This window comes from Nicotiana tomentosiformis, chromosome 2 (genome assembly GCF_000390325.3).
Source record: "Nicotiana tomentosiformis chromosome 2, ASM39032v3, whole genome shotgun sequence".
Classification (NCBI taxonomy): Eukaryota; Viridiplantae; Streptophyta; class Magnoliopsida; order Solanales; family Solanaceae; genus Nicotiana; species Nicotiana tomentosiformis.
In genome coordinates, this window is record NC_090813.1 from 38096924 (window position 1) to 38169012 (window position 72089).

The 72089-nt window shown below is 38.7% G+C and overlaps 3 protein-coding genes across 10 annotated transcripts; 2 read left to right on the top strand and 1 right to left on the bottom strand.

Moving 5' to 3' along the window:
* The first annotated feature begins 18889 nt into the window (after positions 1-18889).
* Positions 18890-20208, top strand: LOC108947817 (secreted RxLR effector protein 161-like). Its single transcript, XM_018776172.1, has 3 exons — positions 18890-19360; positions 19649-19763; positions 20093-20208. The coding sequence occupies exons 1-3, from the start codon at positions 18890-18892 to the stop codon at positions 20206-20208; spliced, it is 702 nt and encodes a 233-aa protein (XP_018631688.1).
* Positions 20209-29709: 9501 nt separating this feature from the next.
* Positions 29710-35253, bottom strand: LOC104111790 (protein DETOXIFICATION 9-like). 8 transcript variants are annotated; one of them, XR_011413799.1, is made up of 9 exons: positions 34920-35253; positions 34278-34822; positions 34068-34154; positions 33623-33679; positions 33269-33507; positions 32692-32897; positions 31762-32596; positions 31626-31657; positions 29710-30057 (listed from the first exon to the last, which is right to left on the bottom strand). XR_011413799.1 is itself a non-coding variant. In XM_070195174.1 (7 exons), the coding sequence occupies exons 1-7, from the start codon at positions 35148-35150 to the stop codon at positions 32543-32545; spliced, it is 1419 nt and encodes a 472-aa protein (XP_070051275.1). In that variant the 5' UTR covers positions 35151-35253; the 3' UTR covers positions 29710-32542. The 8 variants fall into 8 exon arrangements, 1 of the variants encoding a protein (XP_070051275.1); XR_011413798.1 differs by having other exon boundaries at positions 29710-30065; XR_011413795.1 differs by having other exon boundaries at positions 29710-30485.
* Positions 35254-67510: 32257 nt separating this feature from the next.
* LOC138904641 (uncharacterized) lies at positions 67511-68062 on the top strand. Its single transcript, XM_070193147.1, has one exon. The coding sequence runs from the start codon at positions 67511-67513 to the stop codon at positions 68060-68062; it is 552 nt and encodes a 183-aa protein (XP_070049248.1).
* Positions 68063-72089: the final 4027 nt, after the last annotated feature.

Consider the following 72089-nt stretch of genomic DNA (forward strand, 5'->3'; position numbering starts at 1 on the left):
TAAAGAGTAACAATTTGAAAAGTAACAATTTGAAAAGAAAATTTATTCTATGTAATTAATAAGTCCAAAATAGGAAAATAGAATGGGGAGAAACTGGGTAGTAGCGAACGTAATAAAATCCGAATCAAATGCAACATATAAATCGCAATGCTTTGAAAAGTCGCACGCACTTGCACGTGGCGTTTATATGTGACGCAGCTCTAACTCTCCACGATGCATATGAAACACTAAGATGCACAGAGGACTTACAAGTAGACTTGAAACCAGTAACATTAGTTAGAGAAGTGGCAATGGCAACGCTAGATAGGGCTGATTGTCCAAGATGTCCTATGATAGATTATGTGTCCTGTTATGTTTTGATAATCTAACAAACTTAATGATAATAACCAGATAGGGAACATGTTCCACATCCTCAACGTGCTCAAGATTAACTAGTCTCAGGTCTGGGACATGTTCCAACACTCAGAGTCAAAGAAACAACAGAGGGAACAGATGGACATCAGTTCCCTTGCTGACTATACCAGCTAACTCCCCACAACAGTAAAGTCGTTGCAACTGTTCCTCTGCACGCACGCAACAGTTCAAACAGTACAACAATCACTTTATGGGGAATGCCCTTGTATCAAATATGCTTGCATCATTCAACTGATGTCACTTGTGTAATATTAACATGAAGCAAATGGAAAACAACACACTTGCACATTCTAGAATTGATCAAGCTTTCTCTCAAGTGTGTTCCCAACTTGCAAGTGACATTCAGGGCTTTAAGAATAGAGAAATTAAACATCATAACGAAGGACCAGTTTCCTGCATTGAGTTATAACATGTCCCTAGTTATGTTGTACCTTTGTTAAAGTGATTTACTTGTAATTCCTACTTAGCTTAGCTAGAAGCATTGTGTAGGAAACCTTTTGTAAAATCATAAACCTCGTATTTGTGTCTTGACTAGATCTAGTCGAGTTGTGAGCTTTGTAATAGAGTTATTACAAAGAGGCTTGTAATAGAGTTATTACAAGTGAGTGAGGGGTTAAGGTTTTAATTCCTAGGTTACAATAGGTGTAATCTGAACTTGCTTGGTTAGTGAAGTTGAAATCCTACGAGTGTAGGTCGTGATTTTTAATCCAGTGAGTGGAGAGTTTTTCACGTAAAACTCTGCCGTGTCATTTACTTATCTCTTTGTGTGTGTTCTGTGGGAACTGATAGAGAACCCAGTTCTCTATATAGTTTGGTGGACCCTAAGTTTCTATTAATTTGTATCAGAGCAGGTTCTTTCTATTAGGCTAACACCTAGAAAGGATCCTCATGGTTGCTTCACAAAACTTTGAAGAAGGTTAATATACCTACAGACCACCAAGATTCAATGGCCAATACTACGGATGGTGGAAGATAAGGATGCATGATTTTATCATGGCTGAAGATTCAGGGCTCTGGGATGTTATCTGCGATGGTCCTTTCGTTCCTATCAAGACCATTGGTGAACCAGCAGTGACAGTTCCCGAGACAAGGAAGGAGTACAATGATACTGGTTGCAAGGCTATAGAAAAGAACTTTCGAGCAAAAATGATCCTCGTCTGTGGTATCAGACTAGACGAATACAATATGATTTCTGCCTGTCAATCTGCCAAGGAGATCTGGGAAGCTCTCCAAACAACACACGAAGGGACAACTCAAGTCAAGCAGTCGAATATTGATATGCTAACCACTGAGTATGAACTCTTCAGGATGAATGATGATGAGTCCATTCAGGACATGCACACTCGCTTCACTTCCATCATCAATGAGCTCCATTCTCTGGGAGAAATCATTCCAAGGAACAAACTTATCAGGAAAATACTTAGTGTATTACCTAGTTTCTGGGAAAGCAAAGTAAATGCTATCACGAAGGCAAAGGATCTACAAAAGCTGACCATTGATGAACTCATTGGTAATCTGAAAACATATGAAATGAAGAAGAAGAAGGATCATGAGAGAAGAGAGCCCAAAAGGGAGAAGAACCTGGTCCTCAAGACAGACAACAATGACTCAAGTGGTGAGGATGCTGATATGGCTTACCTGACAAGGCAATTTTAGAAAATGGTTCGTAGGAATGGAGGTATTCCAAAAAGGGGAAGCTCCAGCAAGCCAAGAGGGTATGACTTATGTCATAAATGTGGAAAGCCAAGAAACTTTATCAAGGACTGTTCTCACCTCAAGCAAGATCAGTACAAGCACAACACAGACAAAGAAGCCAAGAGGAACCCGGTTCCTGACAAAAGATTCAAGAGAAAATAAGCCGCTGACAATATTGTGAAACAAGCTCTTGGTGCATTGGGAGATTCTTCTAGCAAATCTGGAGAAGATGATGCACAAGTGATACCTCCATGATGGCAGTTGAAAGTGAAGCAGGTGGTTATGATTATATCTTTGCCCTAATGGCAAAATCTGACGATGATGAAGATAATGATGATGATGAGGTAAACTTTCTAGGCGTTCAAAGAAATCTGAAGTCTTACTCTCAGAAAAAGCTTATATCTTTGGTAAATATTTTAATTGATGCTTATCACAATCTTATAAATGATAAAAATGCTTTAACTATAGAGCTAGGAGAGGTAGAAAATGAGAGATGATTTGGTAATCATAGGGGCTGACCTAAAAGAAACCATCGAGGATTTGATGAAAGAAAAGAGTGTTCTGATTAAAAAGTTTGAAGACGCAGAAAATGAGAGAGATGACTTGTTGGTAGTCGTCATGGACCTAAAAGAAACAATAGAGGAATTAAAAGGGGAAACCGTTCTGGGACTGTCCAAAACGGAAAGGAGGTTGCAAGTGAGGCATACATTAAGCTTGAAAATGAACTCAAATTTGTGAAATCTAGTCTGTGTATGGAACTTGAAAGAAACAAACAGCTTCAAGAAGATCTAAGCAGAGTTAAAAATGACTGAGAAAAACTCTAAAGTGGACCTGGTCCTCTGATACATTTGCTGCCATGTATACAAGCAGTGGTGGGAACAGGCAGGGAGACGGGTTCCAAAAGAAAAAGACTCCCTACAATCCATATAGCAAGTATGTTACAGTCCCCGATAACTGGCTTTGCACTCACTATGGCAACATTGGTCACTTTAAAAAAACTATAAGGCTAGAATTCAGTCCCAACAGAAAAATAAAGTTTTTATTGAAAAGGTAACTGCTGCTAAGGAACCTGGTCTCTCCGTTAAAAAACGTGTATTGCCTGCCTGGACTAAAAGACGTTTGATTCGCCCTTTTCCTTACTACAAGGGACCCAAACTTGTTTGGGTTCCTAAGTCTAATCTTTGATTCTCTTGTGCAGGGAGCAGTGAAAGGAAGCAGCCAAAAATGGTACATGGATAGTGGTTGTTCTAAGCACATGGCTGGAAGCATCGATGATTTCCTTTCACTCAAAGCTCTGGAAGGAGGGAGTGTGTCCTTTGAAAATGGCAAAAAGGGATATATTCTAGGAGTAAGAAGAATTGGGAAGTCACTCACTCACTCAATTGAAAATGTGTACTATGTGAACGGCTTAAAATATAGCCTACCGAGTGTTTTCCAAATCTGCGACAAAGGAAACAAAGTGGAATTTGTGTCAAAAGTCTGCACAGTCACAAATCTTGTTACTGGTAAAGTGGTCCTGATGGCAAAAAGATACAAAAACATTTATGTTGCTGATTTTGAGTCCTTACAAAATGGGGATGTCACATGCCTGAGTGTTGTTGATGACGATGCTGAACTATGGCACAGAAGATTGGTTCATGCAAATTTTACTTTGCTGAACAAATTGGTCAAGAAGGACCTGGTTCGTGGCCTGCCTAAGTCAAGCTTCAAAGATCACAAGGTGTGTGATGCATGTGTAAAAGGAAAGCAAGTTAGGTCCTCCGTCAAGCCCAAAAAGAAAGTCAGCACCTATATGGGTGCCAAGTAGAGGAGGAAAGAAGTACATTTTTGTTATAGTGGACGACTATTCTAGATTCACCTGGACCTTATTCCTCAGAACCAAGGATGAAACTTTTCCAGTGTTTGCTACTTTTGTGAAGAATATCCAGGTGAAAATGAGCCATAATGTTTTGTGTATAAGATTTGATCACGACATAGAGTTTGACAATGCAAAATTCGATGAATTCTATGGTGATAATGGCATAAGTCATAATTTTTCAATTCCAAGAACACCTCAACAAAATGGTGTTGTGGAGAGGAAAAATAGGACTCTTGAATACATGTCAAGGACAATGTTGATTGACAGTGGCATTGCAAAAAGCTTCTGGGCAGTAGCAGTTAACACTACATGTTACTTGGTGAACAAGTGCATGATTAGGTCCCTCATGAACAAAACCCCGTAGGAACTGCTGAACGGGAGGAAACCCAAGCTAACACATTTAAGGACATTTGGATGCAAATGCTTTGTCCTCAACAATGGAAAAGAAGCACTTGAAAAATTTGATGCCAAAAGTGATGAAGGAATCTTTCTGGGCTATTCATCACAAAGCAAAGCCTACAAAGTCTACAACAAAAGAACTCAATGTGTTGAGGAAAACATACATGTGATCTTTGATGAATCACACCACCTATGTGGGAAAGATTCACATGATAAGATCGATCAAGACGAAGAGCAGTCAACGATTCCTGGTGAAGTCATTGATATGGAAAATGGAACGGCCGACATAATGAGTCACGTCAAGGAATCAAATGAAGATGGTGCAGTTGTATCTCCAATTGATGTAGAGGAACCTAGTCCCTCAATCACAATAACTGAAGCTGAGAATAAAGTTGTTGATATTGTGCAAGGAACCCAAGATGCTGAGCTAAGAAGCAGGACTCATGTCAACAATGGATCACATTCAGAAGAACCTGGATCTTCTCACAATGAAATTCAGGAATCTAACTGGAAGCACAAACGTTCACACCCTCTTCAAAATGTGATCACTCCTCTCGACTAAGGGATTCAAACTAGAACAAAGTCAAGAAACTCACTTGCCTTCTCAGCCTTTCTTTCTCAAATTGAGCCCAAAAATATCAAGAAAGCATTGAAAGATGCTGACTGGATTACTGCTATGCAAGATGAACTCCATCAATTTGAGAGGAACAACATATGGCACCTGGTTCCTCGACCTGCTGACAGAACTGTTATAGGAACCAGGTGGGTATTCAGAAACAAACTTGATGAGTTTGGAAACACAACAAGGAACAAGGCAAGGCTAGTAGCTCAAGGCTACAATTAAGAAAAAAATGTGATGTTGGGCATATTTCGATATGTGTTGATGTTACTTTGCCCATGTTTAAACCTCTTTTTGATGCTATTTGATCTTTAAAATGCCCAATATAGTTTAATTATTGGTTTTATGACTAATTGAGTTGTGTGTGATGATATAGGGTGTTTGTAGTGCAAAATTATGAAGAAAAGGTGCTCTAGCTAGAAGAAGAGGGGTTGGATGCGTCGCATCCAATCTAGAAAAAAAATCAGATTTCGTGCACCCTTATCAGTGAAGTCGGCCCATAGCATCCACCTTAACATCCGCACCTGGGCAAAGCTGAGATGGAGGAACAAAGGGTGGATGCGAATCCACCCTAGCATGCGAAGCTGAGAAGTAGAGGACGAGGTGGATACGATGCATCCACCCCAGCATCAATCCCTGAAGCTGATTTGGATTTGAAATAGGAGAACTTTGACCCACGACTTTTGTACGCAATATCTAACATATTGGAAAGGGAAAAAAATCCACGACAAAGCTTGGGAACTACAGAATTCATCTTGAGTTCTTATTTTTCCTTCTTTTATTGATTTTTATGCACTCTTGTGATTTTTTGATGATTGTATGAACATGAGTGGCTAAAAACCCTATTATTCTAGGGTCATGGGTATACATGAATATTGACGTTTGAAGTTTAATTTGACAAAGTTGATTTTATCATATTGGATTGTTTATTTAATTCTATTTTTAATTAATTTGCTGAGTAGCTAACAGTGAATTACTATCTACGAATCTAGAGTTGAACTCGAAAGTGGGAATTCTAGATTGTATATAGAATTAAATAAAGCAAGTTCTTGAACCCGGGCATCTGGGAACAAATTCGCAATTAGGATAGAAATATACCTAATTGTTTTGCTCGGTTGAAATACAGGAAGTGTAAATGCATTCCTGTTAATCTTAATTCCATAGACATATAGGCATTAAGTTAGCTTGAATAGGCGAGTAAGAACTCGACAGATTCTTATGAGTAATATCAATCTTGTCAATCAACAATCCAGATAAATCAATTAGTTATTTTAAGCTAAGAATGCAACATGATTGTTAGATAACCCGTGACCCTGGAATATTATCTCCTATTGATTGTTATTCGAAATCATTTAAGTGTTGTGGTTGATCTTTAGTATTTCATTACTTGATGGTTTTTAGGTAGTAAATTAGAAAATTATCTATTTTGTGAGAAATCTCTTGAATCGATAAGTTATTTGAGTTTGAGTTAGTCAAAAGTTAATCATAAGTCTTCGTGGGAACGATACTCTACTCACTACTATATTACTTGACGACCACGTATACTTACGTAAGTGTATTTGGTCGCAACAAGTTTTTGGCGCCGTTGCCGGGGACCTAGAAATTAGCTACTTGACTGAGTTAAGCTTTTATTACTTATTTGTTCAAGTTTTAATTTTCAGTTTGCCTTATTTGTGTTAACGCATGATCTTCTCTTGAATGCGGAGGAGTAGAAGTGCAAATAACCTCCTTCCTTTTGATCCAGAAATTAAACGAACACTTCATAGAGTGAGAAAGGAAGTTGAAGCTAGAACGAGAATAGAAAGAGAGTTGGACATCATAGTTCAACCACAACCAATAGAGATGGCAGGTAATGAAAAGCGTCCGGTGATAGAAGCTGCAAGACCCAATCTTGCTAATATGACTCAGGCTATCGTGAAGCCTGATATCAAGGGGCATTTTGAACTCAAACAGTACATGGTACAGCTGATTCAGTCCACATGGCAATATGTGGGTCTATCTTATGAAGACCCGCAGAGGCACATTCAGAACTTCTTGGAAATTACGACACTTACAATTATCCGAATGTTTCCAAGGACTATGTCAGGCTGACACTATTTCCCTTTTCATTGTTGGGGGAAGCTAAGGAATGGTTGTAAAAGGAGCCCGATAACTCAATCCACACTTGGGATGATTTAGCAAGGAAATTCCTAATCAAGTTTTTCCCTACTAAGAAGACAAAATCGCTGAGGAGCCAAATTCTTGGGTTCCAACAACAGGATGGCGAGACACTTCGTCAAGCTTGGGAAAGATACAAGAAGCTACTCAGAGACTGCCCGCATCATTGTCAAACTGATGAGGTATTGAGTCACACTTTTGTTGATGGGCTAGATGAGGCATTAAAGATGAATCTTGATTCAGCTTGTGGGGGTAGTTGCATGGCGAGGCCGTATAGTGAAATACAACTCTTGCTAAATAAACTCACTGCTAATGACCATAATTGGCAAGGAGATGGGGACTCAAGAAGAGCAATTAAACAGAAGGCAGCCAGGGTGATTGAGCTTGATGACTTCTCAGCCATGAGAGCAGATATTGTAAAGCTGGCAAATCAGATGAACAGAATGACAATGCAACAAACACAACAGATGCAACATGTACAACAAATGTCTATTTGCTGCGAACTATGTGGTGACAGTCATATGAGTGACATGTGCCCCACGAATCCTGAATCTATATACTATGTGGGGCAACAAAATAGAGGTCCGATGAATCAGCATGCACAATATGGGAACACTTACAATCCAAATTGGAGGAATCATCCTAACTTCTCATGGGGCGGAAATCAACAAAATCAGAATCAGTATAGGCCTCAAGGAAATTTCAATCAGCCTCAGAAGCCACCCCAACAAACAGAAGAGAGTACGAATGACTTGCTAAAAAAGTTATTATTTGACAATCAACAACTCTGGACCGATTTCAGAAATCTTGAGAGGCAAATGGGGCAGTTAGCAGCAAATCAAAATACTAGACCTACAGGCTCTCTTCCCAGTGATATAGAGAAGAACCCTCAAGTTAATGCAGTTACACTCAGAAATGGGAGGGAACTAGAGGAAGTGCCAAAGAAGAGAAAGGACAAACCTATACCTGAGGGGGAGATGACTTATAAGGCAATACACGAGTCAAAGAAAAATGATGCAAGTTCAGAGCTAGTGGAGGCTGCAAGGCCACCACCACCTTTCCCCCAGAGATTGCAGAAAAAGAATGACGATCGCATGTTCAATAAATTTCTCTCTATGTTGAGTCAGGTTCAATTAAATATTCCATTGGTGGATGTACTTCTTGAAATTCCAAAGTATGCTAAGTACATAAAAGATATAATGGCTCACAAGAGGAAATTGACTGAGTTCGAGACAGTTGCATTTACTGAGGAGTGCACTTCAAGGGTCCAAAACAAGCTTCTTCAAAAGCTTAAGGATCCTGGCAGTTTCACCATCCCGGTGTGAATTGATAATATTGATGTGGGTCGTGCTCTTTGTGATTTGGGGGCGAGCATAAATGTGATGCCATTGTCCTTGTTTAAGCAATTGGGTCTGGGAGCTCCAAGACCAACCACTGTGATGTTGCAATTAGCTGATAGGTCCATAGCCCACCCTGAAGGAGTGATTGAAGATGTGCTGCTGCAAATTGGGAAATTTATCTTCCTAGCTGACTTCATTATTCTAGATTTTGAGGCTGATGAACAAGTTCCAATCATATTGGGACTACCTCTCTTGGCTACTGGTGATGCAATAATTAAAGTGAGAGAAGGGAAAATGATTATGAGGGTAGACAACGAAGAAGCAGTCTTTAATGTATACAAAGCGATTCAACTTCCCCGCTACTATGAGGAGCTCTTTATGATATCTGTTGTGGAGGTGGATGAGCAACTTCTTGACACGAGTGTATATCTAGACGATTCTCTAGAAAAAGCACTCACGTTGTTTGATAGCTTGATGATTGATGATGAGGTTGAGGAGATGATGCATATCCTAGATGCATCATGTGCTTACATGCAAGGAATACACCCGTTTGATCCCTTGAATAGGCTAAGTGGGGCCCCTCCAAAGCCGTCAATTAAAGAAGCTCCAAAATTGGAGCTTAAACCCCTACCCCCTCACCTTCAATATGCTTATTTGGATAGTTCTGACACTTTACCTGTTATTGTTTCTTCTCACTTGTCTAAATTGCAGGAAGAAAAACTATTGAGAGTGCTACGGGAGCACAAGCGAGCAATTGGGTGGACAATGTCTGACATTAAAGGCATTAGTCCAGCTTTCTGCATGCATAAAATCCTCATGGAGGACGGACACAAGCCAAGTGTAGAGCAACAACGCCGACTAAATCCAATCATGAATGAGGTGGTAAGAAAAGAAGTGATTAAGTGGCTTGATGCAGGTATTGTATTTCCAATCTCTGATAACAAATGGGTAAGCCCCGTTCAATGTGTGCCGAAGAAAGGGGGGATGACTGTAGTAATTAATGAAAATAATGACTTAATTCCTACAAGAACTGTCACTGGATGGAGAATTTGCATAGATTATAGAAAATTGAACAATGTCACCCGGAAAGACCACTTTCCCCTCCCCTTTATTGACCAAATGCTTGATAGGTTAGCTGGCCAGGAATACTACTATTTCCTGGACGGTTATTCGGGGTATAATCAGATTGCTATAGCCCCAGAGGACCAAGAGAAAACTATATTTACGTGTCCTTATGGCACGTATGCGTTCAAGAGAATGCCCTTTGGTCTTTGTAATGCACCTACGACTTTTCAAAGGTGTATGATGGCTATTTTTACTGACATGGTTGAAAGATTTGTAGAAGTGTTCATGGATGATTTTTCTGTGTTTGGATGTTCTTTTGATAATTTTTTAATGAACCTTGATAAAGTGCTTGCTAGGTGTGAAGAGACGAACTTGGTGCTAAATTGGGAAAAGTGCCATTTCATGGTACGTGAAGGTATAGTCCTGGGGCACAAGGTGTCCAAAAGTGGTTTGCAGGTGGACAAAGCGAAGGTGGAGGCGATTGAAAAATTGCCCCCACCGACATCCATCAAAGGCATTCGCAGTTTCTTAGGCCATGCAGGTTTTTATCGTCGTTTCATTAAAGATTTTTCGAAAATTTCTTCTCCTTTGTGAAGGCTTCTTGAGAAAGATGTCCCCTTCAAGTTTGATGATGCCTTTCTGAAAGCATTTGAGGAGCTGAAGGGAAGGTTGGTGACTGCACCAATTATCATCACCCCAGATTGGGCGCATCTATTTGAGTTGATGTGCGATGCAAGTGACATAGCAATCAGAGCTGTTTTGGGGCAAAGGAGGGATAAAATATTTCACTCCATTTATTATGCGAGCAAAACTATGAATCCAGTTTAGATGAATTATACAGTTACTGAAAAAGAGTTGCTTGCAGTGGTATGGGCGTTTGACAAGTTCAGATCCTATCTAGTGGGAACCAAAGTCATCGTCTACACAGATCATTTAGCTATCAGATACTTGTTTGAAAAGAAAGACGCCAAGCCGAGGCTGATTCATTGGGTCCTCCTCTTGCAAGAATTTGACTTAGATATCCGAGATCGATAAGGGACAGAAAATCAAGTGGCTGATCACTTGTCCAGATTAAAAAGTCGGAACCATGTAGCTGAAGGAGGGTCAATCAAAGAAACATTTCCTGATGAGCAGTTATTAGCAGTCACCTCAGGTGAAGCCCCATGGTATGCGGATTATGTGAATTTTATTGCAAGTGGGGTGACGCCACTAGAATTGACACCTGATGATAGAAGAAGATTCTTACATGATGTGAGGCTCTACATGTGGGATGAGCCATTCTTATATAGGCAGTGCGCAGATCAGTTGGTGCGAAGGTGTGTTCCTGAGGAAGAGATGAATGCTATACTGCATGACTACCATGCTTCGCCATATGGAGGTCATCACGGCGGGGATAGAACCGCCCAAAAAGTGCTACAATCAGGTTTCTATTGGCCAAAATTGTTTAAGGATCCACATGCCTTTGTTAAAAATTGTAACAGATACCAAAGAACCGGAACTATCACAAGGAAGCACGAGATGCCCTTGCAAAATATTCTGGCAGTAGAGCTTTTTGATGTTTGGGGGATTGATTTCATGGGACCGTTCCCATATTCTAATGGGCACATGTACATCTTGGTGGCGGTCGACTATGTTTCTAAGTGGGTGGAGGCCATTTCTCTTCCTACTAATGACGCAAAGGTAGTGGTAAGCTTTGTAAAGAAGCATATCTTCACACGTTTTAGGACTCCAAGAGTGTTGATAAGCGACGGGGGAACTCACTTTTGTAACAAATTGCTAAATAATGTTCTTACAAAGTATGGAGTTAAGCACAAGGTTTCCACTGCCTATCATCCCCAAACGAGTGGTCAAGTAGAAGTTTCCAACAGAGAGGTAAAGCATATTTTGGAGAAAACAGTAAGTGGGAATAGAAAGGACTGGGCCGGGAAGCTGGATGACGCATTATGGGCATATCGTACTGCATACAAGACCCCATAGGTACTTCTCCATATAGGTTGGTTTATGGAAAGGCGTGCCACTTGCCCATTGAGCTTGAACACAAAGCCTATTGGGCGATTAAAAAGCTAAATATAGAGATGGACTTGGCCGGTGAGAAGAGATTTCTACAACTCAACGAGCTTGATGAATTTTGATTGCATGCGTATGAAAATGCCAAATTGTATAAAGAAAAGACAAAGAGGTGGCATGATAAGCACATCTAACATCGTGAGTTTGAGCCAGGTCAAGAAGTTCTCTTGTTTAATTCGAGGCTAAAGCTTTTTCCCGGAAAGCTTAAATCTCGTTCGGGTCCGTTTGAAGTGGTTAGTGTGAAACCTCATGGAGCAGTGGAATTACGAGATACAATTTCCAATGCGACATTCTTGGTAAATGTCCAGAGAGTAAAACACTATTGGGGTGGTGACATTGCACATCACAAGACCTCGATGGATTTGGTGGAGGCGTAAAGAACATGTTGCGTCGTGCCGCGACGTTAAATCAGGTGTTTCTTGGGAGACAACCCAAGCCCTGTCTTTTGTTTTCATAGTTAGTTCGTTTTTTTAGGAATTAGATCTTGTATGTATGTATATATATAAAATAAAAAAAATAAAAAATTTGCGTACAAATTTCGATGTGTTGATGTTACTTTGCCCATGTTTTAACCGCCTTTTGATGCTATTTGATCTTTAAAATGCCCAATATGGTTTAATTATTAGTTTTATGACTAATTGAGTTATGTGTGATGATTTAGGGTATTTGTAGTGCAAAATTATGAATAAAAGGTGCTCTAGCTAGAGGAAGAGGGGTTGGATGCGTTGCATCCAATCTAGAAAAAAAAATCCAGTTATGAGAAAACAGGGTGGATGCGTCGCATCCCCCTCAGCATAAAACAATTGACGAACCAATTGCTCAAGGCAGTGAAGTCTGCCTATAGCGTCTACAGCAGCATCCAAAAATAATTCAGAGAAGTCACTTGGGACGCGTCGCGTCCAAATTCGCATCCCAGGTAAGTATTACTTAAAACACTCGAACCATCTAAATTCCCTCCCTCACTATTTTCCCTTCAACCCATCGCACCAGCACTGCCTACAAACCTCGACGGTAACAGGTATCTCTATTCTCTCTTCTCTTTCCTAACTCTCTTCTCTTCTCTCTCTCGCTAGTAGCAACAGACCCCCTGCCCCAAATTCCCCTAGGTTAGGTTTTACCAATTTAAATATCACACATGTGATTAATAGGGGAACTGAAAAAGTTGTCGTTCCTGTTAGTTGTAATGATTGCGAGATGATAAACTATAATTCTCTCCATCTCGTTAATTTTGGGAGGGTAGTCGAATTACCCGACTGATAGAAAAAAACTAGGCAAAGTTGTTGCATACCACATGTTCGACGAATTTCCTGTGAGATAAATTTAGGCGCCGGCGAAGTCTGAGTAACCGAGCGACACTAGTATATGCTAGTGAATAAGTGTGGGGTCATTTGTCTTGATTGTGTACAACATTGTCGGAATGTTTTGAGCCTATGATAGATTGTCTAAATAAATTGAACAGCCGGCACATGCTAGATGTCTTGAATTGTAAAGTGTTACTCGATTTGAATTATGTGAGTTCTATGCGTTTTGATATGTCGTGAGAATAAGTGTAGGGCCGAGTGAGCTGCTATGTGTAATTGAACATGGTTAGTGAGCATCGCTCGGATAAACCTCATGTTGTGCATAATGATATCTATAAAGCGCAATGCTTATTTGTAAATTTGAAGAGAGTTATCAGATCTCTGCAAAGCCATGGGATATAGTTTCATGAAGTACTGAATGACATGACTATGCGAATGATTGGAAGTGCAAGCTGTTGCACAACTGCTTTATAGCTGAACTTCACTGTTCTATACACTAATTGTTGACTTCTTTGCATTGCAAGTACTTAGGTTCATAAATGGCGGCAACGAGCAAACCATCCAATCAACAAGATAGAAATAATAACAAGCAACCACCCAAAAAGCCTACCGAAAAGGCAACATGTGCTCCAAATCCACAGAACAAAAGGAAGAGGACTGAGAAAGAGAAGGAACTGCCGACTAGGCAGTTAATTGATATATCAGAGCAAGAAGATGAGGAACCATTAGTAAGGAGGATTGTGAAGAGGGGTATTACAACAACATCATTAAATCTGCCAAGCAAAGGGATAGAGATCAGAGAACCTATGCCAAACCAGAGCAAATCCTCCAAGCAAAGTGACCTGAATGATAAAGGGAAGCAGAAGATTACTGCAGAATCTGAGTCCGAGTCTGATTCGGATAATGAGCCTCCACATGTCGACATGAGTGACGAAGATGAGGGTGAACCAATAGACCGAGCTGCTTGGGAGAATAACTTTGTTAGTGAAAAGGCATTCCGAGCTTATAATAAGATACTGGGTTCAAAGAAGTACATTCCAAAAAATCCAATCAACATTGGAGCACTTAAGAAAAATTACCCAGATTTTCTGAAATCAATTCGAGAGGTGCAACAATGGGGACCTATCTTGAAGGGCCACGGCAAGGCCAACCTCACTATCGTCAGAGAGCTTTATGCCAATTGGCATCACTCCAGGGGCAGCATTGTGAGAGTACGAGGGGTGGATATTAATGTCTCAGCTGAAGCTCTGAATAATTTCTTAGGGGTGCCACACACACTAACGGATAAGTTTGACTCCATATGCAAAGCACCATATTATGCACACATTAGGTCTGTCCTATGCCCTACCAGGAAGGATGGAAATTGGAAGCATGGGAGTATGGAGTACCATTCTCTGGCCAAGGAATGCACGTTAGCACGTTTGGTTCTAAATTTCATATGCAACCGCCTGATGCCATGCCAACACAAAACGGATGTCCCTCGACACCGAGCACTAGTATTGTATGATTTATTGGAGGGGATACCGCTCAACTTGGGAGCCATCATGCATGACCAAATGCAGCGCACTAGGATGAAATACAAGTGGAGGTTGTTCTTTGCAAATACCATATCGGCTTACTTGACAGAGATGGGAGTACTATGGGACAAGGAGAATGACGACATTGAGGCTAAAGCTTCAGGACCATATGATGTTACTCATGTACTAGAGCCGAACAAGGGAAGGTCTTCTAAGCTCACCATTCAACAGTTGTTTGAGCAGATGCAAGCCGATATGCAAGAAAACAAGGCTGAGTTGATAGCGACTCGTGCAGAGTTGAGTGCCACCAGAGATGAGTTGAGTCAGACTCGTGCGGATCTAAGCCGAGTCCAGGCTGAGCAGGCCACGACGATGAGGGAGGTATCATTATTCCTCCGTGCTCTGGTTCAACGTGCAGATATAGACATCTCACAGTTGCTTGCATCGTCCACTGCTGGACCATCCACCTCTGCTCCTCCTATAGTCCCTGAGGCTCCACACACCATGCCTACTAAGGCCGTTGTACCACCTGCTACAGACTCAGCTCCAGTTGGTGATGATAGGACTGTGACCGATCTCCCTATTCGTGAGGATGCTATTGCTAGGCCAGAGGGGGCCATGATGAATGCCATGGATACTGATGCTCTTCCACAGACTGCGGAGGATCCTTCCACCTTGACTTGAGGGAGTTTCTTCTCATCCTACTTTACTCTGTTTGTGTACATTGGGGACAAAGCAAGGTTCTAAGTGTGGGGTGGGGGGTTATTCATATTTTTGTGGATGAATGTACTTAACTGTTACAATTTGTGTTGATTTTGATACTGTTGGGGGCTGTAATATTCACTGGATTAATGGCCTGTAATAGTTAGTAATTTCATCTATATGGAGTAACTCTCAGTCCATTGTTGTGTGTAGTCGTAGTAAGTAGCCTTATCAAAAAAAATAAAAAAATAGAGGACTTTTCCCAATGACGGACTACCTGGACAGTTCTCTCGAGGGATTAAGGTCCTTAGAAAAATACAAAAAAAAGATTTTCATTTGATTTTTGAAATTAGTGTTAGTATTAGGAGATTGACAGAAAACTAAAGAAAAGCACAAAAATAGAGTAGTAGCCTTGAGTAGTTAGTAAATTTTCTTTAGGTAGTAATAATCCCCTGTGATTTTTCTTTGTGCCTCGATTCTTTTCCATGGGATGTATTTTTAACCAGATAGTAATTTTTTATTTTTAGAGTAGATTAGGAATTTAGGGAATAAAAGGAGCAAGAATGATGAACCAGGCGCCCTTGACTTGTTTGATAGTAGCATATTTATGCTTTTGGCACGTGTAGTATCTTCTGTATGATTTGAAATTATTGATGATACCTTATTAAATTGGATAGCATGTTTTGTGGCGCCTATGTCTCGTTTACATGACTTATGTTCACCTTGTGCTTAATGCTTAATATCTTGTTGCTCCGTGAATACTTACATTGTTTGAGAGTCGGAATGTGACCGTCCTTAATGAGTCATGTGCCATGTGTGTTGAGGTTTTTGTATAGTCCATGTATTGTACTTGTGTCTAGAACTTGTCCGGTATGTGAGTTGAAGCGAAATTTGAGGTGATGCTCGGTTTGAAAAATGATTTTAGGCTTTCTTTGATCTTTTTGAGCTTATTGCTTATCATAAATAAAATTTATCTCTAGTTAACCATTTTGAGCCCATTGACTTTTATTTGGTACCCACATTACAAGCCTATACCCTTTTTATTCTTAATTGACATTGTTTTGATCCTTTTACCTCTTATAGCACTTTAATTGTTAGATGAGCGCTAAAAGAAGTAAGAAGGGACTAAGTGTGGGGTGACTTTTGAGTGGAACCAATGAAAGAAAGAAAGATGCACTTGTTTTGTAAAATATTACACCACTAGCGAAAATTGAAAAAAAAAATAGTTGGGTAAAGTGAGTAAAATCTGAAAAAAGAAAGAAAGAAGGAAAAATAGAAATGAATAAATTGTTGTCTTGTTCTTGCTAGTGAGTATGAACTAAAGTAGTGCTTAAAGAAGAAGAGACTGTTTTAAGGGGTGATATTGTTTGTGGAATTGAAGTGGTGTTGAAGAAAATATGCTTAAAGTAATTTTGTGATGTATTAAAGTGCTTAGGAGGGTGAGTCACTATTCCTTAAATATATTCTACCCGTTCCTTAGCCCACATTACAACCATGAAAAAGTCCTAATTGATTTTAGATCGAGCGAGCTTATATTAGTAGAGATTTACATTAAGGGCAAGCTTATGGTACCAATTGCATGCATGTGACTTCTTTATGAGAGTGAGCGATTTTCTTTGATATATGTGAGTCATTAAAATATATTTGATCATGAGATTCGAATGTGTGGATTGAACTCGCTCTCTTGTTCTTGTTGTGAGGGCACATGGTTTCACGAGGGATAGGTAACGTTATTAGACTTCTCTATGATGTTGGGTGTTCAAGCCATGAGTGCATTGTGACATTGAGTCGATTTTCGAGGTTAGGATTGTTGTGAGCATGTTGTCTTTGTTTGAATATTTTTAAAGAATGACATAAGTAAAGGGAAGTGTATGCGATGCATATTCTAGAGCCTAATTGTTGCAAATAACCATGGTCATAGGTGTAGTGTGCTTTGAATAATAAGAGCTTAATTTTGTTTCGTCTACTATAGTGATGGTTTGTTCGAGGACGAACAAAGGTTTAAGTGTGGGGTGGTGATATTGGGCATATTTCGATATGTGTTGATGTTACTTTACCCATGTTTTAACCGCTTTTTGATCTTTAAAATGCCCAACATGGTTTAATTATTAGTTTTATGACTACTTGAGTTGTGTGTGATGATTTAGGGTGTTTTTAGTGCAAAATTATGAAGAAAAGGTGCTCTAGCTAGAGAAAGAGGGGTTGGATGCGTCGCATCCAATCTAGAAAAAAATCAGATTTTGTGCACCCTTAGCAGTGAAGTCGGCCCATAGCATCCGCCTTAGCATCCGCACCTGGGCAAAGCTGAGATGGAGGAATAAAGGGTGGATGCGAAGCATGCGAAGCTAAGAAGTGAAGGACGAGGTGGATGCGACACATCCACCCCAGCATCAATCCCTGAAACTGATTTGAATTAGAAATAGGAGAACTTTGGCCCACGAATTTTGTACGCAATATATAAGCCAAAAATGCCTCTTTTAGGCCATCTAACATATTGGGAAGGGAAAAAAGCCACGGCAAAGCTTGGGAACCACGGAATTCATCTTGAGTTCTTATTTTTCTTTCTTTTATTGATTTTTATGCACTCTTGTGAATTTCTTTTTGATGATTGCATGAACATGAGTGGCTAAGAACCCTATTATTCTAGGGTCATGGGTATACATGAATGTTGGCGTTTGAAGTTTAATTTGACAAAGTTGATTTTATCATATTGGGTTGTTTATTTAATTCTGTTTTTAATTAATTTGCTGAGTAGCTAACAGTGAATTACTATCTACGAATCTAGAGTTGAACTCGAAAGTGGAAATTCTAGATTGTATATAGAATTAAATAAAGCAAGTTCTTGAACCCGGGCATCGGGGGACAGATTCGTAATTAGGATAGAAATATACCTAATTGTCTTGCTCGGTTGAAATACAGGAAGTGTAAATGCATTCTTGTTAATCTTAATTCCATAGACATATAGGCATTAAGTTAGCTTGAATAGGTGAGTAAGAACTCGACAGATTCTTATGAGTAATATCAACCCTATCAATCAACAATCCAGAAAAATCAATTAGTTATTTTAAGCTAAGAATGCAACATGATTGTTAGATAACCCGTGACCCTGGAATATTATCTCCTATTGATTATTATTCGAAATCATTTAAGTGTTGTGGTTGATCTCTAGTATTTCATTACTTGATAGTTTTTAGGTAGTAAATTAGAAAATTATCTATTTTGTGAGAAATCGCTTGAATCGATAAGTTATTTGAGTTTGAGTTAGTCAAAAGTTAATCATAAGTCTTCGTGGGAACGATACTCTACTCACTACTATATTACTTGACGACCATGTATACTTGCGTGAGTGTGTTTGGTCGCAACAGAAGGAATTGGCTATGATAAAACTTTTGCTTCAGTTGCTCGAATGGAAGCCATTAGAATTCTCATTGCCTTTGCATCTCATATGGAATTCAAATTGTTCCAAATGGATGTCAAAAGTGCATTTCTGAATGGATATTTAAAAGAAGAAGTCTTTGTAAAGCAACCACCTGGCTTCGAATGTCATGAGTATCCTGAGCATGTATACAAACTTGACAAAGCTTTATATGGGCTGAAGTAAGCTCCTCGTGCTTGGTATGAAAGGTTGTCCAAATTCCTCCTAGAAAATGGATTTACAAGAGGAAATATTGACAACACCATGTTTCTGAAGAAACGAAGGAGGATGCCACTGCCACTCGTTTGGACATGGATGAACGTGGTTCTCCTGTGAGACCATGTACAAAGGTATCATTGGGTCACTCCTGTATCTCACAACAAGCAGACCAGATATTGTATTCAGCGTAGTATTATGTGCTAGGTTTCAATCCAATCCAAAGGAATCTCATCTGAAGGCTGCCAAGAGAATTTTAAGATATCTCAAAGTAACACAGGACCTAGTTCTCTACTACCTTTTAGGAGACAATTTTGACTTGAATGGGTATGCTTACACTGATTATGCTAGTTATCTGGTGGATAGAAAAAGCACCTCTGGCATGGCACATTTTCTGGGATCATGTCTAATTTCATGGGGTACGAGAAAACAAAACTCAGTGGCCCTTTCAACTGTAGAAACTGAATATGTGGCAGCTGCTTCTTGCTGTGCTCAATTGTTGTGGATCAAGCAACAGTTGGAGGACTTTGGTGTATTTTTTGATTGCGTGCCACTACTATGTGATAACACTGCTCTCAACATGGCAAAGAATCCAGTACAACACAAGAGACAAATCACATTGATGTACGACATCATTTTCTCAAAGACAATGTTGAAAAGGGGCTTATCTGCATGAGGTTTTGTAGCACAAAAGACCAAATTGTAGATATCTTCATCAAAGCACTGAGTAGAGAGCACTTCGAAAAGAATCGACTGGCACTTGGGTTGATAAAGTCAAACTGAGCACCTGGTCCCTCAATGATTGGCTATGAAAGAAATGAACAAGTAAAACAACTAAAAAGTATTTTCTGGAAAGTTCTAACTCATTTCTATACCGTTACAGGTAGACACGCATGGTAATTACAGAGCAACCAAGAAGATAGTGGCACTGCATGTTGGTAAAAGGATGAGGCTCACATTTACAAAACTTATCAGAGAACCTGGTTCCCTTGACATAGGTTAGTAGTTCCTTTGTACTCTCATACACAACTTTTTAATGAATGAGAAAGTGCCACCTCATTAAAATGTTAGTTTCTCTTTTTCCCCTTCTTTAGAATCCAAGCGTCGTACCTATTACTAATCGACCCGTCTACCCAAAGAATTAATACCCATTCCTAACTGGTCCCTCACCCTCTTTAAATAAACCCAAACACTGTCTCTATCATCACTGTTCACATCAAAAGCCAAAATCTCCCCCTTTCTCTCAACAACCAAATACTCCATTTCCTTAAGTTCTTACTACAAATCCCTACCATGTTTGAGAATCTAGAAGCCTTAAATGTTCCAGGTGTCGTCCCCACTGTGTCTTCATCTCACGAAGCACAGGAGACAGAGTCTAAGTCCCCCATGCCACCAAGTCCAAACCCCACACAAGATTCTCAACCACCATCTGCTTTTCTCTAGCCCAATAGAGTTCATGTTCTCACCAGAGTCGCAAAACTCCGAACCCAAAGAGGTTTGTGGTTATAACCTCTCTTTCTGCCTCGACGAAAACAATGGCTGAAGGTGACACAGTAGAGGGAGAAAAAACTCAAGAAGTCTCCAATATGCAAGTAGAAGAGAGCTATGAGGCCCAACAGATTGTGGTTCGTGATTGTAAAGAATCATCACCAAGCCTTGATTTGAATGTTGGCAACCCTACATGTAATATCTCTCCTGAGTCCACTTTGGGGTTAAATGAACAAGAAGCCATAGAAAATATGTTGTTAATAGCCACTGAGAGAGTCATGGTCGGTGGTTGTGAGGAGGTTAATGAGACTGTTGGGTGTCAGGGGGAAGGTGAAGGCTATCTGGAAGAGAGTAAGGAACTGGTGCCTTTTGAAAATATAGCACCTGATAGTACTACTGGGGAAACTTATGGGGGACCTGTTCCCTCTGCTCAAGAGGAGCCCTCTGCTCCTACTTGGGATGAAATTCCCTTCCCTACAAAAGATCCCCAGGTCAGTACTGATCCTTCTCCCTCTCCTCACTTCGATGCTGAGCTACTAAACTTTGTCATTCCTAAGATGAGATCTTTATCTGAAGAGGAAAATAATGAGGAAGATTATGATGATATGCCTGTAGCAAGATTCCTTGCTGCTCGAAGTAAGAAAGGAGTTCCCATTGTACCTACTCTTAAAAGACCCACTACTAGGTTGCAAAATAGGGAGGGTCTTGAATCTGTGCTGAATAAAAGCAAAGAAGAGAAAAAAGGAGGAGGTTAGTGAAAGGGGGAAAGCTGGTGAATGAATAGGAAGTGCCTCCGGCATGTATTGTTGATATTGATGATGAGGTGACCTACAGTTCTCGTAAGTCCTCAAAGAAACCTATAGTTCCAAAACATAGGAGAGAATCATATGTGAGCATGATGGAGGCTAGCAATGTTGAAGTAGAAAAGTTTGGGGAGAAGGTAGCTGAGGAGTCTGGTGAGAATGTGTTTGAAAAGTCTGGTGACAAGGTGTCAGAGAAATTGTCTGAGAAATCTGCAGAGAAAGGGAAGAATGTGAGAAAATATGTGAAAAGGAATGCTGGTGTCAATGAGGAACCCGGTTCCTCCAAGAAAACCAAGGTGGGTGTGGCCAAGGATGAAAAAAGAGAAAACCTGAGACACCAGAAGGTGATGTGGGGCAGAACATTTGCCTATGATATTCTTGACATGACAGGGATGCGCCAACTGGTTGATATCTATGAATTTCAATAATGGACACATTTGTTCACTACTGAGAGCCCTAAGGTGTATGCGACGGAGGTGCGTAGTTTCTATGCTGATATGTTCACTGTAGAAGATGACAACATATGCCTGAAGGTGAATGGTGTTGATTATGTGATGGATGAGGTTGTGCTGGGAACAATTTTGGGAGTGCCTACTGGCGGCATATCATACATTGAGGGGACTTGCTCTTTAAACTTCAGAAATACCATTTTAAAGGATGATGCAGTAAAATAGGGGGAACGGGTACACAAGAAGGCCCTCCTTCAAGTGTACTAATTGTTATTCGAGATGGTGAACAAGGTTTTGCTCTCACGCGCAGAAAGGCATTTCATTACGTCACGAGCAGACCTTTTCCTCATGGAAGCACTGGATGCCTACTCCACTATCAATTTACCGTGTATCATGATTGAGCACATGAAGAAAGTGACAAATTTTAAGGATGGTAATCATGGGCTGCCCTACGAGTTCTTACTCACTAAGGTATTTGAGTTCTTCAAAGTCCCCTTAGGAAATGCTACATTGGGTACTCGCAAGCAGACCTTCTCCAAGACCACCTTAGAAGAGTGTGAGTGCATCGATAAGAAATGAGGGGTTGTTAGCAATTCCACTGTCTCTCAACTGATTGCAGCTCAGAACATTGCCAATGAAGAGATAAGGAAGTTGAAGGCACGAAATGTCATTCTTGAGGGACATCTTAGTCAGGCCTAGGAGGCACCTGGTTCCAGCAGTTCACAAGGCACAGAGGTTGCCCGCCTGACCAAGGAAAATGCTGAACTCAGGAAACAGGTCGAGGACCTGAAGGAGAGGTTGCTTATTGAGCAAGTGTCAGCAAATGCTCGAATGGATATTCTCCTTAGAACCCTTGCCTCTTCATCTCTGCCTCCCCCTTCCAGTGCTCCTTAAAATCGTTCCCTTCTCAGTGTCCAGTTCAAGTTGTCTGTCCTCTGTTTTGATCCCTTTATTTTGATCTGTTTAGTGGATGCTACTTTTTTAGTTGTCTTAGTTTGTGAATGGTTGTGTAACAAATGGTACTGCAAATTCTGCTCCCTTTTTTGAACAAATTTATGAGTATCCCGTTTTTTTGCCTTGCATGATATACTCTTATGCTCCTATACTCTGTTTTTAGCCATGTTTGTGCGCACCCATGTGGCATGAGTTAACTATGCTAGACTTATTTTTGCTTATTACTTGTGCCTAATCTTTTTATGATGTCAAAAGGGGGAAAATTAATTGAAAGGGAACAGGTTCAGGGGGAATATAGAAAATATTTATGGTACTCTGGTTCTAAGGGGGAACTTCAATTACAAGTTTGTCATCATCAAAAAGGAGAAAATTGATAGGTTATGTGTCCTGTTATATTTTGATGATCCAACAAACTTAATGATAAGAACCAGATAGGGAACCTGTTCCACATCCTCAACATGCTCAAGATCAACAAGTCTCAAGTCTGGAACATGTTCCAACACTCAGAGTCAAAGAAACAACAGAGGAAACCGATGAACATCAGGTCCCTTGCTGACTGTACCAGTTAACTCCCCACAACTGTAAAGTCACTGCAACTGTTCCTTTGCACACACACAACAGTGCAAACAATGCAGCAGTCACTTTATGGGGAATGCCCTTGTACCAAATATGCTTGCATCATTCAAGTGATGTCACTTGTGTAATATTAACATGAAGGAAAGGGAAAACAGCATACCTGCACATTCTAGAATTGATCAAGCTTTCTCTCAAGTGTGTTGCCAACTTGCAAGTGATATTCAGGGCATCAAGAACAGAGAAACATCATAGCGAAGGACCAGTTTCCTACATTGAGTTATTACATGTCCCTAGTTATGTTGTACCTTTGTTAAAGTGATTTACTTGTAATTACTACTTAGTTTAGCTAGAAGCATTGTGTAGGAAACCTTTTGTAAAATCATAAACCTCGTATTTGTGTCTTGACTAGAGCTAGTCGAGTTATGAGCTTTGTAATAGAGTTATTACAAAGAGGCTTGTAATAGAGTTATTATAAAGAGACTTGTAATAGAGTTATTACAAGCGAATGAGAGATTAAGGTTTTAATTCCTAGATTACAATAGGTTGTAATCTGAACTTGCTCGGTTAGTGAAGTTGAAATCCTACGAGCGTAGGTCGTGGTTTTTAATCCCGTGAGCTGGGAGTTTTCCACGTAAACCTCTGTTGTGTCATTCACTTATCTCTTTGTGTGTGTTCTGTGTGAACTGATAGAGAACCCGATTCTCTATACAGTTTGGTGGACCCTAAGTTTCTGTCATCCCACCATAACGATTGATACATATTGCAAGATGTACTGAAACACTGTAAGTGCTATCGTTGGAGCCATAAAGCGACTCGTCTTCTTCAGTTCTTAAGATACAACATCCCAATTTGTCTGCCATTTCTTTTCTTTATAGCTCTGTTGCAACTCCTCTTCCTGTTGTAAAATTAGCGATATCTCAAAAGGTAAATATTATTTACATCTACTTATTATTTAGTAAATTATTTTATATTTAATAGAGTCAAACTAGTCGTTATCTAACCGTTGAAGCAACTCCTGTATAAATATGATCTTTGGAGAGCTAAAGACACACTTTCTAACATAAATTTCTAATACAACTTTTTAAATCATCTTTTCCTCTTATATGCTGGGTTTCTTTCTTGAGTTTTCTGCTAGAGCTTGTTGAATCCCGCGGGATACGTCTAATTTTATATATCACCGTGTGAGCGAAATATTCTTCATAATAAATTTTCCAACAATCTTAAGGATATTTCCACGTTGTTGTAATGGAGAATAATGCAGCAGTTGTTGGAGTGCTTATGGATAAATATGTTAAAATGACAAGTCCAGAACAAGACCTATTCGTTGAGAAGCTAGAGGTAGCAACTCAAACTTATAATGTAGCTGAAGAATGTCAAAAAATAAACTACTATAGGGCAAAACAGATGGTTCAAGAATTATAACCTCTACTTCAATTTTCTGATTCACCACGTATTGTCAACGTCACCTCCTTTGGTGGAAAGTTGGAGGAAGATGACTAGTATTCTTTATGGATGAGGAGTCACTACTAGAAATTCGGCAAAAACCGACCAACAAAAAACTATCAAAGTTGGTCGGTTTTTTAAAATATTTTATTTTTTAATTTTTTTTAGGAAAACGACCAACTTTGGTCGGTTTTCTTTGGCGCAAAAATGCGGGAAACTATTTTTGAGTCCCGCAAAATTTATTTTCAAGAAACCGATCAACTTTGGTTAAAACAATCGACCGAAATCGGTCGGTTAATTTAGTCGGTAATTTTATTTTTTAATAAAACCGACCAACTTTGGTCAGTTATTTTCGTGCGAAAATACAATTAAAGAGTATAAATGAAATAAAAGATAGTCTTAAAATAAAATGCACCAATGGTCTAGCGGTAGAATAGTATCCTACCATAGTACAGACCCCGGTTCGATTCACAGATGGTGCATTTTCTAATTATATAATTAAAATACCGACCAACTTTGGTCGGTTTTTTCGGCATTTTTGTTTTTTAATTTAATTGACCGACCAAAGTTGGTCGGTAATTTCCGACCAACTTTGGTCGGTATGCCCTTCCAACCTTCAAAATATCCACCACACGTTAATGGTCGCATTTTGGACGGTTATTGGCCATTACCGACCAACTTTGGTCGGTTGTTTTGGGCGCTTTTTCGCGAATTTCTAGTAGTGAGTCCACAATTGCACGTCACTAATGAATTGTCTCGTTTCACTTTCACCTGGCGATATAAAGGTTCTTCATCCGTCTATTCTTTTTTTCAGAGAAAGTAAAGGTACGATCCTCGATTATGCATTTTAAAAAGGAAAAAGGTCCGGATTTGTCCTTGTACTATTGTATATAATTTACATTTGTCCCTCGTTATACTTTTCGTTCAAATCCATTCTTACTGTTAACAAAGTAAGCAAAAATACCCCTAACCCTAACATTTTGACATTGTGGCACTCGGGGCCCTTAAATAAATTGCCACGTAATAATACATGTCAGCATTTTTATAAATTCACTACCCAATATATTGTTTTAATTCATTTTTTCTTTTTTCTTTTACTTTTCTCTTTCTTCTTTTTTCAACATCACTTCTTCTGCTTCTCCTACGCCATAGCCCGCTGCAAGCTGAAAGCTTTTGACACCCATCAAGGATTGTTTAAGTTCCTGATAATGAAATTAGAAAGAGAATGAGATAGTTTTTTCTGAATGGCTTAAAAATGTCAGGACTATTAGTTATGATTAATCCCAAAGGTGACAGGCCATTTATCTTCTTCCTCTCCGGCAGGCTTGTCAAAAAGATGCGATGATGGGAGACGATAAGCTAAATTGTCAATGGTTGAAACTGTCCAACATTGACCAATATTGCCTTTTGACTTTTCAAAGCAGTGTGTATATATTGACAGGCTAGTAATTTTCTCCATCTTTGGTGGTCTTGCCTGAAAAATGCCCGCGGATGAAGAACCACGCTTAGATTTGGCCAAAAGATTATCGGTGAATTTTCTTTATCTTAACCTTTATTTGTCGCAGAACTTCCTCTGACCAACCTCAAAATCTTCATTGCTTTCACTTTTCTTCTCTAAAAATCCTCTTCCAGAACTCAAGAAAAACTTGGTTGCCTAAAATCGTGAAGGCGAGGTAGAGGCCAAGGTAGTATGGTACTGTCATGGGTGGTAATGAAGGTTTTTGCTGGGAACAATATCTTGATGTGAAGCCCCATTCTTTATAGATATGATAAAAAAATAAAAGGATCTAAGTTTGCTATAGAAATCAAAGTTGATTGATTGAATTTTGAATTCAACAGAGAAGATGATAACGCCAGAAACAGAGGAGAAAGGGAGAAGAAAACGACAGAGTTAAAAAGTTAAAAATTAAGTGGGACCCACAAAATTCTCTTTATCTTGAATGATATATTTAAGGATTAAATGATAGAAATGCTGGCATGGCAATTTATTTGAGGGCCCCGAGTGCCACAATGACAAAACATTAGGGTTAGGGGTATTTTTGCATACTTTGTTAACGGTAAAGATGAATTTGAACGAAAAGTATAACGGGGGATAAATATAAACTATATACAATAGTACAAGGACAAATCCGGACCTTTTTTCTTTTAAAATTCTCGAGAACCCTGAGATAATGAGTTCAAATTTGTTTGGACTAAATGACGAAAAGATAATTTAAGTTACAACTATTATGTTTAGCCGCCTTCGTCATATCAATGAAATGGTATTTATTTTTAAATATTATTTAAAGATTGGCGATCTTTTATAATGAATTTGATGTCTCTAGATATATATATTTTCTATTTTTGAGATAAAATATTTGGGTGAAGTTATATTATTCGCTTGTTATTTATAAAGTAGAACTCTTTATGAGTTGTGAAAAATTTATCTCCTTAATCTAATATTTTTGAAAATGTGGGGGTCCGTGGTGTCCAGAGTTATATAGCTTGATCCGAAGAAGGACAAAGTTAGTAAAATTATTTATTAAAATTATAATAAAGCTTTACAAAATTGAGATTCTTTGTGGAAAAAATTTATATTGGAAGATCAAAAATATATGTTGTATTTCTGGATCTGAAAATTTATTTTGCTTGGGGTTTTTTAATTGTTTGGATGAAAAAATTATTGAATTATGACTTGTTTCCTACTAATTTGAGATATTCTTGTAGAAGTGAAAGTTGCTTCTATATCTAGAAAATTTTACTTTGGTATTATTGTATAGAAGATACCAAAAGGAAAACAAAATTTGTATGTGTTGAAAGATGTTTCAAATGACGCTTGTATGGAAGTCAAGTTTATTTTCATTTGAGATAATTTTATGCCTTACTTGTAAAGTACTATGAGTTAGTATGATGTATGTGAATTTTCCACTGTATGAGAAGATATAGTGATGACATTGAATCTCTGATTCAGATGAGAAAAACTCACTACTAATTGTGAGATTACCTTTTGATGGATGTTATGATATTCGAATTGCCTGGCAATGAGGTTGATTAAGCAACCTCTTGGCGAGAATTCCACTGGGAATTAAACCGACCATATTTGTGTCGATGAATTGTGATTGCCAAGATGCAATAGCCATTGTAAGAAAATAAATCTTTCAATGGGAAGAGTAGATATATTCTCTTGAGACATAATGTGATAAAGCAATTGTTTAGAGATAAGAATTATTTTTCATACATATAATGTGAAGTCAAAAGGGGATTTAGCCTATCCTTTGACTTATAAGTGAAACATCGAGGGGTTGAGATTTTTGCTAATTTGAGATGTATCGACAATGATGGTAACCCAATCTATGTGATTGAAAATCCCATGAAGTAGGTTCATATGGGTAATAATAAGTTATTAGTTGATCAAATATGCACTATTAAATTATGTCTCTTCCTATGGTGTGTGTGTATATAGTGCAAGACTTCAAGGAATGTGAGGTTGAGTTATTATACTCTTAATCCAATAATCCATAGTCTTTTGTAGGTGGTATATTGCGCTGCAGAATACACTTGATGGATGGACCTATATGAGTGTGGAGTGGGGCCGCTCCTATGAAATTTGTGACGAAATTTCTAGAGCACTCATGAAAATCAGGCACGCGCATGGCCTATTAGCGCAAAACCGCGATAACAACAGAAATTGTGGGGGTGTAATATGATGAATAAGGTCCCTAGCTTACAACAAGAATTTTTGGTTCAAAGAAGTTATCAACTTCACCAATTATTCAGTAAGTTAAATTTTATTTTATCTATATCTGGTTCATAGTCTATAAGACACCAGGTGAATTTTATTATGCCCGAAACCCATCAAATTATACTCTTTTTTTTTTGTTTACTATTTATTTTTTATATCCCTTTTGAGATATATGTGGGATTCTTGTAAAATTAGTGATATCTCAAAAGGTAATGTCCATCTTGGTTTGAAAAATCTTTTCTCTTTGAAATATTATTTACATCTACTTATTATTTAGTAAATTATTTTACATTTAATAGAGTCAAACTAGTCGTTACTAGCCGTTATCTAGCCGTTGGAGCAACACCTATATAATCATGGTCTTTGGAGAGCTAAAGACACACTTCCTAACATAACTTTCTAATACAACTTTCTGAATCATCTTTTCCTCTTATATGCTGGTTCTCTTTCTTAAATTTTTTGTTAGTTTTGTTCCCAATTTAATAACTGGAAGAGCTTGTTGAATCCTGGGGGATACGCCTAATTTTATATATCACTGTGTGGACGAAATATCTTTAAGGACAATGTCCTTGACACGCCTCAAGTTAACTCCTATTCTCCATAACAATTTTTCCAACACTTCCATGAATAGCTAGCTCTACTTGATGTCACTTCCAACGTAACAGATGAAGACCCAATGCACAATTAGTACCAACTCTATATATGTTGTTCCTAATACGTGGTTTATTATCTGTGAGCTTCAAATATTTTAAGACTAGTTAAGTTGTCCGCGCCTCGCGCGATCAGAAATAAATTAAATGTGCCATATGATCTTGTTATAAATTTAGTGTACAATTTTTATGCATTAATATACACAATATAAATATCCTCTCGTTAGCTCCAACACTCATAATATCACCAATTTTAAAATTTATTCACGCACTTTACTAACTCCGAAATAGGAGACGTTCAAAGTTAAAAACTATTTAACAAAATAAAGTTTAAAAAGGAATTAAAACTACTCCATTTACTTAAAACCATTAAAATAGAGTTTATCGTCGTCTAACTAGTCATCTAACTTACAGCTCATTGAAAAATGCTAAAAGCATGTCGGAAGACTTAAGACATGTCGTGAATCGACCGACTAAAGTTAACCTCCATTTCTTTAATATGAGAGCTCCAAAAGGCATGACAATGGTAATACATCGCTTTTTAAACTCGGTTGTTGCTTTCAAATTCTATTGCCCCTCCTCCACATCTTTCATGGCAATATAATAATACTCATAAACACTCAACACTCTCTCTTTTTTTTTTTTTAATTGTTGTCGTAATTTTTTGTCATTTTTACTAAACTTAAATTTTTAAATGAACTGAGAGCATATAATTCAACAAATATAAGAGTTGCCTTGCGCGATGGGTTAAATCTTTTATAGAATACGCAATTGTTCGAAATGAAACAAACTCATATATAATGACAAATACGATATTGCTTTGGAGAAACAAAAAGTGGACAAAAAATACTATTCCGATCCAAATCTCAAATAAAAAAATATATTCAAAACGTATGAATCTTTCTGCACCTACATAATCACTTAATATAGCAGATATTTTTTCCATAGAAGGAACGTATTCTACCATGTATTCTCATCATTATAAAATGCAATTTACACCAAAGGGCTAATAAACTAAGACACTTGATCATCAATGAGTGTATAACGTTATACTTTTCCTCAAAAAGATATCTACTTTCTTTCATTCCATAAAACTCTTGCGATGTAGACTTGGCAGGCTTCCAAATTCTCTTCAGTTCCTTCGTAAACTTGCATCACTCGTAACAGAAAAAAAGGTCGTTGGAGAGTCGGGCATCACCCAAGTCGATCTGAAAATCTATGTAACAGTTCTCACAACTACTTGCAATTTACAAGGGAGAAAAAGACTGCATGTAATTACCTTACGTCTATTCCACAAATATAAGAACTTGATGCACAATACAGTGCCCCTTTTCTAAAGATTCATGTGAGCATTATCTATATACAATTGGAAGCATGCAAAATGCTGAAAAAAGGAAAAGGAAAAGGAAAAGGAAAGCAAAAATAAATACTATATCAGCAAGGTTCATCGGCACAACATCACAAGTCAAAGAAGAGGTCAAAGATACTTAGACCACAACAAATGATTAATCTCTACCTAAAGTGGGCAATGCTCACACTCCCATATCGAGATGAAACAACATTAGTTCTATTCCAATGAAGTACCTCCATTTTATCTTCCATTAGCCTCTATCAAACAAACAACATGAGATTTTCCCTACAAATGAGACCATAGAGTTTTGCTCATTAATCCTAATTAGTTATTACTAAATGGTTGTTAAGTTAAGAAAAATTTTAAAAATTGAATATGAATTAAGAAAGCTGAGAAACATAAAAAATTAAAATATCTCAGAAAAATCATTAAATTCTAAATAATAAGCAAACCAAAGAGTAATAATTTTAAGCCAAGTTAGAATCTAGAATATAGACAAAAAAAAATTATAAACAGATTTTTCTAAGGCATTGTATCGATTTCTCTTACCTTCAATACCAAAATGAAAGATACCAAAGCCAAACAAATCTATGTACTATTCGTAGGGGTGAGATCATATTAAATTCAATATAAAGTTGGTGTCTCATTGCTTCCATAATCGCATTATCAGGTTTGGAATTTGATGTGCTCTCTTACCCCATTTTGAATCTATTCAAATCTCTATAAAAAGGAAATTACGGGAGTAACAAAAGATTATCTTTTTGGGTCCATTTTCTTAAAATATATAAAGCAAATAGTTTTTGAAGATTTTCCCCTTTTAATCACCAAACCCACTGTATTTCAGAAGTGTGTTTATTTCTCAAAGTACTATCCAAAAGTATTTCTCAAGGTATTTTTTAATTTAGCTAATAAATTGTGAAGAGAAGATAATAAGTTGTCAACTGTTTGGTATTTATAGACTATAGTATAGGGCAATATTGTTGGTTATTTGGGTCATTGTACAAGTCAAATTTCTTCATTTTATATCCGTTTAAAATACTATATCGTTTTCATATAACCGTTCATTTTGTATTTATAATTTGATTACAATCTTTGCAGGCATTTTTGAAAGATTATCTAAGAATTATTTTCAAATGATAAATTCATCTGATTTTACTCTAAAATTGGTCAAATTAATTCTCAAAGAATCCAAAGGAAAAAATCAATGTAGGCTAATAGTGCACCGGACACAGCGTCAAGCAAAGGCATTATCTCAAAAGTCCACATAACTGTATAATGATTTTTATGTATATTCGATGGAAATTAATTGAATATCACAAAAAGAAAAAGAAAATATGCCAAAAGATGCAAACTTCAGTGCTACAGCAAACTTAAAATCAGGAAGAAATAAAGAATACTGGATACACATATAGTTAAAATACTCACCAAATATTTAGTCGAACAAACAAATCTCAAACCTGAAAAGAGGAGATATATCTTTGGCGAGTAAGAAGAACCAAGAATTCCGATATAGAAATAAATAAAAGGCCAACGAAACATGAGAGATAAGCAAATCACTTACCTCTGAGAAAGAAGCTGAGTGAGAAACGAAAGAAGAAAAAATAATCGAAGATGAAAAGAAGAGTTTTACTGCTGGCCAGTGGGAGGAAGAAGAGTAAAAGGAAATACGTTATGAAATGATGAGATTGATGTTAGAAAGGAAGAAGAGGAAGACAATAAAGCCCTAATTAAGAGGAGGAATTATGTAGAAGCAACGTTACAATTAAAACATGACGGTTCTAAAGGATTAGAAACTGTTTTTTATTATTTAAAATAGGATGAAAAATAAGGCTAAAAGTCAAAAATTGGAGGAAAAAACAAAATGTACATCAACTTGTTAGGCCCCTCTTTTATATATTTATATAGATATAGATATAGATTGTGAAAGATGCTTGCTTACTTTGTCGGATACTTGTTATAGAAAATGGTTGCAATTCTAAGACTGTAGTAAAAAATTTATCATATTGAAAGGACTGGAGTCTCAAGTTGGGGTTTCTGCAAGAGACCAGCAAGAAGTATATCACTATCTCAGCATGACGATGCACTTTTGATTAAAGTAGTGAATAAAGGCATTAAACCATATGAATTATTCTAAACGGAAGAATTCCTTTGAGTATGGATTTACTTTCTTGAAGTTAAAGCGTCTTGTGCTACCTTGGTGATTTGAGTAGAAGGCGCTTCAAATACTCAGATATCTTAAGAGCAAAATGTTCGTAACGTCACTGCTCAAGTAGAGACATATGCTAGGAAAAACATCTACCCAAATTAAGCTGTGCTAGCTTTTAGATCATCATTCATTTGAGTCATTTATTCCCGCAAATCTTCCTATCAAACAATCTTTCTCTTGCTTCCTTGGCCTGTAAAGTTGAAATTAAACCAGAAATAATCAGAGTTTTTAATGCTTCAAAGTAAAAATAGAAAAAACACTATTTTCATCTTTTGTGTTAGCTACCAGTTTTTCCCAATCTGTGAGACCAGTAATAATACAGAGCAGAATAGCTTGCACTGTTGACCCCATCAATAATCCACACCAAAGGCCCTTTGCTTTCCAATTCCAAACAAATCCCATGAGTAAAGAAGCAGGAATTCCAACCAAGTAATATGATCCTAAATTCACATAGGCCCCTAATTTTTGCCATCCACTTCCTCTTGCTACTTCTGATGCAGGAAAAAGAAAGCATGTTAATAAACTACTACTAGTAATTAACTGCATTTCAACTATCTATACAACAACAATAACAATCCTAGTGTAATCTCACAAGTGGGGTCTGGGGAGGGTAGTGTGTACACAAACCTTACTCCTACCTTATGAAAGTAGAGATGTTGTTTCCGAGAGACCTCCGGCTCAGAAAAAACAGTCACAACATAATTGAAAAGAAAAACATCAACGAAAAAACCATAAAAAAAGAAGCAGTAACCAAAGCAAAAGAGACAACCGGTAGCAATAGAGTATAAGAAAATACGAGATGTAACCATTTTGAATATTGTTTATTAAACTAGACGAAAAGAGTAGTGATGGAAAAAATGACCTGATAATACAGTAACTGTACTATAAACGATGATGGAGAGGCAGAGAAGAGGAGTAATTTCTGTGATAAGATCGACGACTTCTTGGTCATGTGTGAAAGCATATCCCCATACATTACGCAAGGAAAACAGAATTCCACTTGCTAGAAGAAACTCTGCAGCTGCTAGAGTGAAGACTGCATATATAGAAACTCTTGCTGCTTTTGGATTCCCAGCTCCTAACTCATTTGAAATTCGAATGCTACAAAATAGTTATGAAGTAATTTAAGAATGTCATTTAATTTGAACCATACTACGATTCTTTCTTTACACCAAACATAATCAGTGTAAGGAAATATGTTGAAGAGAAAATTAACCTTGCAGCAGCACCGAAAGAAAAGGGTAAGTTGAAGTGTATTGAAGATGTTGTAAGGCTGCATATCCAAAGAAATTCAAACAATGTACTTTGTGTGTTAGAAATTTATAAGGAAAAACATAATCAGACTGTAAGATGTAATATTAACATTGCCTAAACAGACTTTGGCGCTGCAGAAAATGCTTTCCTGGGACACAACAATCATGTTTGGAGATGTTATGAAGCGACTGATTTTGAAGTGAAACAACAATCTTATATGCAGAACGTTAACAGATAATTTCAGAATTTCAGTTGGGTTTGTAACGTTTCAGAACAGGGCTTCAACCTTATTAGAACAGACACATCATTTTGAAATTTAACTGTTAAAAAATAGGAAAAGGATGAATTAAGTATTTAAAGAATTGAAGGCATGAAATGGAATATGAAAAGGTTGTAGAGTTGCATACCAAATAGATAGAACAGAAGTCTCTAGTTGTGGATTTGGCAACAATCCACCGAGTAATGTAATTATCTCGACTGCCCACCATCTCAAACTACGAAGAAGATATAAAATTAATAATGAAGCCTTCGATAATAAGATATCAGAAGCAAGACTAAGGGAATATCAAAATTCTGGAAATACTAAACTTATATAAAGTTGACAATAAAATATGTACCCAACCATTCCAGCAGATGGAAAAGCAAATTGGAAGAACTCTGGCATAACATGGAAAACATCCTTTGAGAAAAAAGGACGTGTCTTTTTACAGGTTGACGAATACTTCAAATAAATCACAAGCAAGATGACGTTCAACCAATATGATAAACCAATTGCTATAGCTGCACCAATGGTCCCAAAATTAAATTTGAATATGAAAGCCCAACTGAGAGGTATGTTAAAACATAGAGAAACGATTGAGCTCCATAAGATTGGAAGGATCAAGCTTTGAGCCTGGAAATAGCAAAACAATGACTGAAGAATAGCATAGGGAAAGAGAGTTGGGATGAGCCAAATTGAATATTTTCCAGCTTCAACAGAGATTGATGGGTCTTGGCCAATCCATAAAAGCAAATTTTCAGTGTAGATCCATAGAAGAGATATTGGCAAACAAAAGAATAAAAGAAATATGAGTGCAGCATAAGTAATAGTGCCAACTTTCTGATACTGCCTTGCTCCATAGGCCTGTCCACATAAAGTTTCTAGTCCACTTGCCATTCCAAACTGCAGTACCCAGATTCAGATTCAACCAGCTTTAATCAGTCAACAAAAATCAGAAAATTTAAAAGAGAAAAAGGAGGTAGGTAGCTAGCTAGCTTACAAGAATAGCAAAGCCAGTAACAGTGCAATAAGATGTGGCGATAGAGGCACTAGAGAGGGAGAGTTCACTTAAGTGACCCAACATAACCATTGGTGCATAGCGTAAGAGGTATTGGCACATCGTCCCAACTATCATAGGAATTGCTAAGCGACTCACTTCTTTCACCTCTTCTTTAAACACCACCCTTTTGCTGATTATCACATCATTCAATGGCAGCAGAGCCTCTTCCATTTCAGAAAGGCACTCCTTCTCTTTCACACTGCCAATGAATTGTTCAGGCTTAAGGCACCGATTGATATTTATTGGAGTAGTTCATAATCTACCAGAATTCAGGGGCGGAATTATAGGCAAAAATCATTTATGTATATATTTTTTTAAATTGATATAATATTAACCGATGACACTCGTGTTCTAAGAATGTTGAATGATGCACGTGTTTAAAGGTACTAGAAATCTTAGATTCGCGAGACAACCTTAGATAAGATTTAAAATTTGCCAAAAAAAGATTCAGTCATAAATTTATAATTTTCTCACCGTTCGCGTGGAACATTTATTAAACTCATATATATGTGCAGGTTGACCAACTTGAAATTTAATGTGATATCGTGGAATGAGTAACGGAATACATTTTTTTATTCGATCGTATATACTAGTACTATGAAGGTCCTAAAGTTGAATGAAACATGAGATATATTATATATAGACTAGTGGTAAAAAAGATCCAGTGATAGTTTTATAATTTTCTTGTCTTTCTCATATAAATTCTTGTGGTCCGGCCATTCTCCGATCCCGCGCATAGCGGGAGTTCAGTGTACCGGGTTGCCCTTGTCGTTTTCATGGAACATTTTTTAAAACCCATATATATTTATGGGTCATTGGGTTGAGCAATTCAAAATCTTACGTGATCTAGATCGTGGAATGAATCAGGGAATACCTTTCTTTTTATCTGATCATTATTCGAAACTAGGTCCTTGTACTGTTGGATGAAACGTGACATACACGACCTATATATCCGGATATTATTTGAAGGAAATAGAGACCTCTCGATCTCTACATTTATCTTTGTAAAACTAATTTCTTCTATTTGAGAAATTAATGTACGTACTACGTACATACATTATTTTGATTTCTTTTTCTGCAATGACACTTTTTTAAATAACAAATCTTTGCTAATATTCGCCCCTTTTGTGGGTTTGGTTAATGAAGAAACCATTAGAGGAAGGACCATTTCCAAAATTAAACATCAAATTAGGATCTAACATTATAATATTCTAAGGTAATTAGGCAACCCACCAGCCACATTCCCGTGTTTAAAGTCAACCCACCTTTCAATTGGATTAATCTGATCTTTGCACCATTTTTCATTTAGACACCTAAACTTAAGGGTATTCCAATTGAACACTTATAGTACCCTAAATTTTTTCAATTAGACACTTTTTTGACAATTAGCCAAACTTACAAAGTGTGTGCGATGCACTCGCTGCTGACATGGCGAATGACAAATAAAAAAATCATATATCATTTTTAGTTTAAAAAAAAACTATTTAAAAATCTATTTAATAAACAAAATAAAATAACATTCTCAAAAAGAAAAAAAAACTTTAATTTACACCCAATCAGAAATTGACACATTATTAACAAAAGAAAAGACAAAAGAAGGACATATTGTTGTTCTTGAAATCATTATTCTTGGTGTTCTTCACTATCTTCATGCGTATTCTTGTTCCAACCACGATTTTAATCCAAAATTTCAAGAGAAACTCCTCCAAATTTGTTATAACTTCAGCTAAAGTTTCCCCACGAAGACTCGAAGACAACCCCAATATTAATTTCTCAAATTTTCATCAAATCAAGTAACCCATTTTAAACCTTCAAGCTTTCTTAAAGATTCCATTAATGGTGTTTTGACTTCAAATGAAGAATACGGTCTCACTTCGGTTTCAATCAACTTAGACGATTGCTGGTTCAAACTTTCGGGCTAAATTAATGATAGAGGCACAACAATGGTGAAAGTGGGGGAGACAATGGTGGAAGTGATGGTGGAGAGAAAAGAAGAAGAAGAAGAAGAAAGAAATAAGAAGAAAAAATCTGTTTTTTGGGTTTTTCACGCGCCTATTTTAGGTGAAGTTCACTCTATGTGCCAACTTAGCAAAATGTGTCTAATTGAAAAAGTTTAAGGTACAATAATTGCTCAATTGGAACACCCTTAAGTTTAGGTGTCAAAATGAAAAGTGGTGTCAATTTTAAATGTCTCTAGATGTATTCAGCCTAATTCACATGCTTAATTTGATGATTAAAGCTCTACAGGCATGTATGGATGATGATAGCTAATTATATAGAGCTAGTTCTAAGCTTGTTGCCAATTTAAGTAAGCCTCACTTTCTTTCTTTTTCAAAGAGTATATATAATTATGTGTGTGTATTTACCCTGCTTGTTGATTAAAGCTTGTTGCCATATATATATATATATATATATATATATATATATATATATATATGTGTGTGTGTGTGTGTGTGTGTGTGTGTGTTTTTACCCTGCTCGAGGAGTGCCTGCTTTTCAGCAAATAGTGAAATTCAATATTTCTAATTAAATTCTAAATAAATATTTGAAATGCTAGGGCATACTAGGGGTGTCAATGGGTATTCGAAAACCGACTGAACCGTACCGCGTCGAATCGATTTTTAGGTTTCTTTTAAAGAAACCGTAGATTTTATATAAATCTATAACCACACCAATATTTAGGGTAGGTTTTTTATTTTATAAAAATAAACCGAAAAAATACCGAACCGTACCGAATAAATTTTACATGTGAAAAATATTTTTATATAATAAGTTTAAAAATAATAAAGCATTAAATTTTTCTTTGGGCCTTGTAATTATGAAAACTCTTACAAGCCAACAAGTAATTAAACTCAAAATACTAATTTCTAAAAGGGATTTTTACCTTCCTATACACTATTTGAACCTTATTACCCTCCCTACTCATGTTTAAATTTAATTACATGGTCATATATAATTTACCAATTATATACAAATAAGTTTTAAATGAGTATCTCTTTATATTAGGAATTGAATAAGGAATATTATTTATTTCCTTATCCATTTATACTTGCCCACTCTCTCTCTCTCTCTCTCTCTCTCTCTCTCTCTCTCTCTCTCTCTCTCTTTTGCAAAGCCTGAAGATTCACTTCGCTTTAGTTGGTCATATGTCTCTTTCTCTCTCTCTCTCTCTCTCTCTCTCTCTCTCTCTCTCTCTCTCTCTCTCTCTCTCTTTCTCTTGCAAAGCCTGAAAACTCATAAGGCATATCAGTTTATGATTTGAAAAGACGAATGCTCAAGGAAGTTAAAATTGCAAATCCTGAAGATTTACTTCGCTTTAGTTGGGAGGATATAAGGACCCGTAAAATATTTTAATAAAAAACTCGGGGTTTCGTGGTGCCAAGTTAGATTCCTGCGTTATTATAGCAGAAATTCTTCGCGGAGAGCTTGCGAGCCGCGGTTCGAACTTTATAGATTGAACAGTACCCTACGGACTGAGAGAAAAATATTTCGCAGAAGAACGCATTTCTGCGGCCCATTATGCGGCCGCATAATCACTCTGCGGACCGCATAATGGCCACAGAGTGAAGTAGTACGTTGGCCAGTTTGAGGTCAGCTTTGCGGTCGATTATGCGACCGCATAACTACTATGCGGACTGCATATCGATCGCATAATCCCTCTTGGGTTTTCGTGGAGGGAGTTCTGCGATGCATTATGCGACCGCAGAACGAGTATGCGGACCGCATACTAGCCGCATACCTGAGCCGTATGTTCAGACCCCCGAGGGCCATTTCTGCGGTCACTTTGCGGACCGCATAACCGTTTGTGATGACCCAAAATATCATCTTTAAATTTAATAATTAATTATATGATCTAAGCACTATTTACCATTACTCGACTTGCATGTACAGTCCGTAAAAATTTTCCGAAAAGTTTTCACGTGAAAAATGAATTAAAATGTGAATTAAATGTTTAAAACACAACTGAGTTGACTTTGGTCAATATTTTGAGCAAACAGACTCATATCAGTATTTTGACAGCTCCGGTAGGTCCGTATCGTGAATTGGGACTTGGGCGTATGCTCGAAATCAAATTCCGAGGTCCCTAGCCCGAGATATGAAATTTTGATGAAAAATTTAAAGTTTGAGTTCAAATAGTGACCGGATATCGAATTATGTGCAAATGACTTCGGAATAGAATTTTGATGATTCCAACAGCTCCGTATGGTAATTTTGGACTTAGGAGCGTAATCGGAATTTTATTTGGAAGTGTGTAGTGAAATTAGGCTTGAAATGGCTAAAATAGGAATTTAAAGTTTGAAAGTTTGACCGGGGAGTTGACTTTTTGATATCGGGGTCGGAATCCAGTTCTGAAAATTTTTACAACTCCGTTATGTCATTTATAACTTGAATGCAAAATTTGAGGTCAATCGGACTTGATTTGATAGGTTTCGACATCGAATGTAGAAGTTGAAAATTCTAAGTTTCATTAAGCTTGAATTGGAGCATGATTCATGATTTTAGCGTTGTTTGATGTGATTTGAGGTTTCAAATAAGTTTGTGTGATGTTTTAGGACTTGTTGGTGTTTTGGGTTGAGGTCCCGAGGGTCTCGGGTGAGTTTCGGATGGTTAACGGATCAAAAGTGGGACTTAGCTGCTCCAATTTTTCTGCTGGAAATGCTGTCAATATCGGGCTGCCTGTCAAAATTGAGGTCCCTGTCAAAATCGAGCTCCCTGACAAAATCGAGCTCCCTGACAAAATTGAGCTCCCTGATAAAATCGAGGTCCCTTACAATCGAGGTCCCTGACAAATCGAGGTCCCTCACAAAATCGAGGTCCCAAGATCGAACGGGACAGATCGATCTCCCAAGATCGAACTGGACAGATCGAGCTCCCAAGATCGAACTGGACAGATCTGTAAGTTATAAAAAACAGTGGCATTCAACATTTGCCATTTTTGATAAACTTGAGCTTGAACAGAGGCGACTTTTGACAGATTTTCAAGGAAAGACATTTGGAGTAATTGATTCCAACTCGGATTTGGTCTATATACACAAATATATCATTATTTTTACCATTTAATTAGTGTTTTGAGATTGAAATTTGAAATTTTTTAGAAATCTCATAGAAATAAATTTTTGAGATTTCAGTGTCGATCCGGAGTCCGATTGGAGTAAAACTGGTATGGTTGGACTCGTAATTGAATGGGTTATCGGATTTTATAAGTTTCGCCGGATTCCGAGATGTGGGCCCCACGGACAAATTTTGAGCTAATTTCGGATTTTATTGAAAAATATAGTATTTTCTTATGAAATTGATTCATATAATTTTTGTTGACTGTATCGAATTACTTATGACTAGATACGAGTCGATCGGAGTCGAAAAATCGAGAAAAAAGCATAATACTTGGTTAAATTGGAGCAAGTCGAAGTAAGTGACTTGTCTAACCTTGTGTGAGAGAAATTTTCCTATGATTGGTATTAATTATAATGTGATAAAAGTCGTGTACACGAGGTGATGAGTGTGTACACGGACTAAATGTGAAGGATTATGTGTTTAAATTATGAAGATCACTGTTACATATTAATTAAATTATTAAATCTTGTTATATTCTCCATTAATGATTTGATTTGTATACCTTAAATTTGCTTGACATTTTCCTGCTAATTATTTTACCTGTTTGATTGAAACTTAGTTTCTTTTATACTGTGTATTATTTGAAGGTTGATTTTTCTTTAAATTAAGTATTATTAATATGAAATATTTTTTTCCTGAATTATTTTATTCTTGATTATTTTCGCAAGATTTTTGGTACTCATTGTGATAGAGCCGTGAGCTCTTTATTGTGAAAAAATATTATTTTTGAATTATTTTGGCATGAGCCGTGAGCTCTTTATTATTGAAAAATATTGTTGTTGATTTATTTTTGGAAAATTGAAATATTGGGTACTTGAGGTGCAAATTGTAATATATTGTGATATTGATACGCATGCGGTGGTATAAGGTCTGGGGATTGAAACGCATGCTGTGAGATAAGGGTGGCTTGATACGCGTGACTAGTAGGGGTGACTACTAGAAGTCATGTGGTGTGATAAGGGAGGCTAAAACGCGGGATGCTATATCGGAAAAAATATATTTTTTAAATTAATTGTGAAGGCTCCCGCGGTGATATAAGAAAATGAGATATTGTGAAATTATTTATAATTTGGGACTACGAGGCGGTACCTCGGTAGTGCCCTTGTTGATATTGATTTATGGTCGCAGTTGCCTTTGATTAATTGTTGTGATTTTCATAAAGTTGAAGGAAATTCTGTTTTGATTCCACGAGATATTATTTGTAATTATTTAGTGTCATTAAATGTGACATACTATTTGATTCATTTCCAATGTCATTTTATTTTACTACATTGATAAATATTTTACCATGCCATTATTATATTCCAGTAGGGCCTCACCTGACCTCGTCACTACTCTACCGAGGTTAGGCTTGGCACTTACTGGGTACCGCTGTGGTGTACTCATACTACGCTTTTGCACATCTTTTTATGCAGATCCAGGTACATTTTACCAGCCTAAACGTCAGTGAGTTACCTGCGCACGGAGACTTCGAGGTATATCTGCCAACGTCCGCAGACTCCGGAGTCCCCTTCTATCATTTTATGTTGCTTCCTTTTATTTTATTTAGACCTTGATATATAGAGACATTGAGAATAAATTCTTAGAAGCTTGTGACTTATTTCTACCGGGTTTTGGGAGTTATAATTATTTGAATTATAATTTATTTATTTCAGATATTTATGATTATTCCGCATTGATAGGCTTACCTAGTCTTAGAGACTAGGTGCCATCACGACCTCCTACAGAGGGAATTTGGGGTCGTGACAGGTTGGTATCAGAGCACTAGGTTCATAGGTGTTATGAGTCACAAGCAGGTTTAGTAGAGTCTTGCGGATCGATACGGAGACGTATGTACTTATCTTCGAGAGGCTATGGAACTGTTAGGAATTATTCACTTCTTTGATTCCTTATCGTGCGCCTTTGTTGATTTCAAGGTTCTTAACAATTGTCTTTCTATTCTCTCATAGATGGTGAGGACACGCACAACTGGATCTGATGATCAGACACTCGTGCCCCATGTTGGAGCCGCAAGAGGCCAAGGTCGGGGCAGAGGCCGAGGAAGACCACATGGTGCAGCCAGAGCATCTGCACGAACTTCTGTACCAGAGCCACCAGTAGCTCCAGTTGGAGAGCAGGCACCTGAGACGCATGTTACTACTCCTGCACTTCAAGAGACTCTTGCCCAGTTTTTGAGCATGTTTGGCACTTTAGCTCAGGCAAGATTAATTCCACTTGCTCCTGCCACATGTTAGGCTGGGGGAGGAGCACAGACTCCCGCCGCCCATACTCTAGAGCCACGTGCCCAAGTTGACCATGCCCCAGAGGTTATACCAGTGCAGCCAGTTGTCCCGGTTCGGCCTGAGATTAGGACAGCAGTTTCAGAGGGAGAGCAGCTCAGGCTCGAGAGGTATAAGAAGTACCACACTCCCACTTTCAGCGGTCTAGATTCAGAGGATGCTCAGGGTTTTCTAGAGGAATGTCACCATATCCTTCGTACTATGGGTATTGTGGATTCCAGTGGAGTTTCTTTCACGGCATTCCAGTTTAGAGGAGAAGCCTACCAGTGGTGGCGGGCATATGAGTTGGATAGTCCGGCTGAGGCAACTTCACTTACTTGGACTCAATTTTTAGATATGTTCTTGAGGGAGTATGTTCCTCAGAGTCTTAGGGATGCTTGGCGCATAGAGTTTGAGCAGCTGCGCCAGGGTTCTATGACCGTGTCAGAATATGCGGTCCGATTCAGTGATTTGGCTAGGCATGCACCAACCTTAGTTGCTACTATTTGAGAGCGGGTTCATAGATTTAATGAGGGTCTTCACCCTAGTATCAGATACAGTATGGCCCGAGAGCTAGAGATGGACATCACATACCAACAGGTGGTGTCAATTGCTAGAATATTGGAAGGTATGCGAACTCGGGAGAGGGAAGAGAGGGAAGCTAAGAGACCCCGATATTCTGGCACATATAATAATTCTCGTGCCCCAGCTGCAGCCCGACATGGTAGAGGTTATGTCAGCCATCCTATTCATTCAGCACTTCCAGTGGTATTCCGACTACTCCCAGACCTCAGGTTCCATATTATGCACCACCAGTGTCTTCTGTACCTCTTGTACGGAGTGCTTTCAGCGGACAGTCTAGTCGATCAGGCCGAGCCAGTCCCAGCAACCACGTCCTTCGAGGGCTTATTTTGAGTGTGGTGACACTCGCCATATTATGAGAGATTGCCCCAGATTTAGGAGGGGTGTACCTCCACAGATATCTCAGGCCCCAGCTATTCCACAGGGTCCTCCGGCTTCTCAGGCCATGATTTCTGCACCAGTTGCCACTCCACCTGCACAACCAGCTAGAGGTAGAGGTCGGGCAGGTAGAGGTCGCCCTAGAAGGGGGAGGCCAGACCATATATTATACCCTTCCTGCTAGGACAGATGTTGCATCCGATTCTGTTATCACAGGTATTATTCCGGTCTCTCATAGAGATGCGTCATTCTTATTTGATCCAGGCTCCACTTATTCTTATGTGTCATCTTATTTTGCCCCGTATTTGGGCGTATCACGTGATTCCTTGAGTTCTTCTGTTTATGTATCTACACCCGTTGGTGAATCTATTATTGTGGATCGTATGTATCGGTTGTGTTTAATTATTATCAGTGGTTTTGAGACCAGAGCTGATTTATTATTGCTCAGTATGGTGGATTTCGATATTATTTTGGGCATGTACTGGTTGTCGCCCTATCACGCTATTCTTGATTGTTACGCCAAGATGGTGACATTGGCTATGCCAGGTCTACCGCGGCTATAGTGGAGAGGTACCTCAGATCATGTTCCTAGCAGGGTTGTTTCATTTCTTAAAGCTCAACGAATGGTTGAGAAGGGGTGTGATGCGTATCTGGCCTATGTGAGAGATGTTAGTATTGATACTCCTAATGTGGAGTCAGTTCCTGTATTAATGGATTTTCCTGATGTATTTCCAGCGGATCTTCCGGGTATGCCACCCGACAGGGATGTTGACTTTGGCATTGATTTGTTACCGGAAACTCAGGCCATTTCTATTCCACCATATCGTATGGCCCCAGCAGAGTTGAAATAACTAAAAGAACAGTTACAGGAGTTGCTTGATAAAGGTTTCATTCGGCCCAGTGTATCACCTTGGGGTGCTCCTGTCTTATTTGTAAAGAAGAAGGATGGTTCTATGCGGATATATATTGATTACCGCCAGTTGAACAAGATTACAGTGAAGAACAGATATCCATTACCACGTATTGATGACCTATTTGATCAGCTTCAGGGTGCCAGGGTATTCTCAAAAATTGACTTGTGTTCAGGCTATCATCAGTTGAAGATTCGAGATCCAGATATCCCAAAGACTGCTTTCAGGACTCGGTACGGTCATTACGAGTTCCTTGTGATGTCTTTTGGGCTGACCAATGCCCCAACATCATTTATGCACTTAATGAATAGTGTATTTCAGCCCTATCTTGATTCCTTCGTCATTGTGTTTATTGACGACATTCTGGTGTATTCCCGGAGTTAGGAAGATCATGAACAACACCTGAGGACTGTGCTTCAAATTTTGAGAGAAAAGAAGTTATATGCAAAATTTTCAAAGTGTGAATTCTGGCTTGATTCAGTGGGATTTTTGGGTCATATAGTTTCGTGCGAGGGGATCAAGGTAGATCTAAAGAAGATTGAAGCAGTGCAGAGTTGGTCCAGACCCACTTACGGAAATTCGGAGTTTCCTTGGTTTGGCTGGGTATTATCGCCGATTTGTAAAGGGTTTCTCTTCTATTGCTACATCTATGACCAAATTAACCCAGAATGGTCCTCCATTCAGGTGGACCGAGGAATGTGAGGAAAGCTTCCAAAAGCTCAAGACAGTTTTGACTACAGCCCTAGTATTGGTATTACCTATAGGTACAGGATCTTATACTATGTATTGTGATGCATCGCGTATTGGTCTCGGTGCAGTGTTGATGCAAGACGATAGGGTGATTGCTTATGCGTCCAGACAGTTAAAGGTGCATGAGAAGAATTATCTTGTACATGACCTAGAGTTAGAAGCTATTGTTCATGCCTTAAAAATTTAGCGGCATTATTTGTACGGTGTCCATTGTGAAGTCTACACCGATCACCGAAGTCTACAACATTTATTTAAACAGAAGGATCTTAATTTGCGGCAGCGGAGATGGTTGGAGTTGCTTAAGGATTATGATATCACCATTCTCTATCATCCGGGGAAGGCTAATGTGGTGGCCGATGCCTTGAGTCGTAAGGCATAGAGTTTGGGCAGCTTAGCATATTTACCGGTAGCAGAGAGGCCTTTAGCCATGGATGTTCAGGCCTTGGCCAACCAGTTTGTTAGATTGGATGTTTCCGAGTCGAGTCGGATTTTTGCTTGCGTGGTTTCTCAGTCTTCACTTTATGATCGTATCAGGGAACGTCAGTATGATGACCCCCATCTGCTTGTCCTTAAGGATACATTTCAACACGGTGATGCCAAGGAAGTCACTATTGGAGATGATGATGTATTACGGATGCAAGGCAGGCTATGTGTGCCTAATATGGATGACTTGCGTGAGTTGATTCTCTAGGAGGCTCACAGTTCACGGTACTCCATTCATCCGGGTGCTGCAAAGATGTATCAGGACTTGAGACAACACTATTGGTGGAGGCGGTTGAAGAAAGACATAGTGGGGTATGTATCTCAGTGTCTAAATTGTCAACAGGTGAAATATGAGCATCAGCGACCGGGTGGATTACTTCAGAAGTTAGAGATTCCAGAATGAAAATGGGAGCGGATCACTATGGATTTCGTTGTTGGGCTCCCACGGACTCAGCGAAAGTTTGATGCAATTTGGGTGATTGTGGATAGGCTGACCAAATCGGCTCATTTCATTCCTGTGATTCTACTCTTCAGAGCTGTTAGCTCAGGTATATATTCGCAAGATTGTCAGACTTCACGGTGTACCAGTATCTATCATCTCTTACCGGGGTACACAGTTTACCTCACAATTTTGGAGGGCAGTACAGCGTGAGTTGGGTAACTGGGTAGAGTTGAGTACATCATTTCACCCTCATACGGACGGGTAGTCCGAACGCACTATTCAGATACTGGAGGATATGCTTAGTGCGTATGTAATAGATTTTGGGGGGTGCTTGGGATCAGTTCTTACTACTTGCGGAGTTTGCTTACAATAACAGTTACCAGTCAAGCATTTAGATGGCTCCGTATGAGGCCTTGTATGGTAGGCGGTGCCGGTCTCCAGTGGGTTGGTTCGAACCAGGCGAGGCTAGACTTTTGGGTACAGACTTGGTTCAGGATGTCCTGGAAAAGGTTAAGTTGATTCAGGATCGACTTCGTACAGCCCAATCTGGACAGAAGAGTTATGCGGATCAGAAGGTTCGTGATGTTGCATTCATGGTTGGTGAGCGGGTATTGCTCCGGGTTTCGCCTATGAAGGGTGTGATGATGTTCGGGAAGAAGGGCAAGTTGAGCCCTAGGTATATTGGGCCTTTTGAGATTCTTGAGAGAGTTGGAGAGGTGGCTTACAGACTTGCATTACCACATAGTCTTTCTGCGGTTCATCCGGTATTCCATGTTTCTATGCTTCAGAAATATCACGGCGATCCGTCTCATGTGTTATACTTCAGTTCGGTTCAGTTGGACAAGGATCTATCTTATGTTGAGGAACCAATGGCTATTTTAGATAGGCAGGTTCGAAAGCTGAGGTCAAAGAACATTGCTTCCGTAAAGGTTTACTGGAGGGGTCATCCGGTCGAGGAGGCGACTTGGGAGGTTGAGAATGATTTACGTAGCTGTTATCCACACTTATTCACCAGCTCAGGTACTTTTTCTAACTCCGTTCGAGGACGAACGTTTGTTTTAGAGGTGGAGAATGTGATGACCCAAAATGTCATCTTTAAATTTAATGATTAATTATGTGATCTAAGCACTATTTACCATGACTCGACTTGCGTGTGCAGTCCGTAAAAATTTTCCGGAAAGTTTTCAGGTAAAAAATGGATTAAAATGTGAATTAGATGTTTAAAACACAACTAAGTTATCTTTGGTCAATATTTTGAGCAAACAGACTCGGATCAGTGTTTTGATAGTTCCGATAGGTCCGTATCGTGTATTGGGACTTGGGCGTATGCCCGGAATCAAATTCCGAGGTCCCTAGCCCGAGATATGGAATTTTGATGAAAATTTTAAAGTTTGAGTTCAAATAGTGACCGGATGTCGAATTATGTGCAAATGACCCCGGAATAGAATTTTAATGATTCCAACAGCTCCGTATGATGATTTTGGACTTAGGAGCGTGATCGAAATTTTATTTGTAAGTCTGTAGTAAAATTAGGCTTGAAATGGCTAAAATAGGAATTTAAAGTTGGAAATTTGACCGGGGAGTTGACTTTTTGATATCGGGGTCGGAATCCAGTTCTAAAAATTTTTACAGCTCCGTTATGTCATTTATGACTTGGATGCAAAATTTGAGGTCAATCGGACTTGATTTGATAGGTTTCGACATCGAATGTAGAAGTTGGAAATTTTAAGTTTCATTAAGCTTTAATTGGAGCATGATTCGTGATTTTAGCGTTGTTTGATGTGATTTGAGGTTTCAAATAAGTTTGTGTGATGTTTTAGGACTTGTTGGTGTTTTAGGTTGAGGTCTCGAGGGCCTCGGGTGAGTTTCAGATGGTTAGCGGATCAAAAGTGGGACTTAGCTGCTGCAATTTTTCTGCTGGAAATGCTGTCAAAATCGGGCTGCCTGTCAAAATCGAGGTCCCTGTCAAAATCGAGCTCCCTGGCAAAATCGAACTCCCTGACAAAATCGAGCTCCCTGTCAAAATCGAGCTTCCTGACAAAATCGAGCTCCCTGACAAAATCGAGCTCCCTCATAAAATCGAGGTCCCATACAATCGAGGTCCCTGACAAAATCGAGGTCCCTGACAAATCGAGGTCCCTCACAAAATCGAGGTCCCAAGATCGAACTGGACAGATCGAGCTCCCAAGATCGAATTGAACAGATCTGTAAGTTATAAAAAACAGTGGCATTCAACATTTGCCATTTTTGACAAACTTGAGCTTGAACAGAGGCGACTTTTGACAGATTTTCAAGGAAAGACATTTGGGGTAAGTGATTCCAACTCGGATTTGGTCTATATACACAAATATATCATTGTTTTTACCATTTAATTAGTGTTTTTAGATTGAAATTTGGAAAATTTTAGAAATCTCATAGAAATGAATTTTTGAGATTTCGGTGTCGATCCGGAGTCCGATTGGGGTGAAACTGGTATGGTTGGATTCGTAATTGAATGGGTTATCGGATTTTATAAGTTTCGCCGGATTCCGAGATGTGGGCCCCACGGGCAAATTTTGAGCTAATTTCAGATTTTATTGAAAAATATAGTATTTTCTTATGAAATTGATTCCTATAATTTTTGTTGACTGTATCGAATTACTTATGACTAGATACGAGTCGATCGGAGTCGAAAAATCGAGAAAAAAGTATAATACTTGGTTAAATTGGAGCAAGTCGAGGTAAGTGACTTGTCTAACCTTGTGTGAGAGAAATTTTCCTAGGATTGGTATTAATTATAATGTGATGAAAGTCGTGTACACGAGGTGATGAGTGTGTACACGGACTAAATGTGAAGGATTATGTGTTTAAATTATGAAGATCACTGTTACATATTAATTAAATTATTAAATTTTGTTATATTCTCCATTAATGATTTGATTTGTATACCTTAAATTTGCTTGACATTTTCCTGCTAATTGTGTTACCTGTTTGATTGAAATTTGGTTTCTTTTATACTGTGCATTATTTGAAGGTTGATTTTTCTTTAAATTAAGTATTATTAATATGAAATAGTTTTTTCCTGAATTATTTTATTCTTGATTATTTTCGCAAGATTTTTGGTACTCATTGTGATAGAGCCGTGAGCTCTTTATTGTGGAAAAATATTATTTTTGAATTATTTTGGCATGAGCCATGAACTCTTTATTATTGAAAAATATTGTTATTGATTTATTTTTGGAAAATTAAAATATTGGGTACTTGAGGTGCAAATTGTGATATATTGTGATATTGATACGCATGCGGTGGTATAAGGTCTGGGGATTGAAACGCATGCTGTGAGATAAGGGTGGCTTGATACGCGTGACTAGTAGGGGTGACTACTAGAAGTCATGCGGTGTGATAAGGGAGGCTAAAACGCGGGATGTTATTTCGGAAAAAATATTTTTTTTAAAATTAATTGTGAAGGCTCCCGCGGTGATATAAGAAAATGAGATATTGTGAAATTATTTATAATTTGGGACTACAAGGCGGTACCTCGGTAGTGCCCTTGTTGATATTGATTTATGGCCGCAGTTGCCTTTGATTAATTGTTGTGATTTTCATAAAGTTGAAGGAAATTCTGTTTTGATTCCACGAGATATTATTTGCAATTATTTGGTGTCATTAAATGTGACATACTATTTGATTCATTTCCAATGTCATTTTATTTTACTACATTGATAAATATTTTACCATGCCATTATTATATTCCAGTAGGGCCTCACCTGACCTCGTCACTACTCTACCGAGGTTAAGCTAGGCACTTACTGGGTACCGCTGTGGTGTACTCATACTACGCTTTTGCACATCTTTTTGTGCAGATACAGGTACATTTTACCAGCCTAGACATCAGTGAGTTACCTGCGCACAGAGACTTCGAGGTATATCTGCCAGCGTCCGCAGACTCCGGAGTCCCCTTCTATCATTTTATGTTGCTTCCTTATATTTTATTTAGACCTTGATATATAGAGACATTGAGAATAAATTCTTAGAAGCTTGTGACTTATTTCTACCAGGTTTTGGGAGTTATAATTATTTGAATTATAGTTTATTTATTTCAGATATTTATAATTATTCTGCATTGATAGGCTTACCTAGTCTTAGAGACTAGGTGCCATCACGACCTCTTACGGAGGGAATTTGGGGTCGTGACACCGTTATGCGGTCACATATGTGACCGCAGACCTGTGTCGGGGCACCCATTTTCTTAATTTAAAACCCGACCCCCATTCCGTTAAAACACCCCCTTTAGTCTATTTTGAGCTCATTTTCTGATATTATAGAGTGAGAGAGGGAGCCTTAGAGTGAGAAAGTAATCCCCATCAATTATTCTTCAATTCTTGCTTGAAACTTTGAAGATTATCAAGTAAAGCAATCTAGGCCTCCATCCTAGAGGTAAGAATCTATACCATAGCCCTAAGTTTTTGAAACTTATACTGAAAATGAGTAACTAATAAGATGGTCCATGGGTATGAGGGTTGTTTATCTTGCATGCATGTGTGGTAAAAAGAGTGTGGAAAAGGAAACTAGAACCATGAATGCTTTCCTAATTTTGGATTCAATTTGTATATTGCTAAAATAGATTGAGGTTGCTAAGGGTTCCGGATAATTGTAGAGTCTAAAGAAGCGCAATCGAGGTATGTATGGCTAACTCTATTCTTCCTAGAATCAAACTCCTGGTGCCCGAATATTTGGTGTAAGTTCCGACTTGATCATACTAGAATTGTTTGCCTTAGTGTGTTGGGTTGGAAGATTCATGTTCCCTAATTATTTTAGATGTTTACCATGTCATCATGCTATTTGAGAACGTGACTATAATTTTCCAAGCTTCTTCTCTTATGTATGAAATGCCTTATGTGATGGTACTTATCGACATGAATGATGACGTTACTTGAACGAATAAAAAGGGAAAGACTTGAATTGTAAAATGTGCCAAAGTGCCAAGAACTATTTAATAAATGAGGCTATTTGTGCCATGTAATGAAATATGGGAAAGAGATGCTAATTGAGTGAATACTTGAAAGAGGTTATGTCTCAAGTGAGATGGCTTAGCAGATCGGGCCGAGATCGGACGCCATGCCGTACACATGGTGGCATTTGTGTTGGAATTATTGATTTATATTGTGGATATAAATATGTCTCACTTGAGATGGCTTAGCCGTTCGGGCCGAGACCGGACTCCGTGTAAAAATACGGTGGCATTGTGAGTTGTAGCTTTGGCACTAAAGATTATTAATCTAAGAAGATGGAAATATTGAATTGGAAACTCTGTAATCCTTACTCGGTGTTTTCTTTGTATTTCTATGAAGTACTTATTGATTATTATGACTGCCTTCTCTTTGTTTCACTGTTCATTCTACTAAGATTGGTGTTTGCCTTACATACTAGTACTATTCGACAGTACTAACGTCCCTTTTGCTGGGGGCGCTACATCTTTGAATGAATGTAGGTGGTTTCATCGCAGATAGTGCTGATCGCAGATAATGGTGCTCTCTTTCTCTCCTCACAGCAGTCTTGGTGCGCCCCCTTTCTCCCAGGGGTCATGTAGTCATTCTTTTGTATAAGTTTTCACATTTTGAGGTATAGCCGGGGCCTTGTTGCCGGCATTGCCATGTTGCTCTTTTATATCCTTAGAGGCTCCGTAGACGTTTTTGTGGGTCATGTATGTATGTTGGGATGGTCATTGGACCGAGTTGTATTTTGGAAACTCAACTATGGCATAATGTATATAAGGAAAATGAACTAGCAACGTTTATATATTTATATAACTAATCTCTCCCCGATTTTACAAATGGTGATGCAATCCCTTTTTGGGTTATGAATAAGTCGGGTAGGAAAGGTTTAATAGGCTTGCTCGACCGGGTTCACTCGGTTGAGCACCGGTCGCTCTCCCCAAGGTTGGGGCGTGACAAACTTGGTATCAGAGCCTAAGGTTTTAAAGTGTTCTAGGATGTCTCGGAGCCGTGTCTAGTAGAGCCCTTCTTATCGGTGTGTTGTCGACCACTTCTATAATTAGGGGGCTACTTGGACATTTAAGAATGATACCCTTCATTGTTGTTCTATATCGTGCTATAGAGCGGAACATGAGGTTGTTTTCTCCTAACTCGTGCATTGTTCTAACTTTCAGTAAATGGCACCTAAGAAGAGAGCGAGAATTGGCCAAGAAGCCAATGCCACACTAGGAGTGGATGTTGATCCCTTACTTGATAATGCGGGTGAGGATAATCCCCCTACTATCACACTGCCTGATTCGTCTACTCTAGAACAGACTACCCCAGTTACTACACCCGCAGAGGGTGCCATAATCCCTCCCGCCGATATACCTGTTCCACCCCTAGCCCCAGCTCCAGGTCCCGGTATTTCTGATGGGGATCTTAGGGGAGCTATTCAGATGCTGACTCAGTTAGTAGCTTCTCAGGCCCAGAGGTTAAATGTTGCACCCACCTTATTTAGCTCGCAAGAGGATTCTTCTAGTTCCAGGGTAAACAGGTTCCTTCAGTTAGACCCTCCAGTGTTCACAGGTACTGATCCCGGGGAAGACCCTCAGGATTTCATTGATGAGATGCATAAGACTCTCCGAGTTATGCGTGCTACTAAAGTAGAGGGAGTAGAGTTGGCCTCTTATCGTCTGAAAGGGGTGGCATATTCCTGGTTTGAAATGTGGGAAGATTCCCGTGAGGAGGGGAGCCCTCCAGCGAGATGGAGTGAGTTCGCGGATGCCTTCATAGACCATTTATTGCTTGCCGAGACTAAGGCAAACCGTGCTGTGGAGTTTGAGACCCTTAAACAGGGTAGTAGGAATGTGTGGGAGTATCACATGGAGTTCGTGCGCCTGTCAAAGTATGTTGTTCATATGATGCCGACTATGGAGGCAAGAGTGTGTCGATTTATGCAGGGCCTTTGCCCTTTGGTTATTAATGAGGCTGCCACAGCTGCTCTAAATTTTGACATGAACTATGGAAGGATGGTGGCATTTGCCCAAGCTACGGAGGCTCGAATGTTAAAGCTCAGGATGGAACAAGAATGTAGTAGTAGGGCCCGATCAGCGGGCAACCTTGGGGACTCATTCGGAGGTGGGAGATCGGCTTTTTGGGGAGGATCATCAGGGCCATCCCAGTATTATGCTCAGTCTTCAGCTAGTGCCCTACCATCAGGGCACGGTCAGTAGCAGGGGAGTCACTTTAGGCCCGATCAGGGCAGCAAGGGGTCCCACCATCAGGGCCGATCAAGAGGGAGATTCCAGCAGCAGCAGAGGGCCCCATGCCCTAAGTATGGGAGGATACATTCGGGAGTCTGCTACCTGTACATGCAGTATGTTACGGATGCGGAATAAGAGGCCATATTTAGAGGGAGTGTCGTGCATCCCGTCAGGGTGCAGGCAGGGGCACAGCTCAGTCATCCAGTCCTACAACTGCCACATATTCAGCACACCCTCCAGCTCGAGACTCTTCAGCACCCGCAGGGCGTGGTACAGCTAGGGGTGGTGCACATAGTTCAGGAGGACCAAGCCGATTCTATGCTATGAGTGGTCAACAGAGTGCGGAGGCTTCCCCCGATGTCGTCACAGGTATATTGACTGTTTAATCTCATGATGTGTATGCCCTTATTGATCCCGCATCTTCTTTGTCCTATGTTACTCCTTATGTTGCTACGAGCTTCAGGATAGAACTGGAATAGCTTCATGAGCCATTCTCTGTATCTACTCCGGTTGGCGAGTCTATTATGGCCGCACGGGTTTATAGGGATTGTGTTGTCACGGTGCGTGGTCGGGATACCATGGTCGATCTTATTGAACTAAGGATGATTGGTTTTGACGTAATAATGGGAATGGATTGGCTTTATTCATGTTTTGCCAAACTCAATTGCCGAGCCAGAATCATGAGGCTTGAGTTTCCTAACGAGCCAGCTGTTGAGTGGGAGGGGAATAACGTTATGCCAAAAGGTAGGTTTATTTCTTACCTTAAGGCCACAAAGATGATCAGGAAGGGGTATATTTACCATTTAATCCGAGTTACAGACACCACTGCTGAGGTGCCTACCCTTGAATTTGTACAAATTGTGAATGAATTCCTCGATGTATTTTCGGATGAGCTCCCTGGAATTCCTCCACACAGGGAGATTGATTTTGGGATTGATGTGATGCCGGGCACGCAACCTATATCCATTCCACCTTATAGAATGGCGCCGGTAGAATTAAAAGAGCTAAAGGAACAACTAAGGGATTTTCTAGAGAAAGGTTTCATCCGACCGAGTGTGTCGCCTTGGGGCGCACCGGTTCTCTTTGTCAGGAAGAAAGATGGATCGCTGCGGATGTGTATTGATTATCGGCAACTCAACAAAATCACAATCAAAAACAAATACCCATTACCTAGAATGGATGATTTGTATGATCAATTACAAGGTGCTAAGTTCTTCTCCAAAATTGATTTGCGGTTCGGGTACCATCAATTGAAGGTAAGGGAGCAGGATATTCCAAAAATAGCTTTCAGAACTCGGTAGGGGCACTTTGAATTTTTGGTAATGTCTTTCGGGCTAACAAATGCCCCGGCAGCTTTCATGGATCTTATGAATCGAGTCTTCAAGTCTTTCCTCAACTCCTTTGTGATAGTATTCATTGACGACATCCTTGTGTATTCACAAAGTCGAAAGGATCACGCCGATCACCTCAGGGCAGTTCTGCAAACTCTTCATCAACACAAATTGTATGCAAAGTTCCCGAAATGTGAATTTTGGCTTGAATCTGTTACATTCCTGGGTCATGTCGTCTCCAGAGAAGGAATTAAGGTTGATCCTCAAAAGATTGCAGTGGTGAAAGATTGGCCTAGACCTACTACTCCAACAGAAATTCGCAGTTTCTTGGGTTTGGCCGGGTATTATAGGAGGTTTGTGGAGGGGTTCTCCACTCTTGCCTCTCTATTGACTAAATTGACGCAGAAGGCGGTTAAGTTCTAGTGGTCCGATGCTTGTGAAAGGAGCTTCCAGGAATTGAAATCCAGATTGACTTCGGCGCCGGTATTGACCGTGCCAGAGGGTACCGAGGGGTTTGTGGTGTATTGTGATGCTTCAAGGATCGGTCTTGGGTGTGTATTAATGCAACATGGTAAGGTTATAGCATATGCTTCAAGGCAACTTAAGAATCATGAAAAGAACTATCCAACTCATGACTTAGAGTTTGCGGCGGTGGTTTTTGTATTAAAAATTTGGCATCATTATTTGTATGGAGTCCATATAGATGTATTCACGGACCATAAGAGTCTTCAATACATCTTCAAACAGAAGGAATTTAACTTAAGGCAGAGAAGGTGGCTTGAGTTGCTCAAAGATTATGACATCGACATTTTATATCATCCGGGGAAAGCTAATGTGGTGGAGGATGCTCTTAGTCGGAAGTCTATGGGTAGTTTGGCTTACTTGGAGGCATGTCAAAGGCCCTTGGCCCGGGAGGTTCACCAGTTGGCCAGTTTGGGAGTTCGTCTTGCGGACTCTTATGAAGGGGGAGTGATTGTGCGGAATAGGGCGGAATCATCGCTTGTGACGGAGGTCAAGGAGAAGCAATACAATGATCCAGTGTTGGTGCAGCTGAAGGAGGGGATTTATAAACACAAGACTACGGCCTTTTCTCTTAGCGTGGATGACGGTAAATTACGGTACCAAGGGCGACTATGTGTTCCAAACGTAGATGGTCTTCGGGAAAGAATCATGGCAGAAGCTCATACTTCTAGATATTCCGTGCACCCAGGTTCTACAAAAATGTATCATGATCTCAAGGAAGTTTACTGGTGGAATGACATGAAGAGGGGTGTGGCGGACTTTGTGGCAAAATGTTCAAACTGTCAACAAGTGAAGGCCGAGCATCAAAGGCCCGGTGGGTTAGCTTAGAGTATAGAAATTCCAATATGGAAATGGGAAATGATCAATATGGACTTTGTGGTAGGGTTACCACGCACGCCGCGTAGGTTTGACTCAATTTGGGTGATCGTGGATCGACTCACAAAATCATCTCACTTTTTACCAGTTAAATCCACCGACATTGCGGAACAATATGCTCAGTTGTATATCAAGTGAATAGTCAGGCTTTATGGCACTCTAGTTTCCATCATTTCCGATCGAGGGGCCCAATTCACAGCTAATTTCTGGAAGACATTTTAGCAAGGTTTGGGTACGCAGGTAAATCTTAGCACGACTTTCCATCCACAGACTGACGGGCAAGCAGAGCGGACTATTCAGACACTTGAGGACATGTTGCGTGTGTGTGTGCTTGACTTCAAGGGTAGCTGGGATGATCATTTGCCACTCATAGAATTTGCTTATAACAACAGATTCTATGCCAGTATTCAGATGGCACAGTTTGAGGCCTTGTATGGTAGAAGATGTAGATCGCCGACTAAGTGGTTCAAGGTTGGAGAAGCTGAACTAATAGGACCAGACCTTGTGCATCAGGCTATAGAAAAGGTTAAGATCATAAAAGAGCGGTTGAAAACTGCTCAGAGTCGTCAAAAATCCTACTCGGATGTTCATCGCAGAGACTTAGAGTTCAAAGAAGATGATTGGGTGTTCTTGAAGGTATCTCCCATGAAGGGGATCATGCGGTTTGGGAAGAAAGGAAAATTAAGTCTGAGGTATGTCGGGCCGTATAGAATCATTCAAAGGATAGGTCAGGTGGCGTACAAGCTTGAACTACCACCTGAGATGTCATTAGTACACCCGGTATTCCATGTGTCCATGTTGAAGAAGGTAGTTGGAGATTTGTCCGCTATCGTGCCGGTTGAGACCATCGAGACTAGTGAAGAACTGTCATATGAAGAGATTCTGGTTGCTATTCTTGATAGACAGGTCCGAAAGTTGAGGAACAAAGAAATTGCATCCGTAAAAGTATTATGGCGAAACCAGCAAGTCGAATAAGCTACTTGGGAAGCCGAGAATGAAATGAAAAAAAAGTACCATCATTTGTTTGAATAGCCATGTAATAGTTTTATGAAATTGTTTCCCCTAAAGTTTGTATCGCTTGTTCGGCTAATATAAAGACACTCATTTCTAGTTATATGTCCCCCATGAGGCTTCGGTTGGTGTTAGTTTGCATTCTGTTGTGTCATTTAATTCTATTTATGTTGCTAAGGTGTGTTTCGGGGGCTCTCTGGCAGGTGGATAGGCCTAAATACAAAGAAAACTCTGGCAAAATTTTCAGAAAGTTAGAAAGTAAGGCAAATTTGGGGCTGATGGTATGTGGCATGACTGAAATTGTGTTAAGTGAACCTTGATCCTTATTCGAGGACGAATGTTCTTAAGTGGGGGAGGATGGAAGGACCCGTAAAAAACTTTTAACCAAAAACTCGGGGTTTCGTGGTGCCAAGTTAGATTCCTGCGTCGAATCGATTTTTAGGTTTCTTTTAAAGAAACCGTAGATTTTATATAAATCTATAACCACACCAATATTTAGGGTAGGTTTTTTATTTTATAAAGATAAACCGAAAAAATAACGAACCGTACCAAATAAATTTTACATGTGAAAAATATATTTATACAGTAAGTTTAAAAATAATAAAGCATTAAATTTTTCTTTGGGCCTTGTAATTATGAAAACTCTTACAAGCCAACAAGTAATTAAACTCAAAATACTAATTCCTAAAAGGGATTTTTACCTTCCTATACACTATTTGAAACCTTATTACCCTCCCTACTCAAGGTTTAATTTAATTACATGGTCATATATAAATTTACCAATTATATACAAATAAGTTTTAAATGAGTATCTCTTTATATTGGGAATTGAATAAGAAATATCATTTATTTCCTTATCCCTTTATACTTGCCCATACTCTCTCTCCGTCTCTCTCTCTCTCTCTCTCTCTATCTCTCTCTCTCTCTCTCTCTCTCTCTCTCTTGCAAAGCCTGAAGATTCACTTCGCTTTAGTTGGTCATATGTCTCTTTCTCTCTCTCTCTCTCTCTCTTGCAAAGCCTGAAAACTCATAAGGCATATCAGTTTATGATTTGAAAAGACGAATGCTCAAGGAGGTTAAAATTGCAAATCCTGAAGATTTACTTCGCTTTAGTTGGGAGGATATAAGGACCCGTAAAATATTTTAATCAAAAACTCGGGGTTTCGTGGTGCCAAGTTAGATTCCTGCGTTATTATAGTAGAAATTCTTTGCGGAGAGCTTGCGAGCCGCGGTTCGGACTTTTTGGATTGAACAGTACCCTACGGACTAATAGCAAAATATTTCGCAGAAGAACGCATTTCAGCGGCCCATTATGCGGCCGCATAATCACTCTGCGGACTGCACAATGGCCACAATGAAGCAGTACATTAGCCAGTTTGAGGTTAGCTTTGCGATCGATTATGCGACCGCATAACCACTATGCGGACCACATATCAATCGCATAATCCCTCTTGGGTTTTCGTGGAGGGAGTTCTGCGGTGTATTATGCGACCGCACAACGAGTATGCAGACCGCATACTGGTCGCATACCTGAGCCGTAAGTTCAGGTTTCTGCGGTCACTTTGCGGACCGCATAACCGTTATGCGGTCGCATATGCGACCGCAGACCTGTGTCGGGGCACCCATTTTCTTAATTTAAAACCCGACCCCCGTTCCGTTAAAACACCCCCTTTAGTCTATTTTGAGCTCATTTTCTGATATTATAGAGTGAGAGAGGGAGCCTTAGAGTGAGAAAGTAATCCCCATCAATTATTCTTCAATTCTTGCTTGAAACTTTGAAGATTATCAAGTAAAGCAATCTAGGCCTCCATCCTAGAGGTAAGAATCTATACCATAGCCCTAAATTTTTGAAACTTATACTGAAAATGAGTAACTAATAAGATGGTCCATGGGTATGAGGGTTGTTTATCTTGCATGCATATGTGGTAAAAAGAGTGTGGAAAAGGAAACTAGAACCATGAATGCTTTCCTAATTTTGGATTCAATTTGTATATTGCTAAAATAGATTGAGGTTGCTAAGGGTTCCGGATAATTGTAGAGTCTAAAGAAGCGCAATTGTGGTATGTATGGCTAACTCTATTCTTCCTAGAATAGAACTCCTAGTGTCCGAATATTTGGTGTAAGTTCCGACTTGATCATACTAGAATTGTTTTCCTTAGTGTGTTGGGTTGGAAGATTCATGTTCCCTAATTGTTTTAGATGTTTACCATGTCATCATGCTATTTGAGAATGTGACTATGATTTTCCAAGGTCCTTCTCTTATGTGTGAAATGCCTTATGTGATGGTATCTATCGACATGAATGATGATGTTACTTGAACGAATAAAAAGGGAAAGACTTGAATTGTATGTGCCAAAGTTCCAAGAACTATTTAATAAATGAGGCTATTTGTGCCATGTAATGAAATATGGGAAAGAGATGTGAATTGAGTGAATACTTGAAAGAGGTTATGTCTCAAGTGAGATGGCTTAGCAGATCGGGCCGAGATCGGACGCCATGCCGTACACATGGTGGCATTTGTGTTGGAATTATTGATTTACATTGTGGATATGGATATGTCTCACTTGAGATGGCTTAGCCGATCAGGCCGAGACCGGACTCCATGTAAAAATACGGTGGTATTGTGAGTTGTGGCTTTGGCACTAAAGATTATTAATCTAAGAAGATGGAAATATTGAATTGGAAACTATGTAATCCTTACTCGGTGTTTTCTTTGTATTTCTATGAAGTACTTATTGATTATTATGACTGCCTTCTCTTTGTTTCACTATTCATTCTACTAAGATTGGTGTTTGCCTTACATACTAGTACTATTCGACAGTACTAACGTCCCTTTTGCCGGGGACGCTATATCATTGAATGGATATAGGTGGTTTCATCGCAGATAGTGCCGATCGCAGATAATGGTGCTCTCTTTCTCTCCTCACAGCAGTCTTGGTGCGCCCCCTTTCTCCCAGGGGTCATGTAGTCCTTCTTTTGTATAAGTTTTCACATTTTGAGGTATCGCCGGGGCCTTGTTGCCGGCATTTTCATGTTGCTCTTTTATATCCTTAGAGGCTCCGTAGATTTTTTTGTGGGTCATGTATGTATGTTGGGGCGGTCATTGGACCGAGTTGTATTTTAGAAACTCAACTATGGCATAATGTATATAAGGAAAATGAACTAGCAACGTTTATATATTTATATAACTGATCTCTCCCCGGTTTTACAAATGGTGATGCGATCCATTTTTGGGTTATGAATAAGTCGGGTAGGAAAGGTTTACTAGGCTTGCTCGACCGGGTTCACTCGGTTGAGCGCCGGTCACGCTCCCCGAGGTTGGGGCGTGATAGTTATAACATATGCACAGACTTTAATCTCTCCTAATTCTCTGTAGGATTATAAATATTGAAGGTGTTTGACTCTCCACCATTGATAGCCATTAAAAAACTTTGAAGCTTTGAAATCGAATTTAAATTTTCAAAAATTATTATTTGTTTGGATTGAGTGTTGTTGCAAATAATTAAAAATATTATTTGGAGTTTATATCTCAATTTTGAGGGTGTTTTAATGAAGATTAGACTTGATTTTAGCTGAATTTCAGATTAAAAGTCGAAGAAGAAGAAGAAGAAGAAGAAGAAGAAGAAGAAGAAGAAGAAGAAGAAGAAGAAGAAGAAGAAGAAGAAGAAGAACACATGACATACAATATATTTATGAAATTGTAATAACGTTGTATTATAATAATATGTAAATTGTATTCTGTTGTAGTTATATATATATATATTTTTTATTTGAATGTTGTATGAAAGTTGAAAATAGTTGTATAATATATGAATCATTGTATAAAATTTATATTTAAGTTATCAATACTATCTTTTTACATAAAGTTGTTGATATGTATCAAAATTGTATTAAGAAAGTAAGTTTTGATTGAAATTTTAGAAAGGAAGAAGCACACATAAAATATATACAAATCAGATACAAAATATATACAAAAGACATATTGTAAAAAATTTGTATAAAATTTATATTTAAGTTATATGATATTGTAGTTGTATTTAACTGGGTAGAAATAATGTATGAAAGTTTTAGATAAGTTATAAATAAGTTATATAATATATAATTAGTTGTATGAAATTATTTTTACTATGTATGTTGTTGTAGATATTCAAATTTGCATTAAATTTGTACAAAATTTATTTTTAATTTTATGTTGATGTACCATATATTGTTCTTAGAGATAGAGATTTTATGTGTTTAGCTTGAATATAAATATGCAATGAAGTTTAGATTCAGTAGAAGTTCTCTTTTAGATTGTGCTGATGAATAATTGTTGATTCCTTGGAAAAACATAATTGTTGTGATTTAGTAGTGTAAGTGTTCTGTAAAATGCCAAGCTTAAAGTAATCCAACATGCCACTCCTATTGAACTACCATTGTACCTCCTCTTTTGGAATTCCTGCTAGTGTATTCTAAGTGTAGTCTTGTTCACAATAATTATTATGATGGCATAAAAGAAAAAGAAGTTATGAATAACAGAAATGATATTGTAAAAAGTACTCCTAGTAAGTGTAGAATAGAATTATTTAGCAATTGGTTTTCAACTGCAATGCATTGTAGAGCATGACTATCAACTTCGTAGTATGTAGTTTAAGAAATGGAACTGGTGTTTTAGTTATATACGATATTCTTCGTAAAGTTGGCTTATAAATTCTCTTACATCATTTAGCCATTTTTGGCTCCATAGTTTCATCCATCTCTATATATGTAGCGTGGGCATATTGCAAGTATCATTAACATGAAGTCCTATAAATAGAACCTTGAGTATTGGGCTATCATCCATTTTAGTTGATTGTATATCTTGTTGTCACCAAAATAATGTACCACTTCCGAATCTCAAGACTTAGATTGCCGACTGTATTTCCTTAATAGCTGAACAATGTCCTAAGGTGGAAGAAATTACTGCAATTACTTGATTTGTTTTGTGAAAAATGTTGACTGTTGGGAGTATCTTTGGTCCTAATATTCTGGAGAGAAGAGGGGAGAGGGGAGAGAAAAAAAAAGTGTGTAACTAAATTCCTTGATTGAAGGCACTAATAATGGATTGGGAACCTTTTAAGGTGGAATGTATATAATTTATAAGTAATCCTTGTTTAGGACGGGTAATATACAAAATTAGAACAATTTTGGTAAATAAGTTTCAAATATTGTATATGAACGAAAAAATCCCTTCCTAAAATCTATTATGCTGCTTCTACTTAAACTAAGTTATTTTAAGTATCTTCATTAGCAAGACACAAAATATTCTAGCGATTATGAGTAGCAAACTATAATGTATTGAATATGTTTCCTTTCATATAATTTAGAATTATCTTTATGAATATTTAATCTTTTATAGACTTTATTCTTGAGTCCCAACTTGAGTAATATCTTTCCACTTGTGTGATTTATATTTTCTTTGCCTTTGCTTGGTTCTTTTACGTTGTTGTAGAATAGTTGATGGATCTATACTCTAGATATTTTTTTTAATTCATCACCCTTTAAAAAGTAAAAATGTCTAGAGAGTTTTGCTAAGTCCTATAAAAGAATGTATGTTATTATATTCTACCTCTCTTGGTGAATTTTACATGATATTTAAAAAAATACTGAAAATTAACCGAACCGCATCGATACCGAAAAGAAATCGACATGATTGGAACAAGTTTCAAAAAGTCTAATTTTGATTATAGATAATTGAATAACCAAAAAATTGATATGATACAAATTTTATAAAATAACCGCCGAACCGAACAATTGACACCCCCAATGCATACCAGTTTCTTACACAGCTTGAAGCTGAAGCTTCTTGTCTTAGGCGAAATTCATGCAAAGTGAAGGTTCTTGGTGTTATTTATGCAAACTAGCATTTGAGAGTTCAGCTGACTGTGATGACTCACCATGTCATCATGCCACATAAGCGCCATTTGGCATACATTAATGCCATGTGGAAGCTTACATAGGAGGAATGCTTGCATTTGTGAGAAGATTCTAGAGAAGTATGGACATTTCCTTTGGAAGATCCTAGATGTTTATGGATTTGCTAGGAAAGTCCTTGGAATCTTCTAGGCTTGTAGAGAATTCTAGAGAAAGCCCTTATCTTGTAAATATTAAGGACTTGTGTAACAATTAATATTTGCACACTAGGAGACTAGTATATAAAGGTGGTCATTCATTTGTAATTCATCAAGCAAACAATTCAAGTTTTCTCTAATACAAAGCTTCCTTTAACAATTCTCTTGTGTTCTTTCTACCATTCTCTTAGCGATCTTGAGTGTAGTAAGGCTGACTTGACATACCAAGAACGTGAGAAAATTGTCAAGTGCCGCACGTGTACTTAGTTAACGACTAAGGATGTGACAACGTGGTATCAGAGCAAAGGTTGCGACTAAGGGAATGGCGAACGACGGAGAAATTAACGCTGCCAACACCCAAGCCAACGTCATCCAGGATGCTACTGGCAAGAGCGGCCGTAACAAAAAGAGAAATGCCACCAACAAGGGCCAGGAGGTGCCACCCGAGGTTGTGTCAAACGAAGGGCTTACATCCCAAGAACCATCTGCCACTGAGGCGAGCGAGGATGAAGTAGAGGTCCTGCCTGAGGACGTCTCGCTCGGTAAAGAGTGGATGATGAAGATGAACGTGGGGATGGACGCCATGGAGATCTTTGGCCAACGCTTGAGGAAGGTGGAAGGCACCCTTGGCGTTCTTGAGGGGTACACTCTTGAAGAGATTGAGAGCATCCGAAATGACTTAGAGGGACGTACACAGACCGAGATGGAACTAAGGCAAACTATCACTACCTTAGAGTGCATACTCATGGAGGCTTTGAGTACTATCGATGCTATGAAGGCAAAGATAGAGTCACTCGAGGAGCATGTTAGTGCTGGCGTGACCGAGGCAGCCAGCAATGTTGTGGTGACGAGGGAGGCCAAGATCGAGGCTCCCAAACCCCCGGTGTTCAAAGGTGTTCGTGATGCACAAGAAGTGGAAAACTTCCTTTGGCACTTGGAGAACTACTTCAAGCACGGCAAAGTGAAGGACGACGAGGCCATGATCAACACGGCAGTGTTGTACCTCTCAGAGACTGCCATACTATGGTGGAGAAGGAAGATGGCCGACGTGGATAAAGGTATATGTACTATTAGCACGTGGGATCAGTTCAAAGCCAAGTTCAAGCGACAGTTCTTTCCAAACAATGTCTTGTACGAGGCAAGGCGTAAACTTAGGGAGTTGAAGCAAACAGGGAGCATACGTGTCTATGTCAAGGAGTTCACTACCCTTATGCTTCAAATCCCCAACCTGACCAATGATGACTTGTTGTTCCACTTCATGGACGGGTTGCAAAATTGGGCTAAGCAGGAGTTACAACGCCGGCAAGTCGCAAATATAGACCAAGCCATAGTGGAGGCCGAATCATTGATGGATTTCAGGCATGACAATCACGACAAAGGGAAAGTCAAAGAATCAAAGTTTAACAATGTCAAAGGTGGGGGGACCGTGGCAAAAGCAAGGAGATACAACAACAATACTACAAGACTCAAGATTCCAAAAAGCTGAGTGGCCGTCAGGGCTACGCCGAGAAGAAGGCACAGGCCGAGAAGAAGGGATGCTATATATGCGGAGGGCCACACAGCTTCAGGAATTGTCCCGACCTAAAGATCCTTAGCGCCATGGTCCGTGAACGGAAGGAGCAGCCGCAAGGAGAGAGTTCCGGAACCGCACAGTTAGGTATGATCGGATTATGCGGTGCTGTCACAAAGCAATCTATCCAACCTACAGAGAATGGAAACCAATACGTAAATCTCACCATCAACAACAAGCCTGCTCGTGCAATGGTGGATACTGGAGCAACTCATAATTTCGTGACTGAAGCTGCCGCAAAAAGACTAGAATTGAAGCTTGCTCCAACCAACTCCCACGTCAAGACCGTGAATGCCGAGGTACAAAATGCTCGTGGGGTAGCTAATGGAGTTGGTGTCAAATTGGGAACTTGGAAAGGTATGACAAACTTTACCGTAACCGCTATGGATATCTTTGACATCATATTGGGACAAGAGTTCTTTAGGCATTGTCATACTTTGATCGATCCCTACCTCCAATATCTCTTGGTTATGGAGCGAGAAGAAGCTTGCATGGTACCTACAGTATCTATGCCACACAGACAGAACCAAGCACAACTCTCAGCTATGCAGGTTGTCAAGGGGATCAAGAAGGGGGAGCCGACATTCGTGGCAACCATCGCAAGTTTAGAGGAAGACAAGAGTTTTCAAGAGGCACTACCACCTTGCATAGAGAAGTTGCTTGAAGAAAACAAAGATGTCATGCCCGAGGAGTTGCCTAAGCACTTGCCGCCTAGGCGAGAGGTAGATCACAAGATTGAGTTGGAACCAGGGGCTAAGCCACCCGCATTTGCCCCATATCGTATGGCACTGCCTGAGCTAGAGGAGCTTTGGAAACAATTGAAAGAGTTGCTAGATGCTGGTCACATTCACCCATCAAAGGCACCTTTCGGTGCACCGGTATTGTTCCAGAAGAAGAAAGATGGATCACTACGCTTGTGCATAGACTACCGAGCACTTAATAAGGTCACAGTGAAGAATAAGTACCCGATCCCGCTCATTTCTGACTTATTCGATAGACTTGGGCAAGCCAAGTATTTTACCAAGGTGGATCTTCGCAAGGGCTACTACCAGGTTCGCATTGCAGAGGGGGATGAGCCAAAGACAACATGTGTGACGAGATATGGAGCCTTTGAGTGGTTGGTGATGCCTTTCGGCTTAACCAATGCACCTGCCACATTTTGCACCCTTATGAATAAGATTTTCCATCCCTATCTTGATTAGTTTGTGGTAGTCTACCTAGACGACATAGTCATCTACAGCGACACCTTGGAAGAGCACATGAAGCACTTAAGGAAGGTTTTCCAAGTCTTGCGGGATAACGGACTATACATCAAGAGGGAGAAATGCGAGTTTGCACAATCAAAGGTGCACTTCTTAGGCCATGTTATTAGCAATGGCGAGCTACGCATGGACGAGGCTAAGGTACGTGCTATCCAGGAGTGGGAGGCACCTATAAAGGTAACTGAGTTGAGATCCTTCCTTGGCCTTGTTAACTACTATCGCCGGTTCATCTGTGGCTACTCAGCAAAGGCCGCACCATTGACTGAGTTTCTAAAGAAGAACAAGCCATGGGTTTGGACGGAGCATTGTCAAAGGGCATTTGAAGACCTCAAAGGCAGCTATAACAGAGGAGCCAGTCTTGGCATTACCTGACTTTGCCAAGACATTTGAGGTGCATACAGATGCCTCAGACTTTTCCATTGGGGGTGTCTTGATGCAGGATAAGCATCCCATAGCATTTGAGAGTCGCAAGTTAAATGAGACGGAGTGACGTTACATAGTGCAAGAGAAGGAGATGACTGCTATTGTGCATTGCCTTCGTACATGGCGACATTATTTTCTTGGGTCGAGGTTCGTGGTCAAGACCGACAATGTAGCTACTAGCTACTTTCAGACGCAGAAGAAGCTCACCCCAAAACAGGCTCGGTGGCAGGATTTCTTAGCCGAATTTGATTATGTACTAGAGTATAAGCCGGGCAGAGGTAACATTATAGCCGATGCCTTGAGCCGGAAAGCCGAGCTTGCTGCAATCACTTCAACAAGATGGGATATTCGTGAGGCTATAAAAGAAGGCATGCAACACGATCCAGCAGCCAAACAACTTATCGAGTTAGCCAACCAGGGCAATACGAGACATTTTTGGGTCGAAGACGGCCTACTACTTACCACAGGTCGGCGGGTCTACGTGCCTAAGTTTGGAGACATTAGATGGCAGATTATAAGGGAGAGTCATGACACAATGTGGGCTGGTCATCCAGGCCAACATCGCACTAGGGCCTTGGTTGAGTCAGTCTACTATTGGCCACACATGCGAGATGACATAGAGTGTTATGTGCAGACTTGTCTTGTCTGTCAACAGGACAAGGTTGAGCAACAAAAACCCGGAGGACTTTTGGAGCCACTACCAGTTGCAGAGCGTCCATGGGAGAGCGTGACTATGGACTTTATCACTTGCTTACCGAAGTCTGACGGTTATGGTACTATTATGGTGATCGTGGATAGATTTTCCAAATATGCCACCTTCATGCCCGCCACACCAGGTTGCACTGCCAAGGAAGCCGCCAAGCTATTCTTTAAGAATGTGGTGAAGTATTGGGGCTTACCAAGGCATATTATCAGTGATCGAGACCCCCGTTTTACTGGGAACTTTTGAAGAGAATTATTCGACATACTTGGCACGGAACTGCACTTTTTCACTAGTTTCCACCCACAGACAGATGGACAAACGGAATGGGTCAATGCCTTACTAGAATGCTACTTGAGGCATTATGTAAGCGCGCATCAGAAAGATTGGTCAAGGCTCCTAGACATCGCCCAATTCTCTTATAACTTGCAGCGGAGTGAGTCCACGGGACGGACACCATTTGAGCTAGCCACAGGCCAACAACCACAAACTCCACATTCATTACCAGCCGCGTTCGAGGGAAAGAGTTTGGGGGCTTATCATATGGCTAAAGGATGAGAGGAGCAGCTTGACACTGCTAAATCCTACTTGGATAAGGCAGCTAAGAAGATGAAGAAGTTTGCAGATCGTAAGCGGCGTCCCACGGACTATAGAGTTGGGGACATGGTCATGGTGAAGTTTAATCCAAGACAGTTTAAGGCACTACGATGCATGCATCAGAATCTGATTCGCAAGTATGAGGGGCCATTTAGGATAGTCGCCAAGGTAGGCAAGATCTCATACAAGCTTGACATGCCATCATATCTTAAGATCTACCTTGTCTTCCATGCCAGCATGTTTAAGCCCTATCATAAAGACAATGATGATCCAAGTAGGGGCCAATCAAGTCGAGCGCCTATTACTATCACCGCCTCGCACGACCGGGAGATTGAGGCTATTATTGATTACCAGGCCAGGCGAAAACAAGGGCAAAAAGCCACAGCAATGTTCCTCGTCCATTGGAAGGGGCAATCACCGGAGGAGGCCACATGGGAACGTTATGAAGATTTATGGCAATTCAAAGATAAGATCCGAGAGTTTATGCAGCAACATTGCGCCGTGATCGTCACAACATTAGGTGGGGGAGAGTGTGATGACTCTCCATGTCATCATGCCATATAAGCGCCATTTGGCATACATTAATGCCATGTGGAAGCTTACATAGGAGGAATGTTTGCATTTGTGAGAAGATTCTAGAGAAGTATGGATATTTCCTTTGGAAGATCCTAGATATTTATGGATTTGCTAGGAAAGTTCTTGGAATCTTCTAGACTTGTAGAGAATTTAGAGAAAGCCCTTATCTTGTAAATATTAAGGACTTGTTTAATAATTAATATTTGCACACTAGCCCCTAGGAGACTAGTATATAAAGGTGGTCATTCATTTGTAATTCATCAAGCAAACAATTCAAGTTTTCTCTAATACAAAGCTTCCTTTAATAATTCTCTTGTGTTCTTTCTATCATTCTCTTAGTGATCTTGAGTATAGTAAAGCTGACTTGACATACCAAGAACGTGAGAAAATTGTCAAGTGTCGCACGTGTACTTAGTTAACGACTAAGGACGTGACATGACACTCCTTAATATATACTTCTTGTTGTTGTAAAGCGAGTTGTCTATATTCACGAATCACGATAGATCATTAATTGATGGCTATCCAACTAAACAAATAGTGTGTGGTCCCATTTCTTTTAATTGAAAAGTTATACTTTTGGTACACATAATACTAGCTAGTGCTTATGAAATTCGCAAAGAGGTTGGAAAAAGAAAGGTTAACATCGGATCTTGTGCTATCTTTGTGATTTGCATCTTCGAGTAAAAGATATTTAACACACTCACAAATATTTAATTATGATTCTTCCGTTAATTTTAATTGTTCACTTTTAACTTTATATTTTCTTTAAAAAATAATAAATAAAGTATGTATTTTATAATTTTTTTTCATAATAATGATAGTATTTTCAAAAGTCTTGAAAAATTGATTTGATGAAAAAGTAGTTAATGATAAGGGTAAAATAAAAAGAAAAAAAAAGATTATTTTTCTCTTATTTAGTATAGTAGACAATGTATTTCTAGTAGACATATAAAAGTGACAGGAGGGAGTAGGGGTATTCATAAAAACCTGAAAAATCGAACCAAATCGAAAACTGAACCAAACCTACCAAAAAAATGATACTTTTTAGGTTTGGTTTGGTTTTGGTTTTGAATTTTAAAAATCGATCAAATTTGGTTTGATTTTGGTTTTAATAAAAAAATAACCGAAAAAACCAAAAAAAACGACTATAGAAGTAGGTATTTAAATTTATTATTACACCTATATATATGTTTATTTTTATATAAAGTTTCTAAAATTTTATGGTACATATTAGTTGTTTATATGTTTAGTCTAGTTTTTTGCTATTATAATAATCTAATTCTTTGTCTTTACATTTTAGTTTGATTGGTAGTTTTCTTTTGCTAAGTACAAGAATTTATTTCATGTAAAAAATAATCGATTTTTAATTGAGTACTTAAATTATTCATCACTAGTTGATTCAATTATCATCAATATATCTTGGTAAATGATAGATTTCTCAAAGAGCAATTGGTTTGATAGTGTTACATTGAAATTGTAGTCTCCGGAATCTGTGTTTGGTTATGTATGTCTCATATTTAAGAAAAAAAAATCGATAAATAACCGAAAAAATCAAAAAACTGACCAAAACCGAATCGATAAAAAACGACTTAATTGGTTTGGTTTGGTTTCAATATTTGAAGAACCGACTTAGTTGATTTGGTTTCTTTTTAGGAAAAAACCGAACCAAACCGAACCATGAACCCCGGGAGGGAGTAATAACCTTAGCAAGTCACGACTAACCAGACGTGTGGCCAATTGTATGATTATAACCCCTGCTCTCTCAAGCCAAATTAAGCTATGCTCTTATAATTAATTCAGTTGGAAATATCTTTCGTATGTCGTTGGGCATCTTTGAATCTTCTATTATGGGGGGTTTTTTCCGTCAAACAACGTTTCTCTAACTTCCTTAGCCTGTAATGTTAATACAAAAAATAATCCTACAAATTAGAGTAAATTTGAAGAAGAAAATTTATTTTTGGAGAGTCTGGATCAAAATTTCCTACTGATCGGGCAATATGGAGAGAAAAAGAGATTTCCAGATCAACTGCAATATTTTTTTAACTTGAGTTTTGAAGTGAAGACGTATAATTTCTACTATTTTTTTCGTTTATTTTAAGAACCTGTTTGGACTTTCCTTTCTTTTTAGTCATAGTTGAGATTTGAGAACGCCAAACATGGTTCCCAAATCAAATTGTTTTCGTAACTTAACTCATAAAAGAAGAGAATTATGGCTTTTCCAAATGCAAAAGTCAAATTGCGGCAAAATAAAAAGTTGGGGAATCCAATGGGCAAGTTGGACACATGTTGGCCAGTCAAAAGGGGTTGAATGCATAAATTGGTCATGACTCCGTGAGTCGGTGTGCCTAAAGTGTTTTTGTATCAAGATCTGATTGGTCAATTTAAACTAAATAATGGATCATAGCCTTCTGTAACTCATAATCCATTGTGTCTAACTATTGTTCCATATTTTATAAATTGACTAATCATTTATTAATACACAAAAAGCTTTCTTAACTGAGAGAGAGAGTGTCTTGAGAGAAAAAAAAAATACAAATAACAAACCAGACAAAAAATATTTTTTCTATTTTTTACAATATTTTCTTATGTATCATTTTGGGTTACCTAGGAAGCCAAATTGATCCAAGCTATTGCATAGTTCAATTTAGCACACCCCAGGTTCACCTAATCATCTCTACCGTCCCATTTTAATTGACTTTTTGGCCCCTTTTTTTGTGATCCACAATTTTTGTATTTTTAAAATATTATGGAGTTAACTTTTTTTTTTCTTTGCAAAGTTGCCCTTGAAATAAAGAGCTTAGGAATATTTGTTATATTTCTAATGAACAAATTAAGGTAAATATGATCAATTTTATTGTTCATTAATGCTAAAAAATAATTTTTTTAATATATATGAAAATAGCCAGAAAATCAATTAAAGTGAACCGGAGGGAGTAACTAAATTCGCAATTCAACCCGTCAAGATCTGGATGAGCTGGACCATATATTCTTTTTTGGGTAAAAATAGTACGGGCTAGCAAGTTTTCGGACTGGTAATTCAAAAATAACCTGCATTTGTAAAGTCATTGAAAAATAGCCACTATTTTACTGCAATACGGACCGGTCCAATATAATATACTGGAGATTGGTGCACCTGTGTATGAACTTCTATCATATTATGCTGGAACTCCAACAGGTGAAAAGTTCCAGCATAATATACTGGAGATTGGAGCACCTGTGTATGAACTTCCAGCATATTATGCTGGACCGATATATTATACTGGAATATACTGGAACTCTAGTATATTATACTGGAATATTTTTCGAATTTTGAACAGTGTTTTCGTTCAAATTTATCTTTACATGAAAAGTGACTAAATTTCGATTACTTTTAAAATTGTGGCTATTTTTTAATTACCACTTCTAAATCTGGCTATTTTTGAATTTCTCCCCTTTTTGGGCATCGCTAGTTGAGCAAAGTCGTAGAGTATATGAAAGCAGTGATGAATGAAAGAAGAATTGTTGGACCCTATGAGTAATCCACTCCACATACATTTTGTTTTCCTCCCTAGTTCAAAGCATTAATAAAGAGGAGTCTTTTCCTATAGATACATAAATAGAATAGTTATTACCCTCTTTAATTGGATTTTTAGATTTTTAAAAAATAGTGAGAAGTTTTTTTTAATAAAATACACACAATCCAATAAAATATACAATTTATAGCATATAACTTGCATACAAAATTTGTTATTGTATACAATTCGGTTAAAACATAAAACTTATTATAACTTATTTACGACTTGCATACAATTATGTTGTTATATGTATTTGTGCGAAAAAAATGAGTGATTTACAAAAATATGATACTTTTGCACCGTCTTTAAGTTTTATCCCTATTTTTGAAAGTTATGCGAAATTAATCCTTTTAAGTTTAATGAAAAGATTTTAGACTAAAATACCCTTCCTCCTTTTTAACAATGGTGCTCTTTTTGTTGCTTTCTCATCTGGTCACATTGCAATCTCTGCTACATTACAA

Bases quoted from the DNA above. Each gene is read 5' to 3' on its own strand.
- LOC108947817 (XM_018776172.1), top strand. From the start codon at position 18,890: ATGTACAAAGGTATCATTGGGTCACTCCTGTATCTCACAACAAGCAGA. The intron at 19,361-19,648 runs GTACAACACAAG...ATACCGTTACAG, and splicing joins TCAACATGGCAAAGAATCCA to GTAGACACGCATGGTAATTA. The intron at 19,764-20,092 runs GTTAGTAGTTCC...TAAATGTTCCAG, and splicing joins ACCTGGTTCCCTTGACATAG to GTGTCGTCCCCACTGTGTCT.
- LOC104111790 (XM_070195174.1), bottom strand. From the start codon at position 35,150: ATGGAAGAGGCTCTGCTGCCATTGAATGATGTGATAATCAGCAAAAGG. The intron at 34,823-34,919 runs GTAAGCTAGCTA...TGGGTACTGCAG, and splicing joins TTACTGGCTTTGCTATTCTT to TTTGGAATGGCAAGTGGACT. The intron at 32,597-32,691 runs GTAGCTAACACA...TCAACTTTACAG, and splicing joins TCACAGATTGGGAAAAACTG to GCCAAGGAAGCAAGAGAAAG.
- LOC138904641 (XM_070193147.1), top strand. From the start codon at position 67,511: ATGAAGAAGTTTGCAGATCGTAAGCGGCGTCCCACGGACTATAGAGTT.